The 72,089-nt window shown below is 41.2% G+C and overlaps 1 protein-coding gene and 1 long non-coding RNA gene across 2 annotated transcripts; one reads left to right on the top strand and one right to left on the bottom strand.

Moving 5' to 3' along the window:
* Positions 1–22,176: 22,176 nt before the first annotated feature.
* Positions 22,177–30,002, top strand: Ecrg4 (ECRG4 augurin precursor). The gene is made up of 4 exons (XM_076832902.1): positions 22,177–22,352; positions 26,668–26,715; positions 29,116–29,273; positions 29,644–30,002. Exons 1-4 carry the CDS (start codon positions 22,280–22,282, stop codon positions 29,803–29,805), a joined length of 441 nt encoding a protein of 146 aa, XP_076689017.1. The 5' UTR covers positions 22,177–22,279; the 3' UTR covers positions 29,806–30,002.
* Positions 28,575–48,885, bottom strand: LOC143380140 (uncharacterized). The gene is made up of 3 exons (XR_013088589.1): positions 48,824–48,885; positions 48,446–48,607; positions 28,575–29,319 (listed from the first exon to the last, which is right to left on the bottom strand). It is a non-coding gene; the product is annotated as an uncharacterized LOC143380140 (long non-coding RNA).
* Between the last annotated feature and the right edge of the window lie 23,204 nt (positions 48,886–72,089).

The following is a 72,089-nucleotide window of genomic DNA, read 5'->3' on the forward strand; positions in this document are numbered from 1 at the left end:
GAATCATGCAGGCCGACTCAGCTGACCTTCAATTTAGTCAAACACATTGTTGGCATAACTGCTTGACACAAAGTGTCACAGAAACAATATTGTTTACATCATGCTACATACTGCAGGATGTGTCTTCAAATGCATTACCTATTATTAGATAATTAGTATTTTTAGGTATTTTGCCTAAAGTCAGCAGGCTCAATCTTGCATCATTGCACATCAGACCCCCATCTTAGGAACTTAGTCATGTATAATACCGTGAATCCTGCATCTTGCCAGTTCATCTTGTCAACATGACTTAGCATAAACATCAAACATGTTAATAATCGAGGAGTGCAGCTAATCACAGAGTCAATTCATTTAACATGTTGTCTTCTTGGCACTGTGTTGAATCACCATTACTGCTTCTGGGCAGAGCAATGCCAGGGTGGGAATTCATCTCCCATGCACCCTCTAATTCCTACTTCATCCATCCCCTCCATTTTAATAATATTAAATAATTCATGCCTTTTCCTCTCAGAAAAAGAAAGGTTGGTAGACACTTTTATACCCCAAAGTCAGTAACTTGTTCTTCCCAAGAATATCTCAATGTCTACAAAGCACCAAACACTCTCCAGCTCCATGACCTCTCTAGGCTTCTCTTTTGACGTCTCTGCTCATAAATGTTTGGTGTTCCTCTAGATTCTATTCTAGGTACTTGCCACTTGCTGCCATCACCTTGAGTAAACAGCTCTGATTCTGGAGGGCCAGAGATCTATCTACACAGACGGTTCCCCAAACGATCTCCAGCCCATCTCTCTCCTGCGCTCCACACCTACCAGGGGACACCAAACAGGGGCAGCTCTTCTGGTGTGTCACTGGAGGCAAACTGAAGTGTTCAAAACTTTGCCCGTCTTCTCCATCCTATCCAGCTCCACTCTGTCCCCTCCTGTCTATGAAGGTGGCACCAGACACCCCGTTGCAAAACTGGAAACCTAGAAACATCTTGCTCAGTCTCCATCTTCCTTTGCACAACCCCTCACCATGTCTCATGGATTCTGCTTCCTAAATGTCCTTGAGTTCTCTGTGAATTTCTCCATCCCTGAATGCTGTCCACATCTCTCCTAGCAACATGGTCTTAGTCCATTTTCTGTTGTTCTAACTGAATACCATAGGCCAGGGAATTCATAAAGCATGGTAGTTCATTTACCTCCATGGTGTTAGAAATACTGGGGCGCCACAAGGAATCAGACACGTACTGGAAAGTGGCTCTGCAGACGGAGTGTGCTACCAAAGAGTCTGGCAAGCAAGCACACCTGGGCAGTCATTCTGCCTGCTTTTATCCATAACGTAGCACTGCCCCTTGCTCTGATAGGAGGAACTCACAGTTACGATCTACAAGATTGGCTAATTCAAAACTGGGGTTGGTTACCGGTTGGGGCTTTCAAAATGGCTACCTTTTATCCATATGGTTTCCTTTCTTAAAATGATTCCACCCAACCACACATTGGGAGGTTTCAGTTTTAGGTTAGAGTAAGCATATTTTTGTTCCACATTGGGAAACTCAAATTATAGGTTTAACTCTGACAGAAAAGAAGACATTCGTTTTAGAATGGTTCTAGAGGTCTAGGTGGCAGGGGCTGCATCTGGTGAGGGCCTTCTTTCTGACAGAGACTCTGCAGAGTTCTCAGGCAGTCTGAAGCATCATGTGGTGAGGCAGAGCAAGTGTGGTAGCTTAGGTCCTCTTCTGCTTCTTTGAAAGCCACTGAAACCATCGTGGGGGCGGTCCTCACAATCTCATTTAATACTAATCAGCTCCCAGAGGACCGACCTCTGAATACCATGCCCATATGACCATGAGGATCAGGTTGGTAGGAGGGCCATGTAAATCACAGCAAGGTCCCTAGGTGACTCCCGGAATTTATGTGTCAGCTGACTGTTACAGTTCCTCCCCATCAGTCCTCTCCTTTCCTGTCCAGGAAAGCCAAAGCATGACTATGATGATGCCCCTCACACACCCTATCCCTTTATCCCTTATACTGTCTTTTGGGAGGATTCCTTAGCTTGATCTTCTGGTGGAAGGATTCACTATTGAACAGTTTGTTCCCAACCTACTCAATTAGTTCTTGTTTGAACGTTTCCCTGATTCCTCAGAGGATACACATTATATTTATTCAAAACTCTGTTTTATTTGTTCTATTAACTCAGTTCCCCTAAATGTGAATTTTTCTAAGTTTGTCATCTCTCGCGGTGACAGTCCCTTTCAAATGGTTGATCATTTTGGGCTCAGTGGTAGAGTTCTTGCTTAGAACAAGCATTCCATCACCAGCACCACAAACAACAATGACAACAACAACAAAAACCCAAGGTGATTCTTCACTGTGGGCTCGACTCTGCACTTGTTAATCCCTGCTGGATTATTCCCTAGCAGGAAGAAGGGACAGGAGAATGTGTGCACCACGTTGCTTTCAGTGAAAGCAGAGGTCAGTTCACTGAGCTGCCTGCTCCTTGAAGACAGGTACCAGGTGATGTGCAATTGCTTGCTTTGAAGTAGATTGTCACCACCACTTTTTCCCCCTTGCCTGTCTTTCTCAGACTCATCTTCCCTCAGGGCCACTATTATATGACAAGGGTCCCCTAAGCTTTGATGAATGGCTGCCACAATAGGGAAAAAATGTAGTGGTAAAGTATACCCCTGTCTCACATCAGCTTGCTGTGCATTTGCCATTATCTTGTCCCATGTCCTAGGATCAAAAACATCACAGCACTTATCCATGGACTGGTAGCAATCACAACATCCCCTGAATTCTTGGTTTCTCTCTTATTCAGGGTTAAACCTCTAGTATCTAAGAGAGTGCACAGCACTTGCAGCTGTGAGTCTTTGGTAGAACTTGGTGAATTCCCAATTTCCCCTTCCTCATCGCTCTATGAGGGGCCACACCCTGTCTTATAGTATTACCTCAGGTCCCTGTTCAGGCACCAGCTGTGTGGGCTCTCTCGTCCAGCGAGGAGGTCCACGGAACAGAGGAGAGGAGAGTGTGGCTACGGAGTTGCTAATCAAGACCTCTGGAGACCCATCAGGAAGCAGGTCTGATTATATTGCACAGTTACCACGCATATATATTCAGGCAGTAGCTAGGCAAATTATAAGAAGCCACCAATTCAATTTCTGGCCATCTGTCCTTGCAGTGACCAATCAAGAAGCAGACCATGGAGCAAGCACAGGAAGTGCAACACGTGGCCTCACGTCCAGGGCTGTACCTATGGGGTAAGCGGTTTGCTGCTCACACGCCTCGCACTGGGGAGTGGTTTGCCACTCAGACGCCCTTAACGTATGCCAAGTATTCAGTATTCCATGCACTTGTCCCCACAGTGGTGCACTTTCTCTTGAACCCATCACTGTTGTGAGGGTAACAGAGACTCTTTTTGCTCAAGTGAAACCTGTGGAAGGGGTTGTGATGTCACAAAGTGTCCCGGCCTGGGCCCTCCTGGCCTCTGTCCCTCTAAACCACTGGAGTTGCTCACATATGTTACATGAGTAATTTCCTGCTGTCTCCTGTCCTAGGCAGTCAGTTCTCTCTTTAATCCATTCTCATTTGCTTTGAATCCTTTTATCATCTTTAATATCTTTTGAAAACCCCAAGTTTTTTAATGGCATCATCATCTGTTTTCCTATGATTAATACTTGTTGTCTTTTATCTAAGAAGTCTTCTTTATAACCCCAATCCTAAAGAATTTGTACTACTTTTTAATATTTTTTTTAATTTTGTTTTTTATTTAGGATTATTATCTATTTTGAGGTCACTTGGGTGTTGATGTTTTTCCCCAATGAATGGTGGTTGTGGAGCCATTTATTGGAAAAAAACAAAACAAAACAAACCCAAAACCTCTTTTTTCCTCCATTGAATTTTTCTTGGCAGACTTGTTGAAAATCAACATTATGTGGAGGCTCATTTCTGGAAACTCATTCTGTTCCATTGAACTACACCTCTGTCCTTAGACCACTGTATTGCGTATAGTACCTTTGTAAGACATCCTGAGTTCATCCCATTTTCTTCTTTTTCAAAATTGTTTCATTAATTTGGATTGGTTGCATTACTTTATAATTTGTAAAGCCAGCTCATCCATTTCTACCTAAAAACCTTCTGGGGTTTTGTCGGTGAAAGATCCTCACCCTTCAGAAAGAATGTGAGAAGCTTTCAACAATACATTTCCATTTCCTCCCTCCCCACTATTTGGATTATAATTGTCAAACACTTCACTGCTTTATATAAGCCCTAGAATATTGGACTGAAATTAAATTTCTTCTTTTAATAAAGATTTAGAAAAATATATCCAATATTTACTCACCTATTTACCCTTACTGGTATTCTCTATTCCTCTTTAATGATCTGAGCTTCCCTCTGGGATACTTTTTTTGTAAATTTGAAGAATGTTTTTCAATATTTCTTATAGTAAGAAGTCTTCTACCAATAAATTATCTCAGCTTTGGTTTGTGGTGTTAATTAGATTTTGTTATCCTCCTTTAAAGAGTAGTGAGTTCTACTTCAGCAATAAGTTATTTACAGATCAGTTTGATTTTTAAAATCTTCAAAAAAGCAGCTTGTTTTTAAGCATTGTTACTCTGGGTCTATTGTGACCTTTATGCTGGATTTTAGTTTAGTCTTATTTTCTGGCATGGCCAATCTGGGGTCACTCTTGAATGTTCCAGGGGTTTAGTGATCTGTCTCCATTTTTACTGGCAGATGTGTCTTATCTCTGTGCAAAGTTTGGTTTCCAGATTATAACTCCCTGCTAGTTCTCTGCACCGCCCCATGGAGTTTCACTTTCTTAAAAAGTGATATTTAAAAAGGGATATTTAAAATTCAACAAAAGACTCAAAGGACCCTAGGCACAGTTTTTGATCTCCAATTTTGCAGCTCCCTCCTCTCCAGTACTCTGGTCTGAACACTTTGACCAGTTCATCCTCACGGAACTTCGGACTCTGTCTCCTCATGTCAGTGAGTTTGCTATTTTCTGTTTAGGTCCCCTTTCCCACTTTACAATTTGAAAAAAAAAAAAGTCTCTAAGAAGAAAATCAGAGAGATTGTAGGGCTTCCTTATTTATTCCCCTTCTGATGGTGATCACAGAGATGTGTTGGCTATTGTCCAATGTCTGGAAATAATCATCTTCCAGATTGTATCCAGTCTCCCAGGTACTTATGGCAAAAGAGTGCTTCCAGGACGAGTTATTTATCTTGCTCAGAAGCAGAGGTACCTGAAGCATTTTCTAATGTAAGGGTTAGGACTCCACCAGTCTCTATAGCCTCCATAGTCCCATTCCCAGAGGTCAAGAAATATTTGAGTTTCCTCCTGATCCCAAGCACAATGCCAGGTGTCACAGGGCATTAAATTTTTGGGATCAGTTATGTCGGGTTAATATACAAAATAATTTCTTTAAACTTTATAATTGCTATAAAAACATTTACGGGACAAGTATCTCCATTTGATAGTTTGAACTTGCTTATCAACACTGTTCTATAGTTTTAATTTGCATACAGTTTTCCCATTCAGATTTTTGATTAGCTGGGCATGGTGGTGCACACCTGTAATCCCAGAAGCTTGGGAGGCTGAGGCAGGAGGATCATGAGTTCAAAGTCAGCCTCAGCAATGGCGAGGCACTAGGCAACTCAGTGAGACCCTGTCTCTAAATAAAATACAAAATAGGGCTGGGGATGTGGCTCAGCCTGAGTCCAATCTCCAGTAACCCCCCCCAAAAAATATTTTTGATTATTGTTTTAGTGTGTGTGTATTTGTGTTTATAATGTAGGTCTGATTGCATTCCAGTGCACTATCTTGCTACAACAGACTTGTACAATAGCAAGTGTTTTTCTGAAGCTTACCATTCCACCCTTATCATCCTCCACAACAGTGGAGACAAAAGACCATGGGAGGAAGAAAGTCCGACTATGTAGATGAGAAGGTGCCCCGACTCTTCTATTATCCATGAGCAGCTCCATTGAAATGGAGCCAGGGCCTAAGGACACATGGACAGAGATCAGTGAATAAATAGGCACCTTGCCACCTAGTGCTCCTTGACTGACTTCTATTCCCTCCCACATTTTGATTCCCTGGAGTGTCTGATTCGATCTTTTATTTTTGCCTCTCTATTAGCTTTCTCTCTTTTGTTCTTGTTTTGTTCTTGTTTTGGTTTTTTTTGTCTTTTGCTGCCACTATTGCTTTGCTTATTGTATCTTCTCTAGTTTGAAAATCGGGTGGTTGGTTGTGCTTATTTATTCATGGATCTCTGTCCACTTTCTTCCTCCTATGGTCTTTTGTCTGTTGACCTTTCTAATACCAGAGTCTGCTCCCCTTTCCACCCCGGGATAGTGACCTCTCGACACAGCTTCTAAGTGAGCCTAAGCAATGGCCTTTACTTCCAGCCTTTCTTCTCTCTTCTCCAGCAAAGCTGGACGCTTCTTTATTCCAGGTGTTCCCAGCTGCAGCTTCACCCCTGGAAATTCAGACGGATCCTCCAGGGTCCTGTCTGGTAGCGGGTTGCCTGGCATACCTAGCTCCTTAAGAGAGGGAGGGGCACCGAGCAGGAAGCCTAAGGAAGTGGCTCCCCATTAGAGTTTTAGACACAGGAATCATTTTGGGGACTGTTCTGCCCGGGAGCTTCTCTATTCCTTCTTCGTCTCTACCCCTTTCATCTTAACACTGAATTCAGGGACCAACTGAATCTACAGAATTTCAATTTAAAACTAAAGGATAAGAGACCCGTGTGAATAAGTGCAGTAACTCTAACAACACATTTGGAAGCTCAAAACGGTAGTCCTGAAAGTGGCTTTCTTCACCATCCTGGAGGTTTTTCCTTTCTTGTTCCAAACGGAGTTGGTTACATCAAGGAACAAGTTTAGAATCCCCCATTTCTGGACGCAGGGAGCTGAAGGGAGGAGCCTACTGGGCAGCAGAGCCCGGATGGCTGTACTAACTGGTGTCAGATGATCTCCCCACCATCTGAATGTCTCATGTCTCTGTGGGGAATAGAAAGGCCTTTTCTTTTGGGCAGTATTAATTGGATATGCAGTACCGGGTTATGAATGACTGAAGTCTTCCATTGTGGGCTCTTTGCATTTTTCCCATCACCAGGAATTTTCATGAAAAAAATAAAAAGCTGACCCAGAAAAGAAAATATTTGCATCAAAGCTTTGAAGGAATGCTTACTTTCCCTCAAATACACAGTCAGTGGGATTGAACCAGAGTTTTTTTCATCATATGTTTGGCAATTAATCTTGAGACAACTAAACACTCGGCTGGTTTAGATTTTAGACTTTCTGGAACTGAAGCCAATTATCTTACATGCAAATTTTAGCCAATGTGTTTTTCCATGAAATTCCTTCAAAAGATATTTATTTGAAGACTCGTGCAATACCAAGAAGCAGGTTATAAAGAAACATTAACGTTTTATTCTCACAGAGCATCTGCATGCTTACTGCTCTTCGATGCTGTACAAAGTATGATTTGCTCCACATAAAAAGCAACTAATGTAAGAAACCAAAATGCTACTTATATTCAACATGAACTTCAAAGATGTGGAATCTTAAAGGAGACAGAACTGTTAAATATATCCAGGTCCTGCATGGCATGACCTTGAAAATGGTGTGTGAAGGGTGGGAGGACAATTGGTAGAATAGACTACCTTGCTTGTGCACAAACAACACTGGTGTTAAAATTACATGAAGACCCCAGCCATTCAATGGGAAGCCTTATTGTCTCTTATTAATGGAAATGGATTCTCATTTCTTCTGGTCAGATTCCAGCATTGCTGTCCATATGCTATTCAAAGTATCTGAACCTCCCAGATGCCAGACCCTGTGGGCGTGAGTCAGGAAATGCAAAGTGGTTCTGGCCCCAGAACAAACATGTGAACTATAACAGGAATGCTTGATGGGATGACCTTCACTTTTTGAATAGTGTTTTGGGGGTAGGTATTGACTCATAAATAGCCCATCTCTATGAAAATGTTGGTTTATCCATGATTTGTATAAGATTTTGGGTCTTAAGTGACCAGGGACAACTTAAGTGATTTATGCAAGGGCATAAATAATTGAAATAATTGGAAAGATGGTGGACAGCTTATGAGGGATCAGGAAAGGCATGGACACCACAGAGTCTCACCCAGGTCTGTAGCATGCCTGCTTCTCCTCTATGACTTTGTTAGAACTAATGGTTCCTGTACTTCCCCTCACTCACCTTCAGCCACATTGAGTAACACTGTTGCTGACACAGGCCCAGCTGACCCAGGGAAGGGACTTGATCAGTTGTCCACTCCTGGGCCAACTAACTGAGGTCTAGGGAGCAGGTCACCAAAGAGAGGGAAGCATTTTTATGGAACAGGAGAGTGTTCTTGGTAGATGAGAAAAGAGAATACCAGTGAGCATGTGCAGGTCCGACAGAACAACACTTCACTACACTTGGAACATGAGTGTTTATTTCCCTCTCCACCATTAGTCCAATTCTGGTTGGTCATAGTTCTCTGTGCTCTTTGATCCAATATCATTCTCATATGGTCATCAATGAACGGCTGTGTTAGTCAATTTTGACTGTGTCAAAATACTATCACTGTGACAAAATACCTGAGACAAAACAACTTATAGGGAGGAAAGGTTTATTTCAGCTGATGTTTTCAGAGGATTCAGCCCATGGTTACTTTGTCCAAGGGCCTTTTGTTCTGTGGTGAAGCACATCATGATGGATATGTGCAAAGAGGAAACTGCTCACTTTGTGATGCCTGGGAAACTAGAGAAAGAGAGCAGGTGCTGGGGTCCCATTATCCTCTTCAAGGGCATGCCCCCAGTGACCTAACTTCTTTCTACTGGGCCCCAACTCTTAAGGACTCCACCACTTCCCAGTGCACCACAGGCTGGGAACCAATCCATTCACATATGGGCTTAATGGCTCTCAATAAATCAAACCATAGCAATGGTTGGAAACCAAAACAGAGCAGTGTTCTTACCATCCAAAATCTCCCCCACCATGGAAAGAGAAAGAGAATACTGTGGTTTCAGTTATATAATCTCCCACCACCGCCTAGATCAGAGATGTAGTAAAATGCAAAGTTAAATTAGGGTCCTTCAGAGTGGGAAGGATGACCCATTCATCTGGGATCATCTAACGATGCCCTGCACACATAGACACTCTATGAATGTTTACTAAATTAAATGCTTAGAACAAAGTGCTCTACCAATATTAAGATCAAGAAATCCAAGGAAACTGGTCGGGACCCACTGTCCCTGGAAGATACAGGAGCCAGTGGTTAAACCCTGACATCAAATGGACTTAACAATGTATTATTATTTAAAATGGCGTGGGGTTCACTATGCTGAAGGACTAAGGTGCTTCAGGCAGACCAGGGCTTGAGGGGATCTATTTAGGGGGCTAACCAGTTACGTAAGAGTTTCCAAGTGAGTCTGTGCTGTGAGCACAGACTGGACACCTAGAGGAGGCTGGAAAGTGTTTGTGGTTTGACTTTCTGTGAGATATTTAGGATTTTATTGAGTTGTTTTGGTTTGAAGTTTTTATAACTCTACAAAAAATAATTTAAAAATATACCAAGCTTGCTACAAAGGTTAGAAGATACCTTTACATCAAAATTTACCACATCCACGGCTGGAGATGTAGTTCAGTGGTAGAGTTTTTGCCTGACACCCACAAGGCCCTGAGATTGATCTCTACATTGCAAAATAATGATAATGATAATAATAACAGCAAATAAAAAAAAAAAGTACTATATCCAGAAGGAAAAAGTTACTGTTAGCTGGGCATGATGGGGCACGCCTGTAATCCCAGTGGCTAGGAGGCTGAGGCAGGCAGATTGCGAGTTCAAAGCCAGCCTCAGCAACTTATCAAGCAACTCAGGGAGACCCTGTCTCTAGATAAAATACAAAAAGAGCTGGGGATGTGGCTCAGTGGTTGAGTGCCCCTGTATTCAATCCCCAGTACCAAAAAAAAAAAAATAATAATAAAATAAAAAAGTTACTGTTACCGTGTTTTTCAAGATTTCTCACATTTAAAAATACCATCATTATGTAAAGGTCGGGCGAGCGTCGGAGGAAGAGACCACCAAGAGACTGTCTCATGCAACAGCAAAGGGTTTATTGGGGGTCCAGCATGCTGGGGCTCAGAGCTCACTTGAATAGAGCAGAGAGAGAGCCCGGGAACAGCTTAAGCAGAGCTTACACACTTTCCTTGGAGAGGGCAGGGACTTCACATACAGCAGAGCCAATCATTGCCCGGTTCCTGGGAGGGGTTGTTTTCGTAGAGCAACCAGATGATCAGTGGGCATTTCCGGGAGTTGTTTTCAACTTCTACATGAGTTTCAGGTTCCAGGAAAACAGAACTTAATTCTTACATTCTTAACCTTTTCAATTAGGCATGGACACATGGATTCTGATCTTTTCTGCAAGTCCAATGGAGGCTTCTCCCAATGTGTGCACTCCTACTCTTGGTCTATTCCCTTCTGTGTCCCGCACACAGGGCCATATCCTTCACTCATTCAGCTAACATTGCCCCTCCTGCTGTGGTTGGATAATACTTGTTCCCCAAGGGTTCATGTGCTGGAGGCTTGGTTGCCGGGGGTGGGGGTGGGGGGGTGTGGGGGGGTGGGAAATGGTCTGGAACCACAAAGAGGTGGTGCTTAGTGGGAGGTCCTTAGTTCAGGTGGGGGCATGCCCTCAGAAGGGATTGTCATTCCACAGCCTCTCAGAGTTCCTGTTTGGCAATGTGATGGATCTCTCCCAAACATGCTCTCATCATTGCCATCTGTCACAAGGTGACACATCCAAGGTGACTCTCCCCAGATCCAGTGCCTAGCTCTTTGGAATTTCAGCCTCTACAATTGTGAGCTAATAAACCTCTTTTCCTTATGATGTTAACTTACCTCTGACATTTCATTATAGCAATGAAAATCAGACTAATATACCTCCTGTTGCTTTCCTTTCCTCTAGTGCTCGGTATTCTCTTTTCCCTCCCTGGATCTTCTTAGCCTTTCTTCTGACTCTTTTCCCTGTTCATCTTTGTATGTCTTCCTCCCAGGCCTGGGCCTCATGGATGTGCCTCATGGATGTTCCCTGAGACTGTGGTACTGTCTCTGGGGATGGCACTCAGATCTGAAAAGGGTACAGTTGAGGCTACAGACATATGGTCACAATCTCCATGTGTTGTGAAGCTCAGTGGATGATTCTACCTCAGGACTCTTCCGGGTTCAACCAGCAGCTGCATTCAGCTGGTAGTTTGGCTTGGATAGAATACCAGAGGCCTCCTTTCATGTGGCTCACTCTTTGGAAGGGTGGTTGGACTTCCCAAATGGCAGCTGATTTCCAAGGGGGGTGGGGGTAGAATGGGGGGAAGGGAGTTGCTGATTCTGTTAAAGCTGGGAGGTCTCAGAACATCACTTCTACTGTGTTCTCTTGGCAAGGACGGCAACCCTTTTCTGTAATGGACACAGCTAGTAAATATTTCAGCTTCACACAGTCTGTCACAGGTACTCAGATCAGCCATTATAGCCCTGAACAAGCCAGAGATGAGAATACTTCAATGCAGGAACCTGGTTGTGTTCCAATAAAACTTGATTTACAGAACCAGGCAGCAGCCAGATTTCACCTGTGGAACATGGTTTGCAGATCCTGCTACTGGGCAAAGCAGTCCCAAGGGCGGACCAGAGATAAGAGGTGGAATGTCAAACAAGAAGGAGAGGACCCAATTCTGACATTTATGAAGATCAGACAGCTCAGTGCTAGCATGAGGTCTCTTGGGCTATTTGGTAAGGGAACCCGACATGCTGAGGGAGGCTGGTAGTTTCTTCTAAACTTGTTGTGACTGTGGAGGTTGGAGCAGGTCACAATCTCAGTCGAGCAGGCTTTGGGGCATTCTCTGTAGCTTAGCTCTGTTTAGTGCAAAGGAGAGGACTCTATGACACATGGTCACATCTGCAGAAGCACCCCCTGCCACAGAGGTAGATTCTGCAGCCTTCCACAGTTTATTACACCCAGAGAAACTTCTGAAAAGGGACTTCTCTCCCATGGCAGGACCATGCATGTGGAGGAGGACCATGCAATGCAGAGGCTCCTGCCCTGGGGAGGTTGAAAGACATGGTTGGGAGGAGCCCATTGAGCTCAGCCTCTTTCCTTCCAGGTGGTGGTGCTCTTTACTATGATATGGCTGCCTTGCAAAACTGTCAGCCCCTGGGAGGCAGAGAGACCTGCTGGCCCTTGTGTTCCTTGTGCCTCCCCTTAGGCTTGGCACAGGGTATCTATTCAATACACATCTGTGAAGGGAGAGATGGTCTCACACATCACTCATTTTTACTGTGGAGGTGAAAAATCGGATAAACAAAGACCCTCCTCAGGGACATAGCCATCATCACCCACCCAAAGATTTACTAAATAATCATGAAAAGGTGTTCAGGCAAAGACACACAGTTCCCAGCAGCTTTATTTGTGAAAACTGAAGAGTTGAGACAACCCACATGTACATTAACTCATCTTTAAATAACTGAATAAAAATGTCACTGTATCCATGCAATAGAATCACCACTAAGTCACCAAGAAAAGGAAGACATGGATGATACGAACAAAAACAGGGTGAATTTGAAACCATTATGTTATAAAGAAGCCAGACACACAAAGCAGGCCATCCTGATAAAGTTTTGGAAAAGGCAAAACCAGAGTGGTAGCAAGCAGGCCAGTGGTTGCTGCAGGCAGAGGGTAGAAAGAGGGGAAGGACTTCAGAGGGAAATGAGAGACCTTTTTGGGGTGATGGAAATGTCCTGTATCCTGGCTGTGTGTTTTGCATACAACTGCAGTCATTTGTTAAAAACTTGTGAATGGCAGATTTATGTTCAGTTGGTTGTAATTCAATTACACCTCAATAAAGTCACTGGAAACTGTAGATGTGTTCAGAGTTATTTTGAAGTAATGGCAGAGTTGAGAAAAACAGGAATAATTGCATTTATGTAACTTCTACATGATGAAGTAGGACTCCAGTAAACTTTTTCTTCATGGTCTGGTTTCCCAGACCATGTTTTGACTGACCCACATGCAGGGTTGATCCTGATGGAGGGAAGGGAGATCACAGTGCTCACCCACAATGGTTGCAGGGGACCACTGTGCAGCGGTGCCCTGGATACCTGTCATTCATGCAATGGGGCATAAGCCCCCCCCTTTCCTGGGACCCTCAAAGTAGAGACAAGACTGATGGAAGGGATCTCAGGGAGCCACCTCTGTGGCACAATCTTTGCACTTGGAGTCTCTCCAGCAACCACAGCTACCTCACCCCTTTCAGCACCAACAGGCAAGAGTGCAAGGCTGAGACGAGGCTGTAAACAGTGACTCAGGGGGACGTGTCCTCAGCCTGCAGCTTCCAAAACATGCAACATGAAAAACAACTACCTCTGCTCTATACACACAGGAGGGTGGGAAAGAAATAGAACAAAGATTAATTCTCACATGGGCCATTCCTTAACTGTTTGTAACTAATATTTGGATGTGATGTGAATGGCATTATAACTACCAACAGGGAAAGAAGTGTCCTGTGTAAACATCCCAGATGAGACAAGATGCTTGAGCAGAATCTTAAGATGGAGAAGCATGTTTTTTCCTCACCCTGGAATCATGAGTTTGAGATTATGAATTTTATATAAGACACATTAGGAACTATGTATCAGTTATACACACTTTTGTCATTAATATTTAGAAAAAAATACTAATCTTGAGTGTTTCTGTCCTTAAAATGCCTGTTCTGAGACAGCTTTCAAGCAGCTTCCAAATGTAATTCCAGTCTGAACTTGACTGTATGTATGCTGATTCCCAGGGAGACTGACAACCTGCTGAGGGCAGGATCCAACCAGGCCTCCCAGACTCTGAATCTGCTCCTCTGCACAGCCCCAAGATGGGGACTGGATCCCTGGAGTAGAGGGTAAGAACGCAGGGCTGACGGTTAAAAACCAAGCGTGTTCAAAAATTATGGATGTTGGTGAACACTGATGACTGACCATCAACACATCAAATCCTCAGGCTCCTCATCTATGAAATGAAAGCTCCATTCCTTCTACTCTGCAGGACCTAGGGGATCAAATTGGAAGTCATGAAGTTCCTTGTAACCACAGGCTTTAGATGACCAGGAGCAGCCACTTCCCTAGGGAGTTCCTAGAGAATTGTGGAGGGAACACAACACTTGTTATGGATGTTGCCTTTTCTACATCTTCCCCCTTCAATGAACGGTGGCTATTGTATTCCCACTTTACCAAGCATCCAGTAGACTCCACTTACTGGACTTTCACTTTCATTGGTTTCAATTACAGCCAACCAAGGTTCGAAAATAGTAAATGGAAAATTTCAGAAATAAGCAATTCCTATTTTAAATTGTGCTCTATTCTGAGCAGCATGATGGAATCTCAAACCTTCCTGCTCTACACGTCTTAGGACATGGATCATCCCTTTGTCCAGGGGCCCACGCTGTATGTGTACCCACTTGTCAGTCCTTTGCACGATTTACCACCACGGCATCTCAGTGCTTGCGTTCAAGGAACCATTCATTGTTTTATTTATTTTATGATCAGTCTCAAAGCATAAGAGCAGTGATTCTTTCTTTCTCTCTCTCTTTTTTTAGTTTTTTTGGAGAGGGAGGGTACTGAGGAATGGACTCAGGGACACTTGACTACTGAGCCACATCCCTGGCCCTTTTTTATATTTTATTTAAAGACAGGATCTCACTAAGTTGCTTTATGGCCCTGCTAAGTTGCGGAGGCTGGCTCTGAACTTGGGATCCTCCTGCCTTAACTGCTAGGATTACAGGCATGCACCACTGTACCCTGCAAGAGCAGTGATTCTTACAATCAGCAAAGCCAAAGAGAAGCCATGTGCACCCTTTAAGTGAAAAGCTGACAATCTACCATAGTGTGCATAAGACAGACGGTGATTGTAGAGTTTGGTGTTCTCTGTGGTTTCAGGCATCCCGAGCGTCTTAGTATGCATCCTCTATTGTACATTTATTTAAACAAAGTGCCTTGTTGATACAATGCCTTCTTAGGAGGACAGATCTCTGGCACTAACTATGGGATAATCCATTTACATGACAACTTTAAAATCTTGTGCATAATTTTATATATCTCAAAACAAACAGAACTGAAAAGAAAAAGAAAGGAAGGGAAGGAAAAAAGGAACATTTTTGAAGAAGAACAAAAATATATCAAACAGATGTGGGGGGAGCTTTGTAGATGGTTGAGGGTGTTGTCTGCACTTAGTTGAAGAACCAGTTCTAATTTTTGGCCCTACAAAGAGCTGAGACACACCTACCAAGGATGCCCCAGGAGGCCCAGGACCACAGTTATTACAAAAAGCCTTTCCCACCTCTTTAGGATTCCACAAACTGTCAAAAGTTAAAGGTCTGTTGGGTCACTCATAAGGCAAGAAATCACTTAGGTTCTGTGAAGCCTGTCAGATCCTGTGGCCACTGCCTGCCTCATCTCTGGCCAGTTGAAGGCTGTCTTCTCCCAGTTCCTGTCTTTCCCAATTCCCGAGAAGCCTAGAATATGGAAGGACCATCTCGGGCAGGATCCAGCCAGTACCCTCAGGCTGGATCTCCCACCAATGGAGCTGTAATCTCCTGCCATGAACCATCATCTGTGTCCAGCTGGTGGAGCTGTGGACCACTGTGGTCCTCCACCTCACATGGTGTAGGCATTCAGGAAATTCAGGGTTTCCTCCTGTGGGGTACCATGCTACTCTTCAGTCATGGTAGTCTAGATTATGTCTTCATAGTCTAGCCAGGTTTCAGTATTTTTTGGTTAAAATTCTAAAAGTTAACGTTTGGAAGAGAATGGAAACTGACCTCATTAGATGTGTTAACCTGTTTTAATAATATCTCATCGAACCAAATGCCTTGCCGTTAAGAAGGCTATTTCTCCCAGAGCTCCTTTGGCTACATCCAGATCCCGCTGGGAATTAACACTCATTCTAAGGGGCCATGTCTACCCAGGGGTCTTGGACATAGACACTAAGGGGCCACATGTACCCTGGAGTCCCAGGCACCTCTCCTAAGGCCTGTTCACAGAGCCCTTCTGTGAACTAGAGACTTGCACAATAAGGACTTTGTGCTTCTCAATATTTTTTTAGGCTGAAAGCAAACTTTCCCTCTTTCCCACCTTTGGCTACAGTTAGTTATTTCAAATGGCAAAAGTTATTAAAATTCCAACATGGAAACTTGTTCAATAAACAGGAAATGAGTTTCCAGGACCCACCACTGAGCATGAAATTAACCCCACGGTGGCTGGTCCTCTTGGTTAGTCAGAACCCAGTGCTGGCCTTTGGCAGGGCTTTCTCCACCCCATGGTCTTTGCTTGTTACTGGTGCTCACTACTGTGATGAGCTGCCATCCTACATACCATATCCTCTTCTAATATCAAACTTCAAAAAACAAAAAGGGGGTCATATGAAATCATTTCATATATACCAAATTTGCATAATCTCAGATGAATTCACTTCTAGGTGGTAACATGTATTCACTGATCAATTTTACAAATTTAAAAAGGGAACAAACAAATGAAGGAGTTAAAAATCCTAAAATCTAAGGGAAAAAATAGACATGGGGGGACATAAATTAACCTAAGAATTATGAAATGATTAAGGGAAAAGAGAGGTCATAGGAACTCAAAAGAAAGGCTGGGTGCTTCAGGCCTGCAGAGGGAAGCAACATCTGAGTGTGGCCGAAAGGCAGATGGGTGTGGTGGATTAAAGAATGCCACAAATTCTCTGATGTCCTGCCATTGAGAAATGGGGTCTCTGCCCATCCAGTGAATGCTATTTTGTTTTGTGGCTGCTTTGACCAATAGAATGCAATGGCATCCACTTGTGAGAGTTTCCCTGTCCAAGACCTTAAGATCCTGGCAGCTCACTCTTTGTCTTTTGGAACACCTGATCTTGGAATTTGTCTTTTGGAACACCTGTTCTTGGAATTTCTTTCCTAAATGCCACATAGGAGAGGCCATATGCAGATAGTTCAGTTGAGTCCAGCCTTCCAGCCATCCCTGCCATGGCACCAGACAGAATGGTGATTCTTCGGTCTGGTCCATCTGCCAGCTGAGTGCTGCAGAGAGCTCCCTCAGCACCACATGGAGCAGAAGAACCACCCAGCTGAGCCCTGCTCAAATTTGTGAACTAGAAAACTGTGGACTATAATGAATAATTGTTTTGAAACAGTGACAGGTAACTGAAAAAGTAACTAGTAGACATGAGGTACCAACTCGAGGGAGGGAATTGGGTAAGTGAAGCCAAGAAGCTATGATGGTACAGAAAATAGAATCAAGAAATGAGTTTTGGGAAAAGTACAGTAAGTATAAAGGAAAATAATAGTGTTGCACATGTATAAAGGCTAAAGAGAGAGGCTGAAACTCATATGTAGGTTATATACTCTATAGGTTATGGGGTGCTACTAAGACCCTATATTATAACTTTATTATAGAAATTGATTAATACATATAAGCAGAAAATAGAATAATGATCCTTGATTATCTTGCTTTGTCTGAGATACTACAGTAAAACACCATAAACTGTGTTCCTTATAAACAACAGATACTCATTTCCTACAGCTCTGGGAGTCCAAGATCAAGGCACCAGCAGATTCAGTGTCGGATGAGGGCTCGATTCCTAGTTCATAGAGGCCACCTTCTCACTGTGTCCTCCCATGGTGGAAATGCTGTGGGAGTTCCCTGGAATCTCCCTTAGAAGAGCATTCATTCCATTGATGAGGACTTCACCACCATGACCCCATCATCTCACAAGACCCCCACCTCCTTGGGCGTTAGGATTTCAACGTGTGAATTTGGGAGTGGGGGCACAAGCATTCAGACCATAGTAAGTGCACACTTCACAACTGGGGTCAAGGACTGCATAAATGGTTTCCTGGCAAAAAAGTTTTCTTAATGTCACTCATTTCCTGAAATATTTTAAGGCAAGTCCCATACATTGTATCATTTTACTCCAGAATGTAGTCCTAACAGATAAGTGGTTTAAAAAGTAACCATAATATCATTTTCACACCTACCAAAAAATACATGATCTAAAACGAAGATCACTGTTGGCTTTGTGATCCAGTCAAATTGGATGTGGCACTGCGTAGGTCTATCGTCTCTGAGGCCTCTTGTGGCTGGTGGCAATTCCACACCAGATGCTGTCCTCTGTCCTGTGCTATGTTTCCTGCAGAAATTCCCAGGTGAGCTCAGCTGATGGCACCGCCTATGGGATGATGGCACGTCACCTGCTCCTCTGTCCAGGAGGTGTTTCAGAAGCTTGACCGTGTGTGACATTGCTGTGGGGTGGACTGGGATCTGTCCAGAATGAGTGAGCACTGGGCCTGGACTGTGAGGCTGGGAAAGGGAAGGCAGCCACAGTAGAGGAGTACTGGGGTCATAACACAGAGGCAGGAGGGGAGTTGGGTGATGATCACAATTCTTAACATTTATTGAATGCTAAATGTATACGAGGCTCTATCCACGTGGCCTTTTCTCTATATGCTAGATAATACTTCCCCCATGTTACAGACCCAGGTCTAGAGAGGAGAGGTGATTTATGATCACAGGAGTAGGTGATGCAGAAAGAACAGGAATTAAAGGACTGTGTCCCTGCTAAATCACAGAAATGAGGTCCCTGCGTTTGGTGTGGCTTATGAGGGGAGAAAAGATGTGTATCATTAAAGGCAGGTAAAGACTGAGGGGAAGAGGTAAGTTTTGGTGGGAGAAAATGAGCTGAGCTTCTCACATAACCACTGAGCACCACTCACATCAGCCTACCTTGGGAACCGCTTTCTTCTCTCCTTCTCCTCCGTCTCCTCTTCCTCTTGTTTGTCTTTTCTTACTGAATTACAGACTCATGGGCTCTACTCAAGACCTAGTAGATCAGATTTCCAGCAATATAACCCAAGAAACTATGCAAATAAGCTCCTTGGGATTTTCAGACCAAATTTTAAAAACAATAGAGTACAGAATCAGACCAGATTTACAGAGAGGTCCCTGTATGTGGGAGGATGACAAAACATTTTTTTCATGGCCTCACACGTTTGAAAAGTGCTGTACCACTGAGCTACTTTGACACGGGGCTGAATCTGCCAGCATCTTGATCTAGTTCTTCCTGTCTCCAAAACTGTGGGAAATTAATTTCTGTTATTTATAAGCCACCCAGTCTGTGATATTTTGTTAGAGCAGCCTGAACAGATTAAGACGCTGAGCAAATACTGTTGAGCAAATATGTAAATGAAAGACAATTCATTTAGCAGCTCCTAGGGTCTCTCAGCAGAACCTACCCGAGAACCTCTGAAGGTAGAGTGAGTTGTCCCCTGCTATAGGACACTTGTGGTTTATCAGCAGAGCTGTTTCCTCATATGGAACTTGGGGCACACTATCGAACTCAGAACCTCTTACTTAAAGAAGTACCCATAAGGGTTAGGACCTAAGATCTCCTCTAAAATTGTTAGACATAAAAGAAATCTCCCAAGAATGGGACCAGAATAACCCCAGACCAGCTTAAATGAGAAGGCATGAAAAATGTGAATGAGATAGGCAACGAGAGAGCCCTGTGCCCAATTTTCTTGGTGGTGGTAAAATGGGGCTCATGATGTATATGACAAGAAGCGTGGGGCCCAAGGCATATTCCTCTGAAATGTTATCCAGGCAAAGGTGTTCATTGAGCATTTTGAGAAGCAGATATTGACATGGAATTAAATTGAATTGGGTTAAACTGATACTACCCTTTAACATGCCTTCTCATTAATGAATGTTTTCCAGTTGGTAACTATGATTCTTTAAGAGTATTTTTTTCTTTTTATATCACTGATGAAATGTTTTGGAAGAGGATTGTTTCAAACTGCCCTGTTGTGTTGCACATGGAAACAGTGGCTGATCATGTTGTTTCTCAGTCATCATGGTGCATTTGACTGCTGTGCTTTTCCGTATGATGATCTATTCCAACAAAAGCATTACTATAGAGGGCATTCATACCCTTGGTAGCGTTGGAGAGTTCAGTAATTATTTTGGATGTGTCATGTCCCACTTAACTGGGATCTATAAAATCTCCCACAAACCATTCTTGTTTTGCTACTGAACATTGGAGCCCCAGGGGATACCAAGTAGATCCTTTATATCAAAAGGCAATCATTTTCACTTTTTTTTAGAAAGTATGAACTTAGCTTTGACAAGATTTACTTGTAGTACAATCTTCTCATCACTGCTGTTCCATGGAGAATATGGCTGCTCTGTTGGTCCCCACACCCACCAATGTCAGCTTAAGCAGGTTGTACCTGGCAGGTGAATTCCTTCCCCGGGGAAAGGAGACAAGGTCGAATTCTCAAGAAATAGTCTTATCACCTTATTTGTAGCTATTTAAAACTCTTTTTCTGTGGGAGCCTTGATTGTCTCATCAATTCAAATCAAGGTTTTTTTAAATATAGACCATCAAAACTGAGATTTAATGTTTATTTTATCTTTAAGTCTTACAACTATGTGAGTTAATTAATGCTGACTTTTTGCCCCTTAGAATCTTCGAATTAACAAAACAAAAACAAAAACAAAATCCCAACAAACCACCAGTCTGCACTTTTAACTGTCAATGGGAAGGGAGGGGTTGAAAGGATAAGAAATGTTAAGTGTGATGCTAAAAGATGGAGAAAGAAAAATCTTCCAGGAAGGTGGCTCCTATCCTCACTGACTGTGTGAACTTGGTTCCAATCAGATCCTAGAGGTATTAGAAGTAAATATTTGTAGAGATGTGGGGCAAGGAGGAGGATCTCCACAAGATAAATAAGATAAAGAAGACATAATTAACACACATAATGTTTATTCTACACCAAACCAAACAGAATTTTTATTTTCTTCCTAGTGGATAAATTTCTTGTCCTCAGGCAAAATTAAATCTAATCCCAGTTGCTTTTTATAAATTTGGTCTCCTGTAGGGATTACCAGCATTCTCTAAGATACTTGATGTGTCATGTCTTCTTTCTGCTTCTCTCTGGTACCACAGGCTGCCTGTACCTCTGGAGCCATTGTCCTGTAACTCTGAGACTCACTAAGCACTTTTCTTCTTTAGTTGCTCCCATCTGTCTTTGTGAACTCAAGTTAACAGACTTTTTTTCCTCCTGCCTGCTAGAGAAAGTCAACTGCACAACATGGAGAGCTCATTACAGGGAGAGGTGCCAAGCACTTAGCCCCTGGAAGGGTTAAAAAAACAAGAAAGTAAATGAAGATTACAGGTCATTAGCCGCCTCTCAGGCAGATCTCAAATGGGAAAGACTAATTTCCCATCACCATCATTTGGTAGAAGAAGTCTAAAGAGAGCTGAGGTGACCCACTAAAGGCCAGTAAGGAATAAGTTTGTCTTAGGTTTGCTTTTGTTTGTTGCTGTGTGGTAGGTGGAACCCAGGGCCTTGACAGGCTAACCAAAAACTCTACCTTTGAGCAACACTCCGGCCCAGTCCTACTGGCTTCTCAGTGTCCTCCACAGTGAACAGGTCTGGACCTGGGTTGGCAGTTGGCATTCTCATCACTTCCCTTTCACACAGCCGGCTTAGGCGGCCTGGAAAACAGGGCACAAAGGGGAGCCCTAGCTCTGCTAAGGGCTGCTGCCTCAGAGGTTCTGGTTTCTCAGAGGAGTGGCTGGATGTTTTCCTGAGCTGCAGCTCTGGACCCAGACTGAGGAGTCTTTCATATATCACAAGACACAGCACCGCCAAAGCCACCTTTAAATGCAGCTCAGGAATTAAGGAAATTCCAGAGGTTACCTTATAAGCCAAGGCAGGAAGGAGCAGGGTCTGGAGCCCAGACAGAAGGAGATGGGGAAGCTTATAGAAACAGATTTGTGCCCAGCAGGAACCACAGAGCAGTCTGAGCTGCTGGGAGGGCGGAGAAAGTGGGCGAGCGGGGAGGCGGTGTCCTGAGCCCCTGGAGCTTGGCTGGCAGGGTGGGCATCCCGCGGATGCCTTCCGCCCCTCCCTGGCTTGGGGGAACCTAACTGGTCTTCACAGTTTTGCAGCGGGCTGTGCACGCCACTGGGCTCTCTGTTCCAGCGAGCCTCACCAGCGGGAAGGGAGAGCTGGCCTCGGTGGCGCTGGGCCTGGAGCCCGCTTGGCTTCTCGCCCACCCGGCGGGTCCCGCCCCCGGCAAGGACACCCGGAGCTCCCGCAGCGGCGCCTGCAGCCTGCTCCTCTCTCTCCGCAAGCCCAGTCTCCCAGTGCAGCAGCTCCGCGTGCACCCCTCGCCCTCCTGCCCACCCACCGCTGAGCTGCCATGTCCTCCACGCGGCCAGCTGTCCTGGCCCTGACCGGGCTGGCGCTGCTCCTGCTGCTGTGCCTTGGTCCAGGTGAGTGGGGCGATGAGAGGCGGAGAACAGAGCCTCGTCCCAGGGTGGGGCTGACACAGGGAGGCGCTGCCTGGGTACCAGCAGAGATGGATGGGGCCTTGGGGCCCAACCTCAGCCTGAACAGCACCAAGGTCTATATTTTTGCCACTGCCAAAGTGGTGGGAAGTGGTGCGCTCCAGCAGGCCGAGAAAGAGAGGCAGGACCAAGGGCCGAGGGTCTCGGATCTGAGAGGCGCCCTTTGAAAAGAGGTCTGAAAGGTAGCCTGGAGGAGTTTCAGGGATTCATGAAAGGGACTAAGGGGTTTTTAACGGGGGTGGTGTCTGTCCTTGGAGGGGACCGAGGGGGAGGCTGATGGCATCAAGAGGAGGATTCCCTTCCAGGCAGGCGCTGGGAACCAGTTAATGTTCCAGTCTGCAGGGCTGAGGGGCAGCCTCACCCCAGACAGGGAACTGCTCTCAAAGCAGTAATGCTTTACCTTCCCTATTTCTTGGATCTCTCAGAGAACAGGCTGAAAATGTGGATGATTCCCTGACCATTTTCCATTTAAAGTGCCTTCACAGGCACACTCAGAACGAAGGAAGCTGGCAGGCACAACTTTGCTGATTCACAGATTCTGCCTTAAGAGCCTCAATCCCAAAGTATATGTTTTGTCCTGAGATACCACCCTCCCCTTGTTTGATCCTTTATGGTTCACAGCTGACCTCCTGTAGCATCTTTGAGGCTACAACTCAGGTATTGGAACCTCAGATTTACTGCTAAGGGACCTGGGGCCAGAAAGCACAAAGTGACTTACTTGCCCAAGCACCTGAGACTGGTGCCTGTTCTGTCACAAAGTAGCTGGGCCCTATCTAATGGAAATAGAAGGTCCACTAGATTGCTCTCTTGCTGTATTTTGCTTATTTAAAACAGGCATGGATAAACAAACTCCAGGCTGAGGGGACACAGGCAAGGGGTGGGGGTCCTAGGGTCTTTAGAATGGGGGGGTGGGCAATGTTCAGGCTGGGGAGGTTGTTATATTCTAAATTACAACCACAGGTGAAACTAATCAGTAATCTCCCATCACTTGATGTATGTACCTCCTCCTCTTTCTCACATTTAAAGAAGCACATCTGAATAAGTCATGTGAATGCTGGCTATAAGCCATTCATTTCCAGGGCTCATATTTCCTTTAGTCCATGCCAAGAACTTTGCTGTAGAAGTCATTTAAAATATTATCCTCATTAAGTTGAACACATGTGGAAGGTCTTATGACCGAAAATGAAAAATCTCTAAGGAGTCCCAAAGGTGACTCCTTATGAGATCCAAAAAATTTAATGCAGAAAATGATCCCTTCTTGATAAATTTATTAATAGTAGCACCTTCAAAGGGGCATCTTGTAATTCTGAATCTGCTAGGCAATCTGATTCCAGGTAACTAGATTTGATAAATACTAAAATGCTTATTAACACAGCCTAGAAATAATAACTGATGATGTTGGGATAAAGAAAAAGTCTACAGAAAATATATCACATCCATTATTTGTTTTTTATTCCTTTCAGTGGTATAGCTGAGATTTGGTGGGACTCTCATTTCTGGAGCAGTAGTAACAGACATTCGCTGCAAGAAATTGCAGCCTTATGATAAATACCTAAGTCCCATATCTATTTCAATGTAAGACCACATTTCACTCATTAATTGTTAAGCACTTTCACAGAAAGCAAACAGATGGAGGAGTGATAATTCTGTATGCACTACCTGAGAGTTTTCAGAGATTGACAAGTGTTATGCCATTTATGAATGCTAATTTTAGTGCCAAGAAATGTATCAATCTGCTTGGCAAATATTTTCATAGATTTCTTCATTGCTTCTTAAGGTAGAAGGGAAATTCATTCTTTAAGAGTATCCCCACCCCATCTAATCAAATAATTCTCTCTATGGTAGCCTGGTCAAGTACTCAACTCTTGATTTATGCTCAGTTGCTCTCAGTATCTCCTAACAGAAACTTCTCGGGCCACTAGTTTCATCTTTTGGTGGCTGCCCAGGCATTGGAAACATTACTTCATGCCCTAATCTAGGATCCAGTGATCAAATCCTAGTCCTCCTTCCAGAAGTTTCTAGGTGAATACCAAAATGCCTTCAATTTTTTTCTCCTATTACACATCCTCGGGCCCTAGTCTGCCCTGGACACTCTCCTTTGACCACCACTCCATGTTTTTCATGACCTCTTCAAATGAGAGGTTGAGGACTGAATCAAATATCAGAGCAGTCCCTGAGGTTGCTGCAGACACCCAGCCCTCTTCTGCAAGACAAGAGGACAAGAAACACTTCTATCCCCCTCCCTTTAGTGTGGTCTCTAGAGATGCTTCCCAGGCCATTTCCATATCATTCAACCTCTACAAATAGAGGATGGTTATATAAGCATCATCCATAATGGAATGCTCTGGAAAGCAAAAGGAGGCACTGTCATGAATTGATCAGGACAATTGGTATAAATTAAGGCTGCCCTTGGAGAGCTAGAAAGTGTGGCCACTGTACCCGTGAGTTATGGCAGAAATGCTTGGGAGAAAATAGTTTAGTAAGTTCTAGAAGCTTGTTATCCCATCCCAGAGGTCAGGCCAGTAGGTTCCTTGGATGGTGAAACTATTGTAAAGGAAGTGGGTAACCCTCAGATCCCAAAGCCTACAAGGGTTAATAGGTGAGGAGGCTGCTTATAAACCATGGGCTGTGTGAGCAATGTGGTCCAGAGAGGTTTAAATTCAAATTTTGTAAGCACAGGCACACGAATAATACAGTTCAGCTTAGAGCAGTGAGCAGCCAGCTGGTGACTCTTGGGACATGTTTCCTCACCTATATAGTCAATTATATAAGCAGGGGTTCTTTTTAAAAAATTTTCCCCTGGTTTTATTAAAGTATAATTGACAAATAAAACAGGAATTTTTTTTTCACCAGTTCTAGGGATCAAACCCAGAGCCTTGTGCAAGACAGGCAAATGCTCTATCACTGAGCTATACCCCCAGCTCAAAGCAGAGATTCTGAATGTTTTTTTGACCCCAGATACTTTTGAGCATTTGGCTTCTAGTCCACCAAAATTGTACCTTTGCAGATGGAGGCACAATTTTCTTTCTCTGGACAATTTAGAATCTGTCCTTGGACTGAGGTTAAGAACCCTGTCAAGAAGGCATTTCCCCATTCTGCACCTAGTTTCTGACACCTAAAGATGCTCTACTTACTACTCAGGATACTTCAAGTGTTTTCTCTGGAGGCTTTAGGTCCACCTTTCATGAGATAAGTGCAGTTAAGGATCAAATTCTTCTGTACGGTCATGAGGTGGGTTTTCTTTTAGGATAGACATGTTATTTTTCTATTAAAATAACTGGTCTTATTAGAAACTCTTTCAAAAACAGAATAAATAAAATAGCAAATGATCCTAATAAAGCTTGATTATAAGAGGGGAGGGGAGGGGGGATAGGAAGGGCAGCACAATAAAATAGACACTAGTATGGCCCTATGTATAAACGTGGCTGTATAACCAATGTGATCCTGCAATCTGTATACGTGGAAAAATAAGATTAAGATTACGTACCCCATTTGAATCAAATGTATGATATGTCAAAATCATTGTAATGTTTTGAGCAACTAATAAAAAATTAAAAAAAAAAGAAAAAAAATGAAAAAGACACCCCCCCCCAAAAAAAAAGCTTGATTATAGGATGATCAGAGCAAAGTACAAAACTGGGCTGATTTTTAAGCGAGCTAAAGAATATTCCTTGTGGCAGCCCAAGTCCTAATTTCTGCCTTGCCTGTTTTTTTTTTTTTTTTTTTTTTCCTTCTCTTTTTGCAACACCAGTCACTGGACTTAGAGCCCACCCTGAATCCAGAATAATAATCATTCTGAGATCCTTAACGTAGTTCCTCTGCAAAACCATACTTCCACATAATCTCATATTCTGAAGATTGGGATGAATAGGAACTTGAGGGACTCCATTGGATGGAGGAGTTATACCATGAAGTAAATGATTTCAGGAAGGTACACATGATAGATGGCTGTCCTTCATGATTAGACACCAAGCCTCCAAGAATTATGTCACTTATCCCAGGAAGTAGCTCCAGTTGTAATGTCCTTGGTCAGCCATAGTCATCATCACCGACATTAGCCTCAGGAACCCCAGATTGTTTTCCTGAATAATCAGAGTGCAAAAAGTGTTAAATATGCAACACTACCAAGCTAGCAATCAAGACAGGGGTCTGAGATTATTTTTTACCAACTTATTTTTACAGTTGAAAATTCAAGGATTCAGTGCAACTCTGAAATTGATTTCTGTTTTTATTCCTTTAGGCGGCATAAGTGCAAATAAACTCAAGCAGATGCTTCAGAAACGAGAAGGTAAATATGCCCCAAATGGATAAGGGATGCATTCTTAACTGGATGGAAATGAAATGATAATATTGAATGTGTCCAGTCTTGTATTTGGAAAATCAAGAGTATTTACTTCTTAAAAGATCTGAAGATATGAAGGGTTTATTCTGTGGGTATGTAGTGTGGTATTTGATTAGATAAATATTATTGCTGGTAAATGTGTGTAGGTTCTTTTTTGGAAAGCTGTCAGTATAGACAAAACAGTGCAACAGTGTCAACTGAACGCTATTTATTTTAGATCCATGAAGAACTTTAGCGCTTGCATCTAAACTTGGGCATATCCTTCAGAGCATGTGAAGTCATTGCAGGAGTGGGCTTAGAACTGCCTAGTTGTGGCATTCTCTGTAATTAGCAATTGTGGAAGGGCATTTCCATAGGGATACCTTTTAATTGCCAATTTCTGCTGGAAGAAGTGCTCCTAAGATGAATATTATAGACAGCAGCAAGATGTTGTTAAAATAGTCACAAAATACGGGTTCTGGGCCTGTTGCCGCCAGGTCAATTGGATCCATTGTGTGGTCTCATGAATGTCATTTTCCCTCTCCCAGCCAGTATATTCTATAAAATTATCCTAGAAATTAAAAAGTGCAACCACATTTCTGATATGAAGTTTGATCACTTATTCTTTCTCCCTCCTGGTTTACAGAAGATTCTCATAGGCTAAAGTCTGCTCCCAAAGTGAGGCCCTTAATCACTTGTTCCCATAGTTCTCAGTTGCCTCTCAGGGATGCCTTACAGATGCCTGGAGTTCAGGTGACCCCTCCCAGAGAAAGTAGTTCCTGGGAGGGGGCTGTCAGCTTCCTTCTGGCCACTCATAGGGCCCTGGATTATCTCTGATTTGGAAAGAAATATCCCCTCCCTAGGCTGGTTGGTCATAACAGAATCACCTCACAGATGCCTGGGGTGAGCAACTCTCACAGAGCCAGCCTATCAGACGTGAGCAAACTGCTGAGATAATCATGACTCCTGGGTGTGTATCTTTGAATCTTATTCACATGAAGCCAAGAAACACATATTAAGCACCTATTGTGTACAGACCATGCAACAAGCCCTGCTGTTATCCATGTTATTAGTTTCATTATCCCATAAGTTCTTCCTAACAACATCGAGTCTCCTAGGCACATCCTACTGAAGTGGTACCATTTAAGACATTGAGACTATGATGGGAAAACATTAAAGGAAGCAGTTCAAGCAAAAGTTAGTACCTTTTGAGATGCAACAGAATGGGTAGTGATCAGACTATGAGGCCCAGAGATGCCTCCATAGGGCGTTGTGTACTCCAGCAGCCTGAGATGAACACCTGTTGCACTGCTAGGTGGGTTTGATCCCTGCTCTCTCAAGGTGCACCCATCCAGTTCTTTTTTCTTACTTCATCCCCTAAACAAGCACTACATTCCCCTGCTTATATATGAAATGAACATACACTTTAAGCATGTGTGGCACTAGATATCCATTTCTGTTTCCTGAATGAAGAGGCCAGGGGTTAAGCCACCAGCCCCTGCTGAGCCCTGGGCTAGGGGCATGGTGAGTGGTCTTCAGGGGATGAGCTGAATTTCATTGCTACCCTGAAAAGCTACATGTTGAAAGTGAGTCCCAGTTCTTTTAAGTGGCTGTACACATATAGAAAATGCTGTGAGCAAAGAGCATGGAGCTGACGACGTGAAGCTGTATTTTCTCAGATGCATGAAAGAATAATCAAGAGGCAAAGCCATCCTGTACATGATGTGGTGTATAAGAGTGGCTACACTCCAATAACAAAAGTTATTCTTTTTTTTTTAGTTTAAATTATTTACTTTTTATTTATTTATTTTTTACATACATGACAATAGTGGAATGCCTTATACTCATTATTATCCATTTACAGCACAATTTTTTGTAACTCTGTATATAAAGTATATTCACACCAAAATTATGCCATTATACATGTACTCTTCTTTTTTTTTACATTACAATTCTTATTACACATTCTTGAGGGAAAGGGGAAACATGGAGATTGGATGACAAGTATGTAGGAGGAATAAGTTCCAGTGTTCAACAGCATAGCTCTAATGTTCTAGTGACTATAGTTCATATCAATTTGTTACATATTTTATAAAGAACTCCAAGAGAGGAGTTCAAACCTTCCCAACATGAAGAAATAATAAATGGTTAAGGAAATGGTAATGCTGATTATCAACTGAATCATTATACGTTGCACGTGCACTGAGTTATCACACTGTACCCCATAAATATGTACAATTACTACGGATAAATTTTAAAAAGTGGTTCAACCCACAGTACGATTCTAGTAACAACAACAACAAAAAAAACTGCTGTTTTTTAAAAAATCATTCTTTGCAATTTCGGGGTGGAAATTGCTCATTTCAGCACCTGCTCTGACTGAGACAAAAGTGGCCATGGATGAGAATAGAGCCAAAGAGTTCCTGAGCAGCATGAAGCGCCAGAAGCGGCAGCTGTGGGACCGGACTCGGCCAGAGGTGCAGCAGTGGTACCAGCAGTTCCTCTACATGGGCTTTGACGAAGCGGTGGGTGCACTTTCCTGCACGGTGGGCTGGTGGGGAGAGAGGCCGGCTGGGGAAATAGGACATCAGAAATGAGACATGGCTATTTGGTTTAGTCTATTTTCTATTGCTGGGTCTGGGTATATTTACAACTAGCACAACAAAAGTTTTAAGGTGGAGACATAAAATCTTTTGAGGGAAAATACCCCTTTTTGGTATCTGGTCATGTTGATATCTGTGTATAAGAACATTAGAAGGAGATAGTTATTCATAGTAAGCATTGTTAATCATTGAAGAAAATCCACCACAGAGAAAAGCCATTGGTAAGTTGTGATTTTTAGGGGACTGTGTGTCTTTAAATCCATTCTCCATCATTCTTTCTCTTTTCCTCCAGAAATTTGAAGATGACATCACCTATTGGCTAAATAGAGATCGAAATGGACATGACTACTATGGTGATTACTACCAACGTCACTATGATGAAGACTCTGCCATTGGACCCCGGAGCCCCCATAGCTTTAGGCATGGAGCCAGTGTCAACTATGATGACTACTGACCACCACTGCCCACATGTACACGGAACCCAAGGTGCTTCCCTTAGGAATCTCACAGTCCCTTACACTATGCGGTTTCTGTTGTGCTTTATTTCAGTGGATCTTTTTAACACAGTTTTTGTGACTTAGCGCCTTTTGATATTTCATGCAAGCTTCTAACAATATATCATTTAAAACTGGAAATAAAAGCATTTTGTCAAAAATAGAAGTCTCAGAATTTATTTGGATGAAAATTAAGCTGGTGCCATTTCTTGTTCCTCTGATGTTTTAAAGTTGAAGCATCCTTTGAGAGCCATTATGATCACAGCAATTTTTACCACATCCCAGGCAGACACTGTAATGAAGAAAGAGTTCTTCAATTGATTAAAATGCAGTCTATACTAAGTACAAAATATAAAACCAGGAGAAAATCTAGTTGAAAATGATTTCCAGTTACAAGACTTGATTTGTAGAATTCTAATTATTCCACAGGCATTTGAAGGCTTTTTGGATTCCAGCCCCTGAGCCACAGCTGGACAACCCAGGAAACAAAGCTAGATCATTCAGGAAATGAAGAGCAATAGAAAATTATCTGAAGTTAAGTTGATTTAAGTGCCATGCTCATCTAAAAATTAAAAAAATCAAACTTTTTCAAAGAATTTAAGAAGATTAAAGAATATAATTTATATTATATTAAAAAATATGAGTGAATACAAGGAAGAGAAAGGGGGGGAAGGGAGGGAGGAAGGAGGTGGGAAGGAGCGGGGGAGGACAGTGAGGGACCTGAGCCCTTACTCATCACAGGAAGCAGAGCTGCAGAGGGCCTGCAGGGAGGAGATGGGCAGCTTGGTAGGGCCAACTCTGAAGCACTCTCACACTTCCAGGGGAATGTGACAATCTAATGAAAGCCTTTTCCTACTTTTCCACTAAAAGACTCTATATGTCAAATTTGTTTATTGCCTCTGAAACACACCCTCCTTCATAAACCTTAGATTAAAAAACAAATAACCCTGGATTTAGCAGGAAACACTGGATTCAGCACAAGTGGTTATGGACAATTACATATTAAAGTTCATCTGTTTCTTTCTTGGGAATACTCATATGACTTTTGTAAAAAATTGTGATAATATCCAATGACACAAAATTTGCCATTTTAACCATTTTTAGGTGTACATTCATATCATCACCATCCATCTTCAGGACTTTTCCACCTTCCCAAACTGAAACTCTGAATTCATTAAGCAGTAATTTCCCAAATGGCCCTTTCCCTGGTTCCTAGTGACCACCACCTGGTTTCTCTCTCTATGAAAGTGACTAATCTAGGTTCCTGGCACAAGCAGAAATGTACAATATTTGTCTTTTTGTGTCTGGCTTATTTCATGTGGCATGCCTTTGAGGTTCATCATGCTGTAGTGTGTCAGAATTTCTTTCCTTTTGAAGGTATAATAACATTCCATCATCTATGCCATATTTTGTTTATCCACTTATGTCAATGCACACTTGGTTCACCTCCAGCTTTTGGCTATAGTGAATCATGCTGCGACGAGAATGGGTACACTAGTATGTCTCTGTGCCCTTGTGTTATAGTTTGGATGTGAGGTGTCCCCCAAAGCTCACATGTGAGACAATGCAAGAAAGTTCAGAGGAGAAATGATTGGGCTGTGAGAGTCTTAACCCAATCTTAACCCCCTGATAGGGATTAACTGAGTGGTAACTAAAGTGGTAGGGTGTGGCTGAAGGAGGTGGGACTTGGGGACATGGCTTTGGGGTATATATTTGAATCTGGTGACTGCAGTCTTTCTGCTTCCTGATCACCATATGAGCTGCTTCCCTCTGCCACACTCTCCACAAAGAAGTTCTGCCTCATCTTGAGCCCCAAGGAATAGAGGCAGCTGTCCATGGACTGAGACCTCTAAAACTGTGAGACCTCTAATAAACTTTTCCTCTCTTAAAATTGTTCTGGTCAGATGTTTTAGTCACAGCAGTGAAACAGCTGACTAAAACACAATTTGGTACCATGTAGTGGGGTCCTTGCTGTGACTAACCTGACCTGGTTCAGAAGCTTTTTGAATATTTCGCATTTGGTGGGAGGAATTTTGAGATGCTTACCAATGCCAGCTGGAAATGCTTTAAACTGCTGTAAGTAGAGCTTAATGGCTAATTCTACTGGGAGCTCGGAAGAACAGAATGCCAATAGGATCATGCACAGTGAAGACAGGGCCCAAGAGGCTTCAGAGAATGACTCTATTGGAATTTGGACTAGAGGCCATTCCTGTTTTGTTCTGGCTATTTTGTTTCTGCATTTTGTCCATGTCATGAGACTTTCTGTGAGGCTGATTTTAAAAGTGATGAGCTTCTTGTGTGGCAGAAGAAATTTCTGGACAGTATAGCATTCAGCAAGTGCTATGGGTACTACTGGCAGCTTTTAGCCAAGTTACTATGATATTCAGGAGCAGAAAGATTTGAGAAACTTGAACTTGAAAGGCAGGAGTAAAACTGGGGCTAAGGAAGTTGTAGTTGTTAAAAACATTACTGCCACTACAGAAATGCTAAAGATTTTGCCCAGAGACAATTAGAAAAATGGCTTAAGGGCATCTCAGAAGGGACAAGACCACATCCATCTCAGGCTCAAGGGAGTAAAAGTGAAAATTCTCTTGAGAAGAGACCAGTCAGAAATCCTTCTTGCACAAAGAGGCCTAGAAAGTTTTTTTCAATGTGCTCAGCCACCCAGAGGCTGCTGCAGCTAAGGTCTCTGGAGGCTTGGTTACTGCTCAAGATGGTGGCAGACCTTGACATCAACCATGTGGTGGTACTGGTTCTTCAGGAATGCAGGATGCTGGAGTTAGGGGGTCATGGAGGCTTCTACCAAGATTTCAAAGGAAGGCTTGGAAGCAAGGCAGAGTGCAGTAGGGTCGGAGTCTCTGCAGGCACTCCCTGAGAAGACAAGATATAGAGATTTGAGGAGGAAGCCAAAGCTGCAGTGGAGACCCCTGAAATTAAGAAATGCCAATAATGTGGGGCACTGTCCTAGGAAAACTGCAGGAATTAAGCAGAGACAAGTCAACAGAAAGGCCACTTGGATTGCAGCCAAAAAAGCCACAGGGGTAGAGCTACACAGCCCTTTGGAGAGAACATCACCATGCCGTGTGCTCCAGAGGCCAGCCACAGAACTACAGGACTTTTTTGCCTACCTGGATTTCAGTCTTGCTTTGGTACCATCCCTTTTTTCTATGACCCAATTTTTGTGAATGGAAATGTTTATTCTGTATCTTTATATACTGGGTAGTTGTAAATTTCTTTTAATTTTACAGGAGCTCACAATGAGAGATTGCACTGAACCTCAGAGAAGACTCTGGGAACTCTTGGAAATAGACAAAATATATTTTGCATTGTGAGATGGTTGTGAGCTTTTGGGAGCCAGGGGCAGAATGTTATAGTTTAAATGTGAGGTGTCCCCCCAAAAGCTCAAGTGTGAAACAATGCAAGAAGTTCAGAGGACAAATGACTGGGTTGTGAAAGTCTTAACCCAATCAATAAATTAAACCCCTGATAGGAATTAACTGAGTGATAACGGAAGTGGTTTGGTGTGGCTGGGGGAGGTGGGAACTGGGGATGTGGCTTTGGGGTATATATTTGTATCTGGCAAGTGGAGTCTCTCTACTTCCTGATTATCATGTGAGCTGCTTCCCTATGCCCCACTCTTCCACCATGATGTTCAGCCTCACCTTGAGCCCAAAGGAATGGTGCTGAACTTCTATGGACTTGAGACCTCTGAAACTGTGAGCCCTCAAATGAACTTTTTCTTCCTACAATAGTTCTGGTTGGATCCTTTTAGTCACAGCAGGGGGAAAACAGCTGATCAAAACAACTTGCTTCAATTCTCTTTGGAATTGCAGAATCCTATGATAATTTGTTTTAATTTTTCTGTAAGAATAGCCATATGGTTTTCCACAGCAGCTCCACCACTTTATATTCTCATCCTTACAGCTTTTGTTTTGTTTCTTGAGAGGGCTGGCCCAAAGCACAGAGCAATGCTCAAGAGAAGAATGGGAGGGTGATGGAAGACATCTTTTACTTCTAATCTTAAGGAAGTTCTTCCCATGCTTCTTCTTTAGCCAAGTCGGCTGGTTGCTTTTTGTAGATGTCTGTATTGTTCAGTATTCTCCAGAGAACAGACCAATAGGCAATAAACATTTGTATGTGCACGTGTGAATGGACACACACACACACACACACACACACACACACCACACACACACACACACACACACACACACTAGATTGGCTCTTATGATCAGAGAGGATGAAACATTCCACAACAGCTACCTGCAACCTGGAGAGCCAGGGAGGCTGCTTTCATGGCTCAGTCCAAGAACCCAGAAACTCAGAATCAGGAAGGCTGATGATGTAGCCTCTATCATAAGTCAGCAGCCCCAAGAGCCTATGGAGGGCCACTGGTACAAGTGCCAGAGTTCAAAGCCAAAGAACCCGGTATCTGGTGTCCAAGGGCAGTAGCAACTGAAACTAGCCCCCTCTAGAAGGAAAAGCCTAGAGGTTGGAGGGAGAGAAGTTGTGTTCCCTCTTTATCCTGCCTCCTTGTTCTAGCCAGGCCCTGGCCTCCCATATTCAGAAAGGTTTTCCCCACTCACTTCACAGATCCACATGCCTATCTTGGGAAACACTTTCAAAAATATACCCAACAAGTGTGCTCTACCATGTCCCAGGTGACTATCAGTTTGTTCAAGTCGACCACTAAAACTACCCAATGCCACTCCCTTTTCCAAGGTAAGAAAATTTACTTCTAAAAATGTGCTAAGAAAAAAATATTTATGTTCTGTATGGTTATGGAAGGGTTTTCTTTGTTGAGAAAATGTCACTTTTCCTTTGAAATCTGTTAATATGGTGAATTTCATTAATAAAAAAATCTAATATTAATTAAGTAATTAAATTGTCTATAATTTAACCAAATTGTGTGTGTATGAGGGATACTATGGGTTTGACCCAGGGGTGTTCTATCACTGAGCTATACCCCCCAGTTCTTTCTTTATTTTAAGACTTTAAGTTGCTGAGGTTGGCCTTTAACTTGCCATCCTCCTGCCTCAGCCTCCGAGTCACTGGGATTACAGGTATGTGCTACCATTCATTGCTGGATCTGTTTTGGAAACACTGATTTAGAATTTTTGCATCCACCACTTATGAATAAGATTGGCCCATAGCTTTCCTTCTCATTCTTTTCTGATCTATTTGGGTGTGAAGGATATGCTGGCCTTATACAATGTTTTCAGAGTGTTTCCGCTAATATTTTTGTTACAGTGTAAGAATGAAATTATCTGTTTCCTGAATTCAGATACAGAAATTTGGATGCAGTATTTTCTTTTGGGGAAAAATTTTGACTATTGATTACATTTCTTTCACATTTAAAGAATTATTCTGATCTGTGGTTTTTAGTCTGTTTTGTTTACTTCTATTTTTCCAGGATGTTATCCACGATATCAAAGTTCTGAAGTGTGTGAAGTGTTGCTCTTCTGTCTTCTTGTCTGTTTTTCTTCGTGTGATTGTGTTCTTTTTTCCATTCAGTTTTATTTCTGCCCCCTTAAAAGATGATTCACATCCCAATGAAGCTTTTGCCTTGCTGACACCTTGTCTATGTTCTCTATTTCATGAATTTCTGTTTTTATTTCTTTTTCTTCCATTTTTGTGGGTCTTTGATTTTAATTATTTTTACATTCCATTTTGAGCCTTCCCACCCTCCAACACAAGCACTTAATACTTCAAGTAGTGTGCCACAGGAGTTTGATGTGAAAAATTAGATGGTGAAATCTTCCAATTTCAATTATAATTTATATTTTGACCTATGAGTTGATTGTATTATTAAATTTCCAAGTGAGTGAATTTTTCTAATCATCTTTCTTTGTTTACTAACTTAATTGCACTATGGTAAGCAACATGGTCTGTCAGATGTGGACCCTTTGAAGTGTATTATGGCCAGCACTGTTCCATGTGTGCTTTAAAAAAAAAAATATCTTTCCAAGATATGCAATGCAGTCATGTCCCTCAATTCAAACTGCATTGTTTCACCATTCACACGTCTTTTTTCTTACTGAGGTGTTTTTTCTTTTGTGTGTGTGTGTGTTTGTGTGTTCTGTCTGTCTGTCATTCTAGCATTTACTAAGAACTCTTGCTCTGGTGATGATTTTGATCATGTTTTGTTTTAATTCTGCTGATTTGGCTTTGTATATTATGGGATGATACATAATATAGTAGTGTAGTGTATACAAATTTGAAACTGATACATTTTCCTGGTGAATGGAATTATTATGTAGCAAATTTCCTTATTTTAAGTAATTTTTTTTGCCTGAATTTTCCTGTTTTGTTAATACTTTACTGGTCTATCTTTTCTTTATTTGGCTTTTAATCTTTCTGGGTGCTTTAGATATGTCTGTTAATTATAACAGACATATTAGCTGAATTTTGTTTTGTTTCTAAAAGAACAATTAAGGCCTTAACTGTAGAATTTAACCCACTTATTTATTGTGATGAATACTTATTTATTTTACTGTATATTGAACTCAGGACCTCAAACAAGCTATAGATATGCTCTACAACTGAGCTATGCTACAGTCACAGCTCCTATTTCTAACATGACATTTGGGACTTTTGACTTGCCCTATTTCACTTACTTCTTTCTCACCCTCTTCCTTCATTTGGACCCTTTTGATTTTCAGTGCTCAATGATTCTTTCCCCTCTACTTCTTTTCAAGGTCTAGATTAGTATTTAATACTATACTCTACAACAGTTGCAGGTAACCAATAGCCAGTCTTAGTTTTCTTCAGGAAGTATACATGTGCCTTGAATTCCCTCTCCAAATTTTATGCTATGGTAGGTTGGCATTTTATATCTAGTCTGTTTTATTTCCCCCACAATCTGTCTTTGTTTCACTGGGGCAAAGGGCAGATAGCATAGATAATAAATGATTGGGTTGGGGAAGATGGGGGCTAATTTAAGAAGAAACAAAATGCTAATACTTCCAGAACACTTCCTCCTCCTCAAAACCTGTTGCCAAGGTTACCAGCCTCCAGGCAACTGTTCTTCCCAGCAAGGAGATGTTAATGAGTACCCCCTGGGCATCTTCTTTCCTGCCTTTCTGGGCATATGGGGCGAGGTACCCCCTGGATGGCTCCTTTCCCAATGTTCAGTCACCTTTTGGCAGGATGGGAAGAGGGGACAGGAGAAGAAAAGAAACCTAAAATCATTCTCTTGGGTACCAGCTCTGGATCTCCTTATTTCCAGAGGAGTCTCTCTTTTTTCTCTCTCTATTCTATCCTTTAAGTAAATCTTTTTTTTTCTTTGTTCTTGATTGTTCATTTTCTATTGATTGTCATTGTCTTTGCCCTGGCATTTCACAGGTGTTTGATCTTCAATGAGGACTGGAACAAGGACCCGATCCTGATTTTTAAGACCAGTTTCAATCTTAGCTGATCCAGAGGCTGCACTGTGCACTGGTGCTTGAAAGATGCTCTCTGTTTCCCAACAGGCCTGGGACAGCTGAGATGGGAGTCATCTTGAAGCAACCCCACTACAGCTGCTGCCAAGGAGCTGGGAGATCTCAGCAAACACTGCCACACTGTCCTGGCAGGTGCCTGTTAGGTTGGTTTTGAGGTGGTGGAGGAACAAAGCACCAAGCAACCTCGCAGAAAGAACCACCAATCAAGCACTGACAGAACTGCCTGTCAATCAGCAGGGTCTCCAGACCAATCCTGGATCTTAGCAAGCTCCTCCGACCAACCCTAGTAGGACAAGGGACTCTAAAAACACTCTTTTCCTGTCCAAGCCCTCCCTTCCTGCCCTAAGCCCAATAAAAAATTCCAGTCCAGTTGAGCCACACACTCTTCTCCCCAGACCTGCCCTGTTGGTCTGGAGGGTCTTGCCTGGGAGCAAAATCTCAATAAAGCCTTGTTCAGCAGCCTTTTTTTTTTTTTTTTGCCATTATACATGAGCTCTCTTATTTTTTTCATCACAATTCTTAATATATCTTTGTACTTATCACATCTCTGTTTGTATATGAGGTATGTTGACACCAAATTCACATCTTCATACATGTATTTTGTATAATGATGACCGTCTCCTTCTACTATCTTTGCTATTCCCCTTTTCCCTCCCTTTCCCTCCCACTCCTATTCCCTATCTAGAGGTAATTTTCCACCCATGCTCTCCCTCCCTATCCCACTTTGAGTCACCCTGCTTATATCAGAGAAAACATTTGGCATTTGTCTTTTTGGGATTGGCTAACTTCACCTAGCATAATCTTCTCTAATGCCATCCATTTCCCTGCAAATGCCATGATCTTATTCTTTTTTAGTGCTGAGTAATATTCCATTGTGTATAAATGCCACATTTTTTTAATCCATTCATCCACTGAAGGACATCTAGGTTGGCTCCACAGTTTAGCTATTTTGAATTGAATTGCTATTAACATTGATGTGGCTGTGTCCCTGTCGTAAGCTGTTTTTAGATCCTTTGGGTAGAGTTCAAGAAGAGGAATAGCTGGGTCAAATGGTGGTTCCATTCCCAGCTTTCCAAGGAATCTCCATTCTGCTTTCCAAATTGGCTGCACTAATTTGGAGAGACCCAGAATAGCTAAATCAATTCTAAGCAGGAAGAGTAAAACAGGTGGTATCGCTATACCAGACCTTAAACTATACTACAGAGCAATAGTAACAAAAACAGCATGGTACTGGCACCAAATCAGCAGCCTTTTAAATCTGCCTTTTTTTGGTCACCACTGCCTGACCTTACAGTGCCTACCTATCAGGTGGCCTAGGAAGTACATAGCAGAAGGTGAGTGAAACAGGCACAGAGAAGATTGTACCCTGGGGGATTTGAGTTGGAAAAGTGAAAGGGAGCCCTATTCACTTTTTCTGTGAGTCTGTCAGCTCATATAACAAGCTCAAGTGAGTCTGAACAGGTGGGTGTGAATATAATCAGGGACTAGCCTGTGATGGCTGGTCCCCAGCAGCAGAATGTGTGGAGGATTGGCTCTCTTGTCCTCAATGAATTCCTGGAAGGCTTCTGAGATCCAGACCCCCAATAGAGATCTGTAACTGCCAGGCCCTAGGGGTGTGTTGTTTAATCTCTCCAGGAGACACCCCCCAACCAAGCTCCTGAGGCCTGATTAGAACTAAACCCCACCCCACTCATAGAACTCTGCAGTAGGCCCACCCTGGGAATGCACTGATCTGGTCTGTGAGGACAAAACTCCAACTGATAGTAATTCCCATCCCATCCTACCTCATGCTGATAAGAAGGGAAGTGAGAGTTATTTCAACCAGATTCAGTCTGAGGCTACTCCAACTGACAGATCAGAGAGCAACATGAAAAGAGAAAGAGGTTAACAACCCCCAGACCTTACTTTGGTTCTCAGTAAATAGCTCAAAAAGAAACAGAAAGAAAAAGAGTTGGACATAGGCAGTGACCATCCATTCTCATTGACTATTCTGATCACGGCAGTGGAGATGATTCTCTCATTTTTCATTAAGAATAATTTCCTTTCAGGCTGGGGTTGTGGCTCAGTGGTAGAACACTTGCCTAGCATGTGCAAGCCCTGGGATCAGTCCTCAGCACCACATATAAGTAAATAAATAAAATAAAGGTATTTGTGCTTAACTATAACTAAAAAAAAAAAAAAGAAAAGAATAATTTCCTTTTCCTTCACTCCTTTCTTGTTTACTCTCTGTGTGTGTTCTTGCTGTGCTGACTGGGTTAGGGACATATATACTTACTTGTTTCTTTTTTCATTTTTACCATTTTTAAATGTACCTATTATTTCTTGCCTTGTCCTTTGAGGATAAGGGGGGGTTGGTTTGTATGCTTTGGGGTTTTGTCTTGTTTTGATTTCATTTGTTTGTTTTATGGCTCTTTCTCTCTTTTCTTCCCCTGCTAACAGCCTAATTCTATTGTTCTTGTTCTCTCTCTCTCTCTTCACTTTATTTCTATTTGTCTCCTTCTTCCTTGCAACCATCACCTGCTACATCTCTTCTGCCTTGTTTCTGTTCATTTTTTGAAATTGCAAATTATTTTCTACCTTCCTAACATTTTCTTTTCTCTTAGTTAACTATATTTTAACCATCTTTTAGAACTGATTTATATAACTCCTTCCCCAACCATTAGTGCCAATACAATTATTACTGCTGTGGATTGCCGCAGTCTGGCTGGGCACGAATAACCGAGCCACCACAAAGCCTTGTAGGTTCAAACAGCAACTACTTTATTTCAACTCTCACAGGCACTCTACACACACTTCCTGGAACCCTCCCGAACGCCACGCGGTTCCTCTAGGAACTGCCCACACCGGAAATTCACCAACCAACTCAAACTCTTCAGGAATCCCCATGAGAGCTCAACTGGAACTCAATGGGAACTCAAAAGTCATCATCTCAATGGCTCGTTGGTGTCACCTCTCAACCACTACTTCTGGCAAAATGCCATGGGTCATCCCGACTCAGCTGTGGCCCTCAACATCGGATTACATAATTGACACCTGATGTTTGCTTTAAAGTCAGATCTAGTTCATGGTTGTTGTCTTTACTGCTGACAATTGTTGACTCTGCCATCCTTGGTTTGTGTGTGTGTGTGTGGCAATTAGTGTTGTAGCTGTCATAGTAGGGACTGGCTATTTATTTTAATGCTATATATCATTCACATTGGTTGTTGCTATTGTTACTTTTGCTCTATTCTGTGAGGTGCTAGGAACCTCACAGGGCAGTACAAGTTCACAGAGTAGAAATTCTGATACTGAATTCAATTGAATCAAAAGACAGTGCACCTTGCTCCCTACACAAATTAATGACACTCAATCTTCAGTATCCTTTAATACAAAGAATAGAAGAGACAGAGACCAAAACTAACAACCAGGCCCCAAGCAGAAACAACTACGGCTGAGCCCCCAGGTCCCACCTATGGACATCCATTGCTACACCAAAAATACAGAAATAATGCAAAGGCTATGGATACTACACCTACTAAGAGGTCTCAATCTAGATTATTCTAGGATACTTTGGCAACTAAAGAATGTGCCCTAAAATGGCCCACACATAAGGGTGGAAGAGAAATACCATCCAAGAGAAGAATAAAACTCAACACAGGAATACAAGAAATATGAAAAACCAAGGTAACATGACACATCCTAAAGTTCATAATTCACAGCACTGACCATGAAGATATTGAAGGTGATGAAATATCAGATAAGGTATTTAAAATAATCATTATAAAAATGATGAATGAATTCCAAGAGAACGCAGAAAAATAACTGAATGCATTGAAAAAGTGAGTATGGGGTATGAATAAGAAATTCAATAAGGAGTTAGAAATATTTTAAAAGAACCAAATAGAAATACTGGTAATAAAAGTTACTATAAATCAAATAAAATGTTCAGTTGAAAGTCTAATAGAGTAGACCATGCTAAAGACAGATTCTCAGAGTTAGAAGCCAAAGTGGCCAGTCTTGAACATTCAGACAGCATTAAAGAAAAAAAAATAAGTAAGCACAATCAGAATATAAAATAACTCAGGGACAACATGAGGAAAACAAATTTAACAATCACTGGCATGGAGAAGGGTTGTAAGATGCAGAATAAAGAAACTGATAACCTATTCAGGGAAATAACAACAGAAAAATTTCCAAACTTTGAGAATAACATGGACATCAAGATATAAGAGGCATTCAGAACCCCAAATAGACAAGATCTGAAAAGAATCTCTCCATAAAACATTACAATTAGAATACCTAGCACACAGAACAAGGACAGAATTTTAAAAGCCTCAAGAGAAAAACATCAGGCAAGTCTATCAGAATACTTACAGCTTTTCAGCACGAACTCCAAAAGCCAAAGGACTTTGAATGATGTGTTCCAAGTTGTGAAAGAAAAGAATCGTCAACCAAGACAATATCTAGCAATATCTAGCAAAGTTATCCTTCAAAATCGAAGGCAAAATAATAGCCTTCCAAGATAAGCAGAAACAAAAGAATTCATGACAACTAAATCAGCACCAAAGAACCTAATAAAATACTCCACACAGAAGAAATGAAAAACGAACCCTGGGGTTCAAAAATGAACAAAGCTAATTTGAAAAGTAGCTAATAAATGAGAAACATGATCAAATTAAATATGATAAACAAATCAACACAGTAGGAATTAATAAATATCTCCCTGTAATTGTCTCAACTCTCCAATTAAGATAAGACATAGGATGGTAGAAATGGATTATAAAACAAGACTCAACTATACAATGTTTGCAAGAGATGCACCTTACAGGCAAAGACAACCACAGGTTGAAAGTGAAAACGTATAAACTGAAATACCATACAAATGGAACCCCAAAACAAAGAGGAGTTGCTACTCTGATATGTGACAAAGGAGACTTCAAACAAAAAAATCAGAAGAGATAAAGAATGTCACTTCATACCAATAAGGGAACAATCTTACAAGAATTTCTATAGGCACATGATCAACCCAAACTGAGTCAGGAAGACATACGCAATTTAAACAGACCAATGTCAAGCAAGGAAATAGAAGACACCATCAAAAGCCTCCCAACCAAGAAAAGCCTGGGACTAGACAGATTCACAGCTGAGTTTACAAGACCTACAAAGAAGAATTAATACCAATACTCCTCAAATTATTCCATGAAATAGAAAAGGAGAGAACTCTTCTAAATTCATTCTACGAGGCTAGTATCATCCTGATAGGTGATACTAGGCACAGACACATCAAGGAAAGAAAATTTCAGACCAATATCCCTGATGAACATAGATACAAAATTTTCAACAAATTCTGGCAAATCGCATACAAAAACATATTAAAAAAATAGTGCGCCACGAGCAAGTTGGGTTCATTACAGGGATGCAAGGATTCAACATACGGAAAACAATAAACATAATTCATTGCATCAATAAACTTACAGGATCATTCGATTACATCAATTGATTCAGAGAAAGCATCTGACAAAATACAGCACCGTTTCACGTTCAAAACACTAGAAAATCTAGGGATACTAGGAACATACTCAACATCAAAAAGCTATGAATAAGAAATTCAATAAGGAGTTAGAAATATTTTAAAAGAACCAAATAGAAATATTGGAAATAAAAGAATATAAAATAACTCAGGGACAACATGAGGAAACCAAATTTAACAAGCAGCTAAACCCAAGGCCAGCTTTATTCTAAATGGAGAAAAATTGGAAGCATTCCCTTTAAAAACTGGAACAAGACAGGGATGCCCTCTTTTACCACTTCTACTAAACATAGTCCTTGAAACTCTAGCAAGACCAATTAGACAAAAGAAAGAAATTAAAGGGACATGAATAGGAAAAGAACTCAAACTATCATTATTTGCAGACAACATGATTCTATACTTAGAGAATCCAAAAAACTCCACCACTAAACTTCTAGAATTAATAAATGAATTCAGCAAAGTAGCAGGATATAAAATCAAAACCCATAAATCAAAAGCATTTTTATACATCAGTGATGAATCCTCTGAAAGAGAAATTAGGAAAACTATCCCATTCACAATAGCTTCACAAAAAATAAAATATAAACAAAAGAGGTTAAAGACCTCTACAATGAAAACTACAAAACATTAAAGAAATAAATAGAAGAAGCTTTGGAAGATGAAAAGATCTCTCATGCTCCCGAGTAGGCAGAATTAACATTGTCAAAATGGCCATACTACCCAAAGCACTATACAGAGTCATTGCGATTCCAATTAAAATCCCAACGTCATTCCTTATAGAAATAGAAAAAGCAATCAAGAAATTTATTTGGAAAAATAAGAGACCCAGAATAGCTAAAGCAATCCTTAGCAAGAAAAGTGAAGCAGGAAGCATCACAATACCAGACCTTAAACTATACTGCAAAGCTATAGTAACAAAATCAGCATTGGCACCAAAATAGACATGTGGACCAAGGGTACAGAATAGAGAACACAGAGGCAAACCCACATAAACATAATCATCTCATACTAGACAAAGGCACCAAAAATAACAAATAGTGCTGGGAGAACTAAAAATCCATATGCAGCAAAATGAAACTAAACCCCTTTCTCTCACCATGCACAGAACTCAAGTCAAAGTGGATCAAGGACCTAGGAATTAGTCCAGAGACCCGCGCCTAATAGAGGAAGAACTAGGCCCAAATCTTTATCACATCAGATTAGGCCTCGATTTCCTTAACAAGACTCTTAAAGTGCAAGAAATAAAATCAAGAAATCAAGAAATGGGATGGATTCAAACTAAAAAGCTTCTTCTCAGCAAAAGAAACAATCATTGAAGTGAACAGAGAGCCTATATTTTGGGAGCAAATTTTTGCCACACGCATGTCAGATAGAGCATATATCTCTAGGATATATAAAGAACTCAAAAAACTTAACACCCAAAAAACAAACAACACAATCAATATAAGGGCCAAGGAGCTGAACAGACACTACACAGAAGATACACAATCAACAAATATATGAAAAAATGTTCAACATCTCTAGTAATTAGAGAAATGCAAATCAAAACTACTCTAAGATTTCATCTCATTCCTGTCAGAAAGGCAGTTACCAAGAATACAAACAACAGTAAGTATTGGTGAGGATGTGGGGGAAAAGGCACACTCATAAATTGCTGGTGGGACTGCAAATTGGTGCAACCAATATGGAAAACAGTATGTAGATTCCTTAGAAAACTTGGAATGGAACCACCATTTGATCCAGCTATCCCACTCCAGGGTCTAAACCCAAAGGACTTAAAATCAGCATACGATAGTAACGTAGGAATATCAATGTTCATAGCAGCTCAGTCCACAATAGCTAAACTGTGGAAGCAACCTAGATGCCCTTCAATAAATGAATGGATAAAGAAACTGTGAGATATATACACACACACACACACACACACACACACACACACACACAATGGAGTATTACTCAACATTAAAAGAGAATAAAATTATGACATTTGCAGGTAAATGGATGAAGTTAGCATGAATATCATGCTAAGCAAAGTAAGCCAATCCCAAAATACCAAAGGCCAAATGTTCTCTCTGATAAGTGGGTGCTGATCCACAATGGGGTGGGGGCGGGTGGGGAGCATGGTAAAGATGGAGGAACTGTGATTGAGCAAAGGGGAACAAGGGCGGGGAGGAGGGGGTATGAGCACAGGAAAGATGGTGGAATGAGATGGACATCATTACCCTAGGTATATATATGACTGCACATATGGTATGACGCTATATCATGTACTACCAGAGAAATGAAAAGGTGTGCTGCAATTGTGTAAATGAATCAAAATGCATTTTGCTGTCATATACACCTAATTAGAATTTATTAATTTAAAAACAATAATGAGCTCTTTAAAATTAAACATTTAAATCACTAAATAGAAATTTCAGTTCAGTGATAGAAAAATCAGAAGCCAATGACATTTCTTAGAGAAAATGAAAATGAAATTCTATACAGCATTCCCAAAAGTCTTGTGGCATATTCTGTAGACTGTTTCCTTCAACCTATAGGGTCAGCTGTTTCTTCTTTGCCTGCCTTCTGAATAGACACTATAAAACTAAAACTTAAGATCCCTGGTCTCCCAGATTGACAGGATGAAGATGCAGAAACAAGAAAAGGAGGGAAGTCTGTGTCCTCAGGACACCACTGGGAGACCAAATCAGCTCTAGGTCTGCCCTCCTCTGGACATTTATGTGAAAGTATTCCAACAATAGAAACTATACTGCTTGACAAAACAAAATCAAAACACATGTAGAAAACTTCAGACTTCTATATCAACTTAGAGCCATACTCAAACAGTAGAATAAAGGCATTATAAATACTAAACAAGGTAATAATTTACCTCCTACGTACTGACTGCTAGGAAGCCACTGAAGGATGTGCTTTACTCACATGAGACAGACAAACCAGAAAGCGAATGATGAGACACTATATCAAATAGGAGGAGGTAGGGGTGATGCAGGAAAGCAGTGGAGAAGTTTAGAAGAACATCACCAAAGGCCAGTTCACAGGAAATGGTGCGTCAGACCTAGGAAACAAGCAGACCAAACAAGTGGATGAAAACAGAAGGTGAGAGAGGCTTCATGAGGCAGGAGACAGAGAAATGGAGAGAGAGAGAGAGGACGCACTGAGTAATACAGTGATGCGACCACGGGTCTTACCATGGATACAGGTGGAAGATAAAGGCAAAAGGAAAGTTCAAGCAGCTCTGAAGCCAAAAGGCACAAGACCCAGTCGTGTTGTGGACTCACCCAGAGGAGGGGGTTTGGTCATGTTCAGTTTGAGAAGATGACAAGTGAAATGTGTAAGGATTTTTTTCCCCAGGCAGGAGATAGAATGGTCAGATCTTAGTCAGTAGTCACATCTAGGGATGCAGATGTAGGTGCAGATTATATTATCTATAGGTCACTAAAGTTCTGAGCATGCTCAACTTCTCTGAGAGGGACAGGGAAGAATGGGAAAAAGACTAAGATTTCCAGATTTCCTGGAATGGCCAACTTTTATAACTTTACTTAAGAACTCTTTCTATATGTTTGGGTGTGCAACTTTGTGTCTTTAACATTTCAACTTGACTCCTCTATAATAAGGGAGATTGTGAGAGGAAGAGGGGAAAGAATGTTCATTTTACATAGAGAGGCATTTAGAGGTCATTAACCCCGTTTTAATTTTTTTCCAATTACCTAGAGTGGTAAAAACTTAATCAAGGGCAGAGAGGAAGCAGAAGAACAGAACAGAAGCCAGGTAGTCTCTAGTAAACTGACAGCCCTCAGGGAAATTCTATTTATCATATGATACTTCCCCTAAGCAAAGAAAAATTAAAGCAATATTCACAACTATTTCATTACCATAATAATATCATCACTTCCTCCAGCAACAGTTTTAAGTTTTTACATTTCTTTTTCCAATTGTAAATAATTTTAAAAGATTTCAGTCCAGAAATGAAAAATACTAAATGGATAAACACATTCTAAAAAGACCCTCCAAAACCAATAAACTAGAACATATTTAAGAAGGAGACACTTAGAGAAATATTAACTTGACCTATACAATGATATTACCTTCTCTTTTCCTTTTTTATTTATGGGATAAATAAAATAGTAGAAGAAATAAAATAGTAGAAGAAAATGATATGATTAATCTCTATGTACCCATCATCTTGCTTTAGCAATTATCATCACATGGCCAACTGTTTCAGCCCAAATAGTAGTTACTTCCTCCTTCCTCTCTTTTCGCACTTATCCTCACTATAATTATTATTTCAAATTTGACACAGGGTGTCACTAAGTTGCCCAGGCTGTTCTCAAATTCCTAGGCTCAAGTGATCCTTCCTTGTCAGTCTCCAGAGTGACTGGGACTCCAGGAATGCAAAGCTGTGCCCGGCCACCCTGATAACACCCTTTCTGTCACAGAATCATTTGCTTCTGGGCAAACTTGATGATCTTTCTTGGGCAATGTTTCTGGCTGAAAGATGTCACCAACTTGTCTGGTGTGGAGGCACATGCCTATAATCCCAGCTGCTCAGGAGGACCAGGCAGGAGGATCATGAGTTCAAAACTAGTCTCAGCAACTTAGGGAGGCCCTAAGCATCTTAGCAAGAGCCTGTCCCTAAACAAAACATAAAAAAGGACTGGGGATGTGGTGGTTAAGTGCCCCTGGATTCAATCCCAATTACCAAAAAAAAAAAAAAAAAAAAAAAAAATGTGGAGGGGTCACCAACCTGTTCTCATTCATGTTTCCAGTGTGCCACAAAAAGAAGCATAACATCTAATAAAAATTTAAAAATTCTTGAATAAATCTTGAAGTTGACCAAACAACATACTTTTTTCCATATTTTAAAATCAGAAAATGCAACTTCAACTCACTCTCAGTTATTTATTAAGCAAAAAGCTGTCCCCACCTCTTACAATACTGTTGTTACAAACTGACATTTTCTAGGTTTTGATTTAACTGTTCAATGAGGGGTTAAAACTAGTGCTACTTAAAATTCCTTAGAGCTGTAAAATTCATTCCATTCCAAGGTAAACAAAAGTCTCTGGCCACGTGAAAATTCAAGCACAATTACAACAAGAAGATGAATCAGGAGGAAACATTTCAGCTTTAACTAAAAAAACCCGGCTTCACCACATTTGAAAATTACTTAGCTCCTGTGGACTACTTTCTCCTTTGTCAAATGAGACAAACAACAGTACTATCTCATGGTTACCATGAAGACTAAATGAAATGCTTAGGCAAGTGCCATAAACGTAGCATGCAATCATTACATTTGAGTAATAAACCACTACCATTTGGAATCACTGAATGCTACATTTTGATTGCATGGGGCCATAACAATGATCTGATTCCCTTCTCTTGTTTCTAATTTAATATAGTAACCAGAGCCCGCAGGATGGTCCCTTGATCCCCACCTTAAGTCACTGCTCTTTCCACTGCACCGACACATAAACCTTCATAAACTAGACTGCTTCAGTGAATGCTTGAAAAATTGTAGGATTTCTTGACAGTGTTAACCAGGACCAGGAAGAAAACAAGAAGGGGTTTGTGAACCAGGAAGTTAAGGAAGAAAGAGAAAGAAAAAAACAGGATACAGACGTGTGGCCTTGTCAGTGAGACCTGAAGTACCTGGGCGAGTCTCTCTTTGAAACCGCCTCCTGCTCCCCAGGTCACACTGGGCTCCTCTGTTGTCCTCCCCTCTCCAGGGGCCTGAGGGTCAGGCCGCCTCTTCTCCTCTGAGGTCCGCGGCCCAGGCCACACTGCTGAGGCCACCGCATCCTGAACAGGACCCTGCAAATCAAAACCCACCAGCTGTGACCAGCAGCTCCGCTGAGAGCCCTCAGGTGAGGACCGGGACAGCGGGGTCGGGCGGTGGGCGCTGTGGGGACCGCCCTGGCGGCTCCGGGGGACAGGCAGCCGGGACCGAGGCTCCAAGACGATGGCAGAGTCCTCCCGGGTCCCACCCTCGTGTGGGCGCCTAGACCGGGGCCGCTCCCGGCAGCGTACCTTCTCCGCTCCTGGACCCCGCGAGCGGGACCTGCCATCCCGGACCTGCAGCCCCGCCTCCAGGGCGCTACTTCCGGGCTCCTCCCCCTCGGAGCTCCGCGCGACCGGGGCTCAAAGTTCCCGCCCTGGCAGAGGCCCCGCCCCCGTCTCCCTGGCTACGGCTCCGCTGCGCTTCCGGGTCCACCTCTGCAGGCGGAGGGCCGGACCCTAGGCGCCCAGCCTGCTGCTGTCAGCTCACCTGGTGAACTAGGGTCGAACAGCAACTAACTAGCCTCCTCACCTGTCCCCAACTTCCTGGAGGTGAGGCCTGCGGCTGCCCCTCGTGACCCTGGGACCGTGTGGACGGGGCCCTGGATGCTGGGCTTTCCCGTGGGAAATGGCTCCTCGGCCAGGGGGAGGGGACTGCTGCCCAGGAGGACAGGGGCCCTGGGAAGGCGCCTGCCACTCTCCTTGCTGTGAGGTGACCACCTCCAAGGGCCTCCTGGACAGCCAGCTGCTGGCGAGGGCTTTCCTGGGCATGTGTTGTGAGTCTGCCCCAGCCTCAGGTCTGGAAGTGGGACCTTCCTTCGAGCAGGCGCGACACTCAGGGTAGCACTACCCCGTGGTGGCCCTGTGCAGACAGGGATGTGGTAGAAAACAGTCTCCCAGGGTGTCGGGACTAAGCACCTAAGAGAAATTACAACAAAAGAAAGCCAAGGACTCTCGCTTCCCAGGCTCCCCAGAGGTTGGCCTTGGAGTCCCCAGAGCTGCTGCTGTGCCCTGATGGGCCCTCCAGTTCCCCCAGCAGCCTTCCTGCTGAAGTGCTGAAGAGTTTGCTGTCACCCTGACCTTCCATAGTGTTTCCCATACAATCCCATAACTAAGGTAACCTGGAAAGATAACTCAGTTCCCTGTTGTTTGACATAGCCAAAAGGATGCAAAAAGGCAGCACACAGTATGGATTAAATAGATGGTAGTTAATTATATCAGTTAAAGGAAGTGTCAGTTAAAAGACAGAGAAAGACTACTGGAGATGTCTATCATCTAGTCTTGTTCTTCTACATTGTGTAGCATCCCTAGTGTTTGTGGTTGGTTCATGGATAACAGATGTAGTAGGATGTACAGTCAGTGAGGTTGGGTACTTCTGTTTAATATTTTGGTATACTGATAATGTTTATTTTCCTTTAATATGGTTGAAGAAACACAGTAGCTCTGATTGCTGCTGGCAGAATTTGCCACTACAGTAGGAGGCAGCCTGAAGACAAAATTGCTAAGAGGAAAAAGGCAGGACAGAGACACCACAGATGAGTAAGGATGGAGTCCAGGTCCATCTATGAGCAGTGAGCCAAATTCATTTTGGTAAGTGAGTCAGTTAGAATTGGAATTTTCTGTTTAACAGTGTACAGAATAATTGGGAAAGAAGGGCTTTCCAACTTAAAAAAAAAATGATCTCTCCATAGTGAGACACCTTGAGAAAATACCTGTAAAACTGTACATTTTACAGTGTGTACAATGAGCAACTTCTCTATGGGACTAGAAAAATAATCTTAGTTATTTAAAAAAATTAAGTCCTAAGAGCCACCAAAATTTTTAACATTTTTATAATAGAAAATACTATTAAATAAAAGTGGGTGAATGGTTTTCCAGACAGTATTCAAAGCCTGAGATGGAAAGAGAAATTTCTCCTGTCTCTTCTCACAACTAAGTTGCCCTTTGTTCTACTGATGTACCATTACTCAAGATCACTAATCAGTGTTTTCCAGGTTTTGAGAAACATTAGAACTAAAACTTCAAGGATATTTTTTTCTATGAATAAAAAGGACATTTTATCACTTTTCCCTTCTAGTGTGGGATCTGGGTATTGTTTTTGACATGTCTCATCAGGTTTCTGTATTGGAACATTTCTTTAGCCTTTCTTGGTCTTTTATGTAATGAATATTTGAAGAGTAAAGCCCTCACGTTTTTTCAGTTGACTTACAGTAAAATGAACTTTTCATTTGGCTTGCAGTTCTTTGAGTTTCAATATACATTGAGACTCATGCAACTAGCAGCACAATCAGATTATAGAAAAAGTTTTGTTCATCCTCAAAATTCCTCCACATTACTCTGATATAGCCACACTCCAGTCTCATACCTTATTCTGGTGTACAAGATCTCTTCTTTATCACTATAGCTTGGAACTTTTAGGAACATCATATAAATTGAAACAGTATATAAACTTTTGAGACTGGCTTCTTTCTCTCAGCATAATGCCTTTGAGATTCATCTAAACTGTTTCCTTCATCAATAATTTGTTCCTTCTCATTGCTGAGTATTTGTTGTATGGATGTATCACAATTTGTTCATTCAACAGTTGTAAGACATTTGGGGTTGTTTCTAGTTTTGGGTGATTATGAAGAGAGGCATCTAAACATTCATGTACAGATTTTTGTGTGAACATTAGTTCTTAATTCTAGGATAAATAGATAAGAGATTTGCTGGATTCTCTGGTGAGTATATGTTTATATTTTGAAAAACTGCCAAACTGTTCATCCTGATCTCTACCCAGAAGGCTACTAGAAGGAAATTATCTCTTTCTGGGGACAGCTGCATTTAGTTACCAATGCTTGAGTGAGGAGCACAGACCATGAGATGAAGGAGGCAATTAATAACCTATTTATGTGGATTTTGATGGAAGTTACATCAATGCTCCACAATACTAGATGCTGACAGATGTCACAGAACATTGAAGGTCCATGAAAGTCTTGATTGTCAGCCCATGTGGAGTAGATTTGGGGGAAAAAAAAAGAGTACCATGATCAGATTGCAATTTGTCCAGTAAACCAAATATATGCCACATATAGTTTTAGAGGTCACAGACTTCAGTTGACAGATTGAACTTCAATGATTGTACCATAACCTGAAAAAGTATTTAAAAAAAGTACTGGTCATCACCAAAAGTAATGGTGATGATTAAACACCACCAGTTTCCTGGAAGGTGTCCAAGTCTGAAGTCAACAGTCGGCCAGAAGAAAATTACAGCAACTTTGAGCAGGCACCATAGTCTGGCCTTCATTGGCAGCCTCTGCAGAAATGTGGAGTCCTTCCATTTGTTCTGGTAGACTTCTTGTCATATCTGGGTTTGATGATAGATCCAGGCAGCAAGAGAGTAGCAGCCAGGCAGTATAGACTCAGTGGGCAGCTTGATTCTGGCTAGTCTCCTCAGAGAGTGGGCCCTTCCTATGGGTTCCTACCTGATGGTCTTGGACAGTTTAATCAGATACTGTGATTTCTTTCTGTCGTCACAGGTATGAATGAAGGGATGTCTTTAATTCCCACAAGAAATGACTCACTTAGCTGCCTGGGATGTCTGGTTTTCAGCAGAGAGATGCCTCATTTTAGTATTAAGTATAATGCTTGTGGGGCCAGGCAGCTGTGTTCTTGAATATTCCATTTCGTTTCTCATATTGTCACTCAGAGTCTTGAGTGGAGCCATCCAAAAATGGGAATCACCTTGTGGAGATTCACAAGGCCTTTACAAGTCAGGTATTCAATTTGGATAAGAGCCCGATAGCAAACTGGAAGTTGCTTTTCTAAAGTGATGGACCTAGTATCCATACCAGGGAGGCAGTGAGTCCAAACACAATACCAGGCAGAAACTCCCTCCCTTCACCAGAGTTTCCCATCAACAAAATCCTCAGTTACAGAAATATTTGTCTCAAAGTGTTTGTGAGGGGTGTGGAGAGCCCAACGTACTGAGTAGCCAGAGCTATGCCACTTCCGGTGAAGCCTGTTGGATTGTACCTCACTCCAAAGATACTAATTTATGGGGCGGCCAGTAATAAAGGACCAACTTGGGTCTCAGATGGATCTATATTGTCTTCAGCACCCCAAGAGCTTAACAACATCTTTGAGATCCCTTTTGGTGGTAGTAAGGGGCAAATAGACCCCAGTCTTTCCTTGACTACTAGAGTGATTAAACAGTGTATATCTGCTTAATTAGTCAACATAGCATCAAGAAACTTTGCTTGGTATCAGGCCTAGAGATTCTGCTGCAGTTTACCAGCCAGCCTCAGTGGCATTCAGGGCTCTGACTTGCCAATGTACAGCACACCATCTCCATGGTGAATGTTTTGGACTTTTTTTTTTTTTTTTTTTTTTTTTAAGAGAGAGAGAGAGGAGAGAGAGAAAGAGAATTTTTAATATTTTTTTTTTTTTTAGTTTTCGGCGCACACAACAGCTTTGTTTGTATGTGGTGCTGAGGATTGAACCCGGGCCGCACGCATGTCAGGCGAGCGCGCTCCCGCTTGAGCCACATCCCCAGCCCAAATGTTTTGGACTTTTGAGGAAACAGGCATTTGCACTGAATCCTGACTCACCCAATGGCATTTATAGGACAAAAAAGTACAAGTCCATAATCTAGAGGTTCCTCTATAACATGCAAATACAGGAAAACAACATAGCAACATGAAGTCAACCTAGGGCCCTCTCACAAGGTCACTTCAGCTTCCCTCCTCCACTACAAACCAATGCTGACAGTATAGAATTTGGTTTTCCATTCCCACAAGAAATCTGGTATGCTTTTTAGATGTCTTTCCAACAGTCCTAAAAATTTGAGTCCTTGATTCTTCAAGTTTTCTTCCATATCCAGACGGGAGCATATGGAATTCTAGTCTTTCTTCAGAAAGTCAAACCTCTGCCCCAAACCTCAATCTTCTTTTTAAAGCAGAGGAACAGAGAACATGGAGGAGGAAAGATGGGTTCATGGTGAAGAGGGAGAGAATGGCTCCATGCTGGTAACAAGGCATGATGTTACATTTCATTTAGAGGTGAGTGGTGATTGCTTGAGGCAGAATCAAATGAACTTCTTGAGTTCCTGACCTCTGAAAAGCCCTACTATGCTCATTGCTAGCACTGTGTGTTTCAGTTGTATAACACCTTGAAAAGGTTGTCCACATGAAAACCTGAGAGTTCCTCTGCTTGAAAGATGATCAGAAAGGTGAGAATTCCATGAAGAATTGCTTTTAACCACTTGTATCCTGTGACCTTAGTAAATTTTAAATTTACTTGTCAGGTTTAAGAGGGTTTATTTCGGAGGTTCTTCCTTAGGGTGGTTTTTTGTTGGTTTTGTTTTTCCATACTACCTGGTTTCTTATGGGGATGGAAAAGCCTAATCCAACAGATCAGGAAGGGTCTACCATGACCTTGTGGAAGAACCCTTTCAGTTGACTCAGTGTCCTGTTGCCTTATTGATTTTCTTGTGTCTGATAGTGATATAGTTAATCGTGTCATCTGTGAAGAGGGACAGTTGTACTTCTTCCTTCCAATGGGGATGCTTTACTTCTTTTCTCTTCTTTATCCCAGATTTAGACTTCTGATATTGAGCTGAATGGGAGTGTGAGTGCATATTCTCGTGTTGAGCTGATGTGTGGAGAGAAGCAGTCTTTCACCATTGAGTAGGATGTTAGTTGTAGGTTTGTTGTGGCTGCATTTATAAAACCTCTGAATCTGCCACTTAATCATCATTATGTCCATAGTGTGGACATTAAATGCGAGTCTAAGGAAGTAAAGAGAAGACTTTCCTCAGTTCATTGCACTTCAGCAAGTGCTTCTCATTTTGTCATATCCCCTTTGACTCACTAAGTGACCCACTCCTGCTTTAGGTACTCTTAGGTGATATTTTCATTTCACTTATGTCTTGTAAGTGTGGCTCCAAAAGTTATGTTCTTGTTTGTTTAGACCCTTGTTCCACTGTGGTAACATGTCCAAGGAGATGGCATACCTTCCATTAACCTATCTATGTATCCATGTATCTGTCGTTACATCCAACCATCTCTCTTCTCTATCCCAGACGTCTCCACATCCATGTATATTCATCATCTGTTTCAACAATTGACAATATGTCAGCAAATTTTTTTACTTCTATTTATATTTGCTACTCCTCTAAGTTTCCATATTATTTAGAAATAAGTGCAAGACAGTAAACGAATGGTAAATGGATGGAACTGGAGACTAACATACTAAGTGAAATAAGCCAATCCCCAAAACCAAAGGCAGAATGTTCTCTCTGATATTCAGATGCAGACTCATAAGACCCTCAAAAACAATAGAATAGAGGAAGGCACTTTTGAAAAAGACCTCTTAAAACCTTTCAAAATCAGAATTTTTAGGAGAATTGGGAGGAGAAGGCAGTGGGTAAGTGTAGTCTGTTGGGCAATTGGTGGAGTAGTTAATTCCAAAATTTCTGAAGCTGCATCAGGCTCAATAAGTGCTCCTCCAGCTGTAGTTAGAGATCACATTGCCTTTAACTAATTGTGGGTCTAGGCCCTCCTTTGAGGTTGGGATGTCAGTATGGATACTGGGGCCAGAGACAGTTCAGTTCTAGCTGCCAAAAGGGGCACAGAGTCTCACATTCTGAAAGCAAGTTCCTAGCTACATCCTGCTGTCCTCTTACCAGGACTGTGGCTCTGCATTTATCCAGTTTTCCAATGTGGATGACACAGAGGCTTCAGTATAGTGTCTAGAGATGATTCTTATTTGTAAAATTGAGTAGGTAATACAAAATCATCGTACATTTGTTAGTAGTAAGGGAAGAACTAAGTGTGTGTGTGTGTGTGTGTGTGTGTGTGTGTGTGTGTGTGTAGGGTCTATTCTATGTCTGAGGGAGTGCAGATAAGGAAGGCATGAAGTGAAAATTGAATTAGGCCTTGAAAGGTGAGAGGAGCTGAGTAAAGAGAGAAGAGCAAGCAGATTGCACAAGGAAAAAAGTTTCTCTGAATGAAGAAAAAACAATTTTAGACCAAAGCTCAGTGATTACAGCCACCACCCACACTTATTGTCCCTGAGTGTTCTGCACTGAGCCAGTACATGGTTCAGGAGGAATAGATATGGGACAAAGTCTTCTGGGGCAGGTGGCAGAAATGTGGCCACTTCAAGCACTGCACTCAGACCAGACGCCTTGGAGTCCTTCTTGATCCCTGTCTTTTTCCTTGCTCTAGGATATGTAGGACTGACCCTGAAATAGCTGCTGAAACCAACTGCTAAGTCTTTCCCTGCACACTACTGCAGTCCAGCCACAGTTAGGAGAGCCCCCCGAACGGATCTGTTTTCACACCACCTGCTCACTTTGTCTTCCATGCTGCCATCAAGGTGATATGTTTACAACTCAAGTCACATGATGCCATTCTCCTGTCCCAATCCTATGAAGGTTTCTCAAAACATGTAAAAGAAAGTGCAGTTCCTTGAATTCCTGCCCACTTCTTCAGCCTCATTTGTTAGCTTTTCTACTGTTATTCACTTAAGTTTCTCAAGTTCACCTCCTTGGAGATGCATTCTCTGGTGGACCTCATCCCTACGATTCTGTAGACTGGACACTGCTTTATTTTCTCCAAGATAACCCTTCTTAAAACATTTCTTTGTTTGGTTTATTTATATAACATCTCTCTTCAGCCTTCACTAGAAGGAAGGATTCCTGAGGGCAAGGGTTTGGTCTTGTTTAGAATTCATTCTGTGTCTGGGGAAGTGTTTGCTACATACATTATGAATGGGGGTGTCACTGCATATTTGTTGAAAGAATTAGCACATTAATTTATAAGCCTCATGTGAAAGCATACCATGTATCTCCTATGATTAAAGAAAACCTCAGCAATGAGGTAGATAAGCTGATCCTATCAGTGACAGAAGTTGGCAAGAACCACCCACCTGGCTTTTCAAACCTTCCATAAAGGAAGTAGCTAGGGAGGAAGAGATGTGTAGATATTTGGCCAGAGACCTGGTGTATCACTGATCAAATCACACCTTGTGTTTGTGGCTGACACTTGTAATTGGTATGAAATGTGGACTGCTTTGGGTCCCAGCCACCGTATAAATCCCTTTGAATGACCTAACATATGGTGGAAGAGACTTCAAGGATACCTGGGAACCTGCTAATTATAACCATTTCATTTATATAGTCCAAATTTTTATATAGTCTAAATTTTTTCCTAGACTTTTAAAGGACTCCAAAAATAACCTGCAGAGGGCATTAGAAATTTCTGAGATAGCGTCAGTTAAGCTCACATTTTAAGAATTTTATATATTTGTTGAGAGATAGCTTTAAAAAAAAAAAATCTAAAGTGGATTCCACACACAATGTCTCCCCCAAGTGGTTCTTGTTGTGTTTGCAGTTCAAAACACAGACTTCCTATTAGGACTTTGAAGTTATGACTCAAGTATTATTTGGAGTAGAAAATGTGTACTTGTCAGTATGAGAGTAAAATTCTGTTTATTCAAGCTCATTACAGATGATTCTTTTCTCTCCAACTGAAGCCAACCAATCCACTGTGTAATCAACTTTACCAGTTCCTCTTGGTAGTCATCACGATTTGACCGTGGAGAAGAAAAACATTTGTTCATTCAGATGAAGTGCAAATCACAAAATGTGTTCGAGACAAGATGAAGTGGGAATTGGGCATTAGTTTTGGGAAGGGGAAGGAGCAAGTGTGTGGGCTTGAAAAGAGGTGGTGGGGTGGATGTGACCCATGGGCCACAGCTTGCTGATCAGAGTAGCACATGATCATGACAGGGTTGTTAGAAAGGCAGGACTGCCAGCCATTCATACTAAACCAACACTCCATTGTGGATGAGCCACTATCTATTGATATAATTGGGCACATTTCTTAGTAATTTCAACAATGATGATCTGCACTGCTATAAGATTTGGCCATTGTGTGCTTGCTTTTAAGATAGTTAATTTTTCCAATAAACAATCTTTTGTTGGTATTCAGATTTTACTCAGTCGGCCATGTACCCTTCTATGAAGATGAAAATATTAAGTTATAGAATGATAACTCCAGGAGAGGTATAATTCTATCTTGAAGATAATTGACATATGAATTCATAAACTTCTATACTTAGAGATTTTCTTCAAAGCATTCAAGGAGTACTTGTTTATGTTCACATGAAGTACAGCCACACAGAGATCTTTATCAAACTAAAGGATCTTATGTGAAATCATAGCTATAAATTAATTTCTTTAACAATTCTAGGTTGACTTTTGGTTTAATCATGTCAGGTTGTCCATAATTATAGGACCAAGTTCAAGCTTAGATGACTTTGTGTTTAAATTGATTTAGCTTTTAATATGCCTGACGAAAAAAGAAGCTGTCATGCCATTTTTGTGAGGTATTTTTTTGTTTGTTTATTTGCTTAATAATCAACTAAAGACGAGAAAAGAGTCAGAGAAGCCACATGATCTAGATCAGGTGCTGTAAGATAAAATTTGGTCCTGCTCTGCATATTCCCTAAAGGATCGACAAGGAAACAGAACTTGGGTATTCTAGCATGCAGGAAGGTTTCAGACACAGTGATCTTCAGGCAGGGTGCCTCTTCTGGTCTGAGATATAAACACAGAGCAGGTGTAGATGAGGTCATCTCCAACCTCTACCTGTAGTAGAGTGATAATGAGCTGCCGACACCAGTCAGACCCACATCTTCCAGTGATTGGGGATTGAGTAGATAATCCCACAACTGATTCCTAGTAGATGTGGCCCTGAGATAGAACAGGAAAAGTGAGGAGAAGCTATTGTGTATCAAATTTCAGTCCAAGTAGACTGCATTACAGAGTGTCTACACTGCACTAAGCATGGTTTTTGCACTAAGCATGGTGCTAGGCTCCAGGGTGGAGGGAGGGCCATGCCATTGTAATTGAGACATAACAATTCTTACTTATTGAACTAGCAGTCAAGACAGGGTATATGTACATAAACACACAATACTGTTTTTAGGCCTAAGAATGAGAATGGCTTTCAGATGTTGTTAACCCTGGGAGACTAATATGTATATTGGTTTTGCGGGTTATATCTTTAAGTGAGTATCCATTTTTTAATTCTCCTTTGGGATCCTGACTGATATGGGTGACAGAAAACTTGGCTTGAGGAAGAGAAAGAAGTCAAAGATGAATAGAGAACAGTGTCAAGTGGAGCAGTGCTAGGAGGTGCAGTTGGAGAGAGTGGGCCAGGCTGTGCGGGCGTTGAATGTTGAGCTAAGGAGTTTGGATTCCCTTTGAAATCAGAAGACATTGAGTTGCTTTAAACAGGAGAAACATGATATTACATATGTTTTAAGAAGATAATCTGGCTTTTTTGTGGAATAAAATAGATCTTGGGATCAGGTATGGGGGAGTGGAAGCAAACACTCGTTAGTAAGTGTGGTAGTGATCAGCAATGACAGTTCTGTGGGTGGGGGTGACTTTAGAGAAACTAATAAGGTGTGATTGGATTGGGGATAAAATTTGAAGTTTGTGCAAACTGTGAGCTACAACTCTTCTAATAGGTGTTGTGTTGTATGGGAGAGTGAGGCTCAACAAATACTTTTCTGATATCTATTCTACAGAAACAAGATCTCACGGACATAGCTAGGAAGACCATGGGTCCCTGTGCTGGCAACAATGGACTGACATTGCTAGCAGATCATGCTGAATCACCAGGCCCTGCCAAGCCCTTGACACATCTATGAAAGTTCTTTAAAAGCAGGTACAATTGCATAGGATATCTAAAGAACCCCATTCCAAAGACTGCATGTCTTTCCTGTCACTGGGGTGTAATTGCAAAGGATATTTTCTTCCTTGTGTAGACATAGGTTAATATGTTCACTCTCTGGCTTATAGAATATTCTAATTGGTATACTACTATGATTATCTAGTGAACAAAAGATTTATGGATGTGTAGCAGAGGTCCGAAGACATCTGCACTGAAGCAATACTAAACAGCGTTTGTTTGGTATTTCACTAAAGCTGTCCAAGTCATGTTGACATCTAAATGGGAAAAAACTCAATCATTCCACTCACTCTCCTGTACAACTTAAAGTCTTAGACTATGGGATGAACACATAGATACCAGACCAGCCTTCAGTCATCTTTTTCCCCACTGGTTCTCCTCTAGTGAACTATATACACAAATTAAGAATGGGTTATACCCTGAGATTTGTAGGTCTCCTGACCCTCCCAGGTTTCATTTATATTTAGTTACTCATGTCCCTTCAATAAATATTTTCTCTCCCTCACCTACCAGGTGTATTTTCTTCTTATGCAAATGAGGCCTCTTCTCTTCCCTGTGCCTGCCCTGCTCTCAGTTCCCTCATCCTTTTCCTGCAGACCTGGGTTAGGATAGGCAGAAATAAGCAGCTCATCAGCCTTGGCTTATGAGTCACAGTTGTTTGAAATTCCTGATCTGATCATTCCCTGCCATCTGAGTCTGGCTTCTGATAATGCTCTGTCTCTACAAGCTGTGATTTTTGCCTTATAATTTTTTCTTGAAATCTGGACATGATGTGCCCATTAAAAGAATTCAGATACATAGGCCTTGAGTATTACGTAGGTGAGATGTCGGAGGAACGGAACGTTCTGTGGTCCTGGGATTGTTCCTTTGTGTTTTGGTGAGCATGTGCCTCTGGACTGTGATCGTCCTCAGTGCAATTTACTTCCTCCAATGCCCTGTCCCCTGAGGTGGTACACTGTAATTAGAGAGGACAGGAGTTGTGAAAATCCTTTCCTCCTCATGGAAGGTTGGAGGGAGCTAGAGTTCATGATCTCCCTTCTCCTACATGCCAGGATATAGGAGGCTGAAGTTGCAGTTTCCTCTTCTCCAGGTCCGTTGGGCCCTGAGGATGATTTTATTTCTCTTTCACTGCATTTAAGTTTGAATTAATCTGATGTGTTTTTATTTGTAAAATGATGTTCCCATTAGTCATTCAGCAGTCTAGAGGGGGTGGCCTAGTGATTCCGTTCATTAAGTTCGATGGGGTACTGATTTGTGTGTCAGGGAGTCTGCTGCCTAGCTAGCCAGAGAATGCGGCCTTGAGATGATCTGGTTGAGTAGCTGGCCTGAGGCCTTCCTTGTCTTTTTCTGGTTCCCTATTGCATATCAAACAGGTTGGTGCTATCAGCTGACCAAAAGGGACAATTACTGGGAAGTCCCAGGGTATAATTTTGAGAAAGACAAAAAATAAGATCCTTTCAATTCTTCTATTTCATCCTCATTAACTTTGCCAGTTTTATTTTTAAAACCTCCAGCTAACATACCATATATATATATATATATATATATATTTTTTTTTTTAACAAAGAGAGAAGAGAGAGAGAAAAAAATTTTTAAGATTTATTTTTAAGTTTTCGGTGGACACAACATCTTTATTTTGTTTTTATGTAGTGCTGAGGATCGAACCTGCACATGCCAGGTGAATGTCTACTGCTTGAGCCACATCCCCAGCCCCATACTATATATTTTTCCTGTTCATTTTGCTCAGCACTAGAGTGTAATTTTCACAAGGATAGAATTTCATTTGATTCACTTGCTTTGAACTGTACTTAGAACCCTGCCAAGAACACAGTGGGCCCTCAATAAGTATTTTTGAATGACTGAATGTCTTTGATATGTGGAGCCTTGTGTAAAGTGGCTTCTTTACCCCATCTGAATAAATTCTGTGAATTTTTTACCTTATCAACCAGAATTCTGGAGGCAAATTGGGAGAATTTGCTCAAAGGCAAAAAAAAAGGAGAAAATATTATGTCATTATTAATTTTCTTACATGCAAAAAAGGAAATGGTAATATTTGAATTAATATGGTAATATTTGAATTAATATTGATAATAATAATAAATTAATATTGATTAATATTAATAAAAAGTTTGGTTTCAGATCCCAAACTTCACTTTTAAGTAGTGGCTAATGAAACATTGTTTTGTTTTGTTTTGTTTTGTTTTTAGAGGGAAATAATTTTTATATGTATATTACCATAAAATTACAGAAGATAAAATTTCAAGAAGAGACACTCTTTACAAACACGAAAGATAAATCTAGAAAAGATTTGTTAGGCATTATCACCGAGAACTACAAAATATTACTGGACACTGTACAGAATTATCTTTCATGTTAAGCAATTGACTAATTTTTAAAACAATAGCAGAAAAAGAGAAAATTGGGGGAAGAATTTAAATGACACATTTCAAAAAGTCTATTTAAATTGCTAGTTAATGTGAAAATGTACTTTATAGCATTAGTTATCCCAGAGCTATGATCTGATGCTGATAGCTACTCATGAGAATGACCAAAGTTAAAAGCAAAACAATAGTAACTTTTTAACACTAATATTCTCATATAATTCTAGTGGGGGTATAAATTGGTACAGTCCCTTGAAAGTCTGTTTTACAGTATCCCCTAAAGCTGAATGCTTGCATGCTGTATGACCCAGAAGTTCCACTGCCAACTGTTTATGGACCAGAATGTTATACCTATAGTCAGAAAAAGATACGTACAAAAATGTTTAGAGCTTTGCTGTTCATGTGACTTCAAAGTGGAAGCAACTCACGTGTTCATCACTAGAGTGGGTAAATAAGTTTTGGATATTCATACAATGCAAAACTATAAAACAATGAAAATATGTCATGTATGGCTATTTCCAACTCCATGAGCAGAAGACAGACACAAGAATATGTATATCATAATTACATTTATATAAATTTTATATAAATAAAAAACTAATGTATGACTCTAATTTATGTTTACTTATATTAACATTAATTGGCTCTATTTTGATTAGCATATCTAATTTTGATTTTTCTTTTTTTTATTTCTTACATACATGACAATAGTGGAATGCATTACAATCATAACTATCCATTCACAGCACAATTTTTTGTAACTCTATATAAAGTATGTTCATGCTAAATTATACCATTATACATGAGCTCTCTTATTATTGTTATTTTTTTGTATTACAATTCTTAATATACCTTTATACCACAATTTATCATATCTCTGTTTGTATATAAGGTATGTTAACACCAAATTCACATCTTTATACATGTATTTTGTATAATGATGAGTGTCTCCTTCCACCATCCATGCTTCTCCCTCCCTTTCCCTCCCACCCCTATTTTCTATCTAGAGGTAATCTTCCTCCCATGCTCTCCCTCCTTATCCCATTTTGAGTCACCCCCTCCCTTATATCAGAGAAGACATTCGGCATTTTTTGGGGGGATTGGCTATTAATAATAAATTAATATTAATTAATATTAATAAAAAGGTTGGTTTCAGACCCCAAACTTCACTTTTAAGTAGTGACTAATGAAACACTGTTTTTGATTCACTAGTTATTTCTTAAATACTTCTTTTCACTGAATAGTTCATCAAAGATATTATTTTTCTGACCTACAGGAAACTCCCCCAGTCCTCTGAAGTAAATGTACAGTTTTTTAAAAAAATAATTTTCACCAAAAGAAATATGAAAACATTTCCCCATGATAGAGGAATAAGGTGGATCATGATTTCAGCAGGGCATGAAGAATAGTTTGCCATGGATTCTGCCTCCTAACATACCTTTATCTAGAAATTTGTTTTCTAATTTCTTTCCAATAAGTTCTGCCAGATTTCTGCCCAGTTCTGGACTTCATGCTCTGTATTCTATGATCAGAATTAAGAGAAAAGTAAGGATTTGATATAAAATAATCAGCATGGAAAGAATATTAAAATGGACTTATGATAATAACGAGTAATATATGATGAGTTAAGAAAAAATAAAACTTATCTCACAGATTATTAACTTTCCAGAAATGACTCATTTTTCTTTTGGTACTGAGAAATGACCCCAGGGGAGCTTTACCACTGAGCTCATCTTCAGCCCTTTTTATATTTTATTTTGAGACAGGGTCACACTAAGTTGCTTAGGGACTCACTAAGTTGCTTAGGGACTCGATAAGTTGTTGAGGTTGGCCTTGAACTTGTGACTCATTTTGAACATGGCAATGAATACTATATTGTTTTTATTAATTGGGAAATATGAAGCATTTTTTATTCTTAGTATGAAAGCACCGACCAGGTAGGGTCATGGAAATGTTCACCAGGCAATGACGTACAGTGCCTGGTCAAGGTTTCACTATGGAATTGTGTCTAATGCTTTGTCCAGAAGTCCTTCTCTGCCCAGGGCATCTAGGTCAGCTAGACATCTAAGGGGAGATCCCATAGTGCTGACTCAAAGGATGTGTTTCTGACTTTGAGAGACGTGTCCCCAGTCCATGGCAGTAATTCTGTCACCTGGTGGCAGGAGGCCAGGAGAGATTTTCATGTGTCTCAGGAGGCACAGTGACTCTGGAGCCCAGCTTGATCTGGTGTTGAGGTGTGATAAGATCAGTTCCAGCATAGCCACTAATTAATTTATCATCAGAGGGACATACAACCCTGTGCCATTACTGTGGTTGTGGGAATCCCCTGAGGAAAGGGAAAGTAGAAGGGCCTAGCCTGACCACTGTGTCTGTGGTGGGCTTCTTCTCTAAACCATGAATATCAAATGTGCTGAATTTCATTGGGCTCACAGAATAAGACACAATGAGTACTGAGAACTGTAAGCCATGTGTGAACTGTGGTCAAGCGACATGCTAGAGTGTGATCATATAAATATTTTGAAAGGCTTTAGGGAGTCAGAGTTTAGGTTACCTGTTGTAATGCTGTTTCTTCTTGGCACTCATAATATAAAGAGTTGTATACATTCCTATATACATATCCTTTCTGACACTGCTTTAATAGTAGGATAGTTGAAAATAGTTTCCTGGGCTGGGGTTGTGGCTCAATGGTAGAGCGTTTTCCTAGCACGTGTGAGGCCCTGGGTTCGATCCTCAGCACCACATAAAAATAAATAAACAAAATAAAGGTTAAAAAAAAAGAAAATAGTTTCCTTATTCTAATTTTAATAAGCAGACTTTTGTTGCTGACATCCTTGGTCTGTCACATCTAGTCCTAGAAGAAGAAACTGTTAGTAAGCTGCAAGTCACCATCAAAGTATTCCTTGATCTGGAATCTGAACTGTGATGCTCATTCAGATCCCCTGGGAATTATAAAACTACAGATTCTGACTTACCAGGGCTGGATGGGTGCCAACCACCCAAGCAGCTATTTTGTGAAGCACCTGTTGACTCAAGGCTTTTGATGATGAATTCATGTATGGAGACTGTAATTCTTCATAGATCTTTGCATTTGGTGAGTCACAGAAAGTATCTGAGATGATAATCATTTACAAACATGTCCACAAAAATCTCATTTAGTATGCATAACAGATCTTGGATGGGTAAATATTACCATTTCCATTTTTGCATTTAAGAAAACTAATAATGACATAATATTTTCTCCTTTTTTTGCCTTTGAGTATCCCAGTATCTTGATTGAGCATTATTGTTGGTAGGTAGGATAGCAAGAACTTGAATTCAGGGATTTTCCTATCATGTTTCAATCTATTGTTTTTAATGGATTGCTTTTAACTTATGAAGATTTGCGTCCACTACATTTTTAGCTTTTGACAGTCCCAGCAGTGGGCATCCAGGTAACCCTCAACTCCTGGTCAGCACAGACAAAGCTCAAGGAACATGAGGATGTTCCTTGTAAAAATGCTTAAACACTATATGTCGGTGATGTACCAACAGGTGGAATTTCTGTGTCAAAGGATGTATGTTTACTTCTTTGACTAAACTCTGCCAGGTAGCTCTTCTGAATAGCTCAACATGGCTACACTTTGCCAGCATTTTATTATCTAGGTTTCCCCCTTTTGTATGTTGAGTACATACAAACTGATAGTACACTGTTTTTGCTGGTATTTTTCTTAGCATCTCTTCAAATGCTTTTCACTTTGGAGGAGAGTGTCTTGTGAAAATGAGCTTCCTCTGAATCTTTCTGCTCATTCCTTTACTTGACATTATCTTTTTCTTATTGTACATGTACATTCTCTGGACTTGTTGGATTCTTTGTCCATTACAAGGAAGACAATATTGGATTGTGTGTCCATTATGAGGATTAACAGGTCCTCTGGAACTTTCAAACAATTAGTAAAATTCTTAAACAATAAGTGAGCACAGATTGGCCTGCCATTTGGGGAGGAAAAATGTTAGATGATATATTCAAAACATGAAGTCATATTTATAATAAAGTAAAACATGGGCTGAGCTCAAATATATCCTTAGGATCTTAAATATTCTATAATAAATCTATATTCCTTGAAGTACAGCATTGATCATCTCTGGATAATGAAATGGAAGTAAAGGTATCAAAGCAAATGACTATTTGTTAACAATTTTCTGTGGTTTAGTTTAAGTGATAAAGTTGTGATATATATTAATTAATAGATCAAATTGGTTGATAATCATTTAGGTATAATTTAGGTGCCGTCAACCTGAGGTTGCTGGCTGTGTGTCAGGTTTCTGAGGAAAGCTAGGAAGGTTCAGTGACACGAAGCCAACACTCTGGAGACAACCATCCTGGTACCTGCAATCTGAGTGCAGTCTTGAAGAGGCAATGTGTCTGGTCTCTTTCCCTAACCTTCAGGCTACATGTGTACATTTGAGAATGGTTCCAGCCATTTTCTTATCCTTTGGGTCATTCCCCTCATATGTCCTGTGAGACAGTTTATAGGTGAGGCCTTAAGAATAATCAAATATTCCATAACAAAACCTTGTGATTTGTATAATATAATATATAATATATTCACTCAGAAATTCTATTTTAAGTTACTTGCATCTAAGTTAAATGAAACATATTTATAGGCATCCTGGAGAAGACAAAAATTTTATCTCTGTTATCATCATTGTCATCTATCTGTTTTATTTATTTATTTTTTTACTTGAGCTAAATTCACAAATTGGCAGCCCATTTTATCAGATATGGAATTGGACACTATTTAAAATTACCTACCTTTTGGTTCAATATACGGAAATCAATAAATGTTATTCACCACATCAATAGACTTAACCATAAGAACCACATGATCATCTCGAAAGATGCAGAAAAAGCATTCGACAAAGTTCAGCATCCCTTTATGTTCAAAACACTAGGAAAACTAGGGATAACAGGAACTTACCTCAACATTATAAAAGCTATATATACTAAGCCTCAGGCTAGCATCATTCTGAATGGAGAAAAGCTGAAGGCATTCCCTCTAAAATCTGGAACAAGACAGGGATGCCCTCTCTCACCACTTCTATTCAATTTAGTCCTCAAAATACTAGCCAGAGCAATTAGACAGACAAAAGAAATTAAAGGCATAAAAATAGGAAAAGAAGAACTTAAATTATCACTATATGCGAATGATATGATAATATATCTAACAGACCCAAAGGGTCTACAAAGAAACTACTAGAGCTAATAAGTGAATTTAGCAAAGTGGCAGGATATAAAATCAACACACATAAATCAAAGGCATTCCTGTATATCAGCGACAAATCTTCTGAAATGGAATTGAGGACAACCACCCCATTCACAATATCCTCAAAAAAAATAAAATACTTGGGAATCAACCTAACAAAAGAGGTGAAAGATTTATACAAGGAAAACTACAGAACCCTAAAGAGAGAAATAGAAGAAGACCTTAGAAGATGGAAAAATATACCCTGTTCATGAATAGGAAGAACTAACATCATCAAAATGGTGATATTACCCAAAGTTCTCTATAGGTTTAGTGCAATGCCAATCAAAATCCCAACAGCATTTCTTGTAGAAATAGATAAAGCAATCATGAAATTCATATGGAAAAACAAAAGACCCAGCATAGCAAAAGCAATTCTAAGCAGGAAGTGTGAATCAGGACGTATAGTGATACCAGATTTCAAACTGTACTACAGAGCAATAGTAACAAAAACAGCATGGTACTGGTACCAAAACAGGCGGGTGGACCCATGATACAGAATAGAGGACACAGAGACCAATCCACAAAATTACAACTTTCTTATATTTGATAAAGGGGCTAAAAGCATGCAATGGAGGAAGGATAGCATCTTCAACAAATGGTGCTGGGAAAACTGGAAATCCATATGCAACAAAATGAAACTGAATCCCTTTCTCTCGCCATGCACAAAAGTTAACTCAAAATGGATCAAAGAGCTTGATATCAAATCAGAGACTCTGCGCCTGATAGAAGAAAAAGTTGGCCCCAATCTACATATTGTGGGATCGGGCTCCAAATTCCTTAATAGGACACCCATAGCACAAGAGTTAATAACTAGAATCAACAAATGGGACTTACTCAAACTAAAAAGTTTTTTTCTCAGCAAGAGAAACAATAAGAGAGGTAAATAGGGAGCCTACATCCTGGGAACAAATTTTTACTCCTCATACTTCAGATAGAGCCCTAATATCCAGAGTATACAAAGAACTCAAAAAATTAAACAATAAGATAACAAATAACCCAATCAACAAATGGGCCAAACACCTGAACAGACACTTCTCAGAGGAGGACATACAATCAATCAACAAGTACATGAAAAAATGCTCACCATCTCTAGCAGTCAGAGAAATGCAAATCAAAACCACCCTAAGATACCATCTCACTCCAGTAAGATTGGCAGCCATTATGAAGGCAAACAACAAGTGCTGATGTGGGGAAAAGGGTACTCTTGTACATTGCTGGTGGGACTGCAAATTGGTGCGGCCAATTTGGAAAGCAGTATGGAGATTCCTGGGAAAGCTGGGAATGGAATCACCATTTGACCCAGCTATTGCCCTTCTGGGACTATTCCCTGAAGACCTTAAAAGAGTGTACTACAGGGATACTGCCACAACGATGTTCATAGCAGCACAATTCACAATAGCTAGACTGTGGAACCAACCCAGATGCCCTTCAATAGATGAATGGATTAAAAAAAAATGTGGCATTTATACACAATGGAGTATTATGCAGCACTAAAAAATGACAAAATCATGGAATTTGCAGGGAAATGGATGGCATTAGAGCAGATTATGCTAAATGAAGCTAGCCAATCCCTAAAAATCAAATGCCAAATGTCTTCTTTGATATAATGAGAACAACTAAGAACAGAGCAGGGAGGAAGAGCAGGAGGAAAAGATCAACTTTAAACAGAGACATGAGGTGGGAGGGAAAGGGAGAGAAAAGGGAAATTGCATGGAAATGGAAGGGGACCCTCATTGATATACAAAATTACATATAAGAGAATTTGAGGGGGAAGGGAAAAAAAACAAGAGAAAGAATTAAATTACAACAGATGGGGTAGAGAGAGAAGAGGGGAGGGGAGGGGAGGGGGGATAGTAGAGGATAGGAAAGGTAGCAGAATACAACAGTTACTAATATGGCATTATGTAAAAATGTTGATGTGTAATGGATGTGATTCTGCAATCTGTATTTGGGGTAAAAATGGGAGTTCATAACCCACTTGAATCAAATATATGAAAAATGATATGTCAAGAGTTTTGTAATGTTTTGAATAATCAATTAAAAAAATTACCTACCTTTAACTTTTAGATATTTTTACACTAATACTGGATTTTTGCACCTTTAAAAAACACACGGTCTAGGCCCATGAGCCTCAAGGCAGTGGTTAGCTGGAACATGTTTTCGTTTGGCATAGCCTTTGGCATGCCCTGAGGTCACCTATTCAATCAGCTTCCATACTCCTGCTGCCTCCCTGGCTTTCATAAGTATCGCATACAATATTGGAATTGGGGACCCCAGTATACAACGTTGCATTCTCTGAACATTACAAGTCCCACTGTTCACTTAGCCATGCCTGACATAGCCAGCAGTATTTTCAAGCAAATACTGTGAAATGTTCAATTCTATATGCTCTTTTCCAAAACAGCATTAGGCAGGAACACAGCATACATAAATATTAGAAACACATTATTAATACATCTAATCCAATGACAAGTTTACACTTTTCAAATACACTTTTGATTTTTTTCTTTTGGGTATTACTTATAGGGAATTATACCAGATATGTAATAGGGAAATGAGAAATTTTTTGTCAATTGTATTGTTTTACTGCTTATTTTTATAAATAAAGATAAAATACTTACTTGTTCTGGTGCAGGTGTTTTTCTGCATACTAGGTATACTCTGCTATTGGGATGATGCTGCATATTGTGCTTGGCACTTATGTTGTACTTAGTAAATGATAGGAAGTCAATATTGAAGTTGACCTCTTGTTTCTAGCAGCTGTGCTGAAGATCCTTGGTGTGCCACTTTCTGCAATACATAGCGCTCTCTTCAAGTTCCTTATTGACTTCCTTGTTCTCAGAATCATGGTCCTCCTGCTCTTTGAAAGTGGCAAAGCATTTCTCTGTGAATGTGGAAGATGGTCATGTGGAAGGCTCCAGGGAGGACGGGTCACTGATAATGTACTCTAATCCATGTGCCTTTCCAATGACCTGTTTTTTCTTCTTTCGTTTTAAGGGAGACAGTGCCCTCAAACACTTCTGTGCAGCTGGGAATGCAGGCTTCTGCTTCACCTTGAAGGAAGCATTAATGATTCGTTTCTAGAAGACATGAGAAGTGAGCCTCTGGTATCATGCAGGTTCCTTGCATTGCTCTTGGGCTAGAAGAGAGAAGAGTTGCTTCATGAGATTTGATCCCCTTTTTCCTGAAAAGTTCCACACAGAGGTGAGTCCCAGCATGTTTAGACACCATTTCAGAGATCTTTGTTGCCGGAAATGAATCAGAGCCCCTGATGATGTGGAAGAGCTAAAGATGGGTTTGCTATGAATTTTCTATGTCATTTCTCAGGGCCTGAGTCAAGCCAGCCATGATGCTGTCAGCGCATGAGCTGCTGCTCAAATGTGAGGAAGTGGTCTTGCTTTGTGAAAACACCACCCTGATTCAGGGAGCCAGAGGCAGCCTGCAGTCCCTCCGTTTTCCTGTAAAGGCAGATTGCTGTGGATGGCCTCTGCCCTCGTCATGCAGCCCTGCTCAGAGTAGGGGATTGAGTGTCCAGGCAGATCCCTAGTTCTTTTGGACCTTTATTCCCATTGGGCCGCCCCAGGGTCCTTGGACTCTACTTGGTCTTCTGGCCTGGGTCAGTGGATGTGAGGATTGGAATCCCCCTCTGTGGCAGGATCCCAGGCCTCCCAGCCACTTGAGGGCCGACACAGCCTTCTCCACCCATCCTCATCCATGCTCATCCTGCATCATGCGGCTTGACACCTGAGGACCTTTATTCATTGACTTAGTGGTTAGTGATGATGGTTGCTAAGACCAAGTGACTCTTTCAAGGTCACATCACTTGCATGGTAGGGCTAGAGCATGGATCTTCCTAATTGATTTCATGGGACTCTCTCATGGAAACTGTGACTGCCTCCTAAACACACACACTACATTTGCAGTGTCAAAATTGATGGCACTCATTGGCAAGTGGATCTTATTTTCTTCTTTGGAATTTAACAAATATTTTCGTTTGGTTTGTGGAGGTCATGCAAAAGGGATTTCATCTAAAATAGCAAAAACAAGAAATACCAGTTGTCTTTTCCCCACATGGATGTGTGTAGTGAACATCCCTTTCTGTGTGCTTGCATGAGTTGCTCCTTTGACTTTGTTGAAGAATGGTTGGCTGGGGAGCAAGGTGACGAGAGATGGATATCAATGGTTGTCAAGTATTCTGAAGTGAAGAATGTATTGAGGATGTGAAGGATTTTCTAGCCAGTTCCTATGGCTGAGTCAGGGATCAGTCAGAGGATTCTGTCTGGTAGACTCTTGGGAGCACATATCAAAGTGACCTTGTCAAACCCTGTCCAGGACTCAATGCTAAGCTTCGGTGTTCATTTCAAGCATTTCCATGAGTCTGTACTGTGTTCTCTTGTATCCAAGCAGTTCCTGACAAAAAAAGAGAAGAAAAATTCAAGGTTTGGTGATTGATTATTTATATAAATGTTATTTCAATCAACTTTCTATAATACAAAATTAACTTTACACTGGTCAAATTTCATATGTTGAGGAAATAATTAAAATATCAGGAGGGGGTGAGGATTTGCAAATCAAATATGTTTTATTTGACTTAAAAAACAAAGTGCCAGAAGTGCACACCTGTAATTGAGCCTTAATAACCTTTAGTTCCAGCCTCCAGGTGGCCAACTCCATTAGGGTGTGTGGAAGCACACTGTCCTGGGATCATAGGCTCCCCTTCTATTCAACAGACAGCAGTTCCCAGGGATGTTGTTGTTGCACTGAATAGACATTGCCAGAGGCAGTGGGGAGGTAGGAGTACATGAGGAGGGGAGGAGCTCTCAGGATGGGAAGAAGGGGCCACTCACTTAGGGACTCACTAGGCATGGCATGAGGCTGCTGGCCATGGTGCATGCCTGAGCACACCGAGTGGGACAGATCCGTGCTCTGTGTCCCTCTACACTCCTATGTAGGCTATGTTGGCAGCAGATCAGGGAACTGGGGTCATAAGTGCTCCCAGTGACACAGGCACCGTCTGCCACAGTGTGTGCCTAGCCCTTTCCCCATCTTCCTACTTGGCGCTTGTCTTGCCTCAGGGCTGAGACCGTGCAGTCATCAGAGTGTATCT

Source organism: Callospermophilus lateralis, chromosome 14, assembly GCF_048772815.1.
Source record: "Callospermophilus lateralis isolate mCalLat2 chromosome 14, mCalLat2.hap1, whole genome shotgun sequence".
In the NCBI taxonomy this organism is placed as follows: Eukaryota; Metazoa; Chordata; class Mammalia; order Rodentia; family Sciuridae; genus Callospermophilus; species Callospermophilus lateralis.

Bases quoted from the DNA above. Each gene is read 5' to 3' on its own strand.
- Ecrg4 (XM_076832902.1), top strand. From the start codon at position 22,280: ATGTCCTCCACGCGGCCAGCTGTCCTGGCCCTGACCGGGCTGGCGCTG. The intron at 22,353-26,667 runs GTGAGTGGGGCG...TTATTCCTTTAG, and splicing joins GCTGCTGTGCCTTGGTCCAG to GCGGCATAAGTGCAAATAAA. The intron at 26,716-29,115 runs GTAAATATGCCC...TGCTCATTTCAG, and splicing joins GATGCTTCAGAAACGAGAAG to CACCTGCTCTGACTGAGACA.